The sequence below is a fragment of the Scardinius erythrophthalmus genome (assembly GCF_964197995.2).
Source record: "Scardinius erythrophthalmus genome assembly, chromosome: 23".
In the NCBI taxonomy this organism is placed as follows: domain Eukaryota; kingdom Metazoa; phylum Chordata; class Actinopteri; order Cypriniformes; family Leuciscidae; genus Scardinius; species Scardinius erythrophthalmus.
Genome location: NC_138243.1, coordinates 25232812 through 25304900, shown reverse-complemented (window position 1 = coordinate 25304900; position 72089 = coordinate 25232812). Strand labels below are relative to the sequence as shown.

The following is a 72089-nucleotide window of genomic DNA, read 5'->3' as shown; positions in this document are numbered from 1 at the left end:
AGTTTGGCTGTAATGCTCAGTCACTTGCAAAATAGTAAAACCTACATGAAAAAAGAATCGTGATAAAATTGTGATTTTCCTGAAAAAAAAAATCGTGATATGATATTATTGCCATATCACCCACCCCAGGTGTAAAAAAGTACCTAGATGTGCTTAGATGCTAAAAATGTGCTATTATTGATCATTATATCACACTGCAATTAAACATAATGAAACACTAATTTGAATTGAAATAGTTTTATTAGCTTAGCTAATATAATTTATTAGCTTTTTCTAGAGATTGCAGTCATGCATGACATGGTGATAAATGACTTGAAATAATACTGAAAATAGGTTAAGATGAATGTTAAAGGTGTGCCCCCCCCCCCCCCCCCAAAAGTGGCCCCTGCCTGGCCCCCCCCAGTTACTGTGGTCTAGAACCGCCACTGCACTTGTCATATATCACAACTATATGCAGTGTTTTCAAACACATAATGTTTAATTTAGGTTCCACACATTTAAATACTCATACTGTAAGTAAAACAATACATTTTGAGTTTGTAAAATACACACTGATGTCTATGGAATCAGCAATAACAATCTATTCAAACATAATTTGCCGACGTGTGTTATTCACATCAGATACACATAGTGTAAGTAGTATAAAGTTTACTCTATTCTTCTCCCAGTTCACCGGCCACTTCTTACATGTATTTCGGGAGAAACTGATGAATTTTCATGCTGTAAATCTGACTGACAGGACTCTCTAAACTGCAGCGCAAACAAACATGGCGGTGCCCATCTCACGGTATAGATCAAGATCAAGATTATTTATAAAGGTCTTTAAATGACAAAACACACTTACACGTATTTGAGAATCGGAATATCAGAAAGTTTGTGAATATTTTTAATAAAAAAGGAAAAACAATATAAATGCGATACATCTATCATACAGTGTTATTGTGGCTGCGATGACAAGCGTGACACGTCGCCATGGAAACATTAAGGGGGAATGTTCTAAAATAGAGGTCGCCTTGAAAAAACTCACTCTGGGGGGTCAGTTAGAAAATTTGAAACTTACACATGAAAGGGTTAACTTGCATTTACTTTGCTCAAAGAGTGCCTTGTCCAGCTACATAAAAAATGGTAGCCAGGCAGCAGACAAGTGACCAATCCTGAGGGGCGACGTCACTACACACAGTGCACGCTTTAGCCAACCGTGCTGAAGAATGGTTTGTAGCCATGCCGAACCAAGCTTAAAGTCTGCGTGAACCAGAAGTTGCAAATTACTTTTCTTCAGTGTTGTGACGTATTTCCAAGTGAAATGGAATATTGAACAGAGGGCAGGGTTCTACTTTAGCGCTCCTCCTCTCCATCTCCATCACTAACGGTTTGAGGGAAGTGGTTAAGCGTTTTCAACCCAAGCCGTCAAACTGACAACATAAGGGGACGCCATTCCAGACTGGAAGTAACTGTGCAGATTTTGATTAAAGATTACCACAGCAAACTATTTTTTTCTGTGAATTAACTTGCACGGATTAATTGTTCACCACAAGACTAGTAATATGCGCTAACAAAGTAAATAGGGTCAATTTTGATTTCATGTCGACTTTAAGTAGAAATACAACCATAACCGTGATTTCTTCTCTGGAACACAAAAGAACATATTTTGAAGACTGTTGGTAACCAGACAGTTTTAGTTCCTATTAGGGGCTTTCACACCAGAGAAATGTTTTCATAGTTAATTTTTTTATTTTTATTGCTGTGTTAACACTGCTGTAACTGGGAATGATTTTAGTTATAGGAACACCTTTTGGGGGGACTAAATTAGCTCCCACTTCAGAGTAAGGTTTAACCCAGCACAAGGAACTACCAGTGATGTAAGTGTACTTTGATTGGCTGAACAAAACACCGGCAACCGTCAATTTTAAAAAGTATTGTAAACACACAGTTAACATTTACTTATTCCATGATCTAACTTCACAAACATGGAAAACAGCAATGCTATGAGCATACAGAAAGCGTTAATGTTAATAGCATTTACCTGTCTCCTTTGTCTGTGGCATTGTGTTGTTTTCTCTGCCTCGATGATATGTAGCACTGCAAGTTGTTGTAGGAGATTTTGTCTCTTAGCCCTCCTTTTTACTCTTTCAATCAAATAACTTATGGAGCGACATTCTTTCAGTTTTCACGAAACCTACGACACACAACAAAAATACAGCTGTCAGCTGGCTTACACCACTTCAAAGGGTCTTCCGTTTTAATGACTTTTCTTTACACTAGTGCCACATAACCAGGAAAATGGCCATAGGGGAACATTTAATTGTATTTATTGTTGAGTCGCATGGGAACCAAAACTGTCTGAATGACTGATGACAGAATTGTAATTTTTTGGTGGGACTATCCCTTTTATTACCACATATGTTCAATTTAGTTGCTTTTTCACTCCACAGTATACAGAGCATTTATTATTTTGGATAATGTGTTCTGTATAGGAGACAGTTATCACCCACCTATTACATTTCCATAGTTATTTACGGGGGGGGGGGGGGGGACTGCTCAAGTATTCTTGAGTTCCAGTGGATGACATTTCAAAGCTAATGTTCAAAAAATAAATGATTAAAAGATAAATTACATAACAGTGGGCAGTAGATGGGTGGGCCAGTCTGATCCAGACACTGTATAAATGAAAGGACAGAAAGGAGAGCAGAACAAACTCCTAACAGGAGGAGACTCACTCATGGCCAATGAGACAGAGGATCATGAGACTCAATACTGCTTTCCTGCCATCAACTCATCATGTATCAAGGGAAAACGCTCTAAATATGAATACAATATCATGTATGTGTTTTTTTCATTGCTGTCAGCATGGACTGTGTTTCTGAACCTGCTGGTGATCATCTCCATCTCTCACTTCAAGCAGCTTCACACTCCAACCAACCTGATTATTCTCTCTCTGGCTGTGGCTGACTTTCTTATGGGACTTATTGTGATACCCATAGAGGGCACTAGGCTGATTGAAACATGTTGGTACTTTGGAAACACTTTATGTAGACTGTTTAGTATAATCCTTGTATTGGTCTTGTCATCATCTCTCAGTAATTTAGTATTAATTGCTGTTGATCGTTATGTGGCTGTGTGTCACCCTTTACAGTACCCACAGAAAATAACCACAACTAAAACTTTAGTGAGCATCTGTCTCTGCTGGGGTTGTTTCTCAACCTACAACACTATTCTTATATCTGATTATGGATATTTAGACACTTCACACAGAACAGACATGTGTTATGGAGAGTGTTTGTTAGTGGTGGGTTTTGCCTGGAGAGTTACTGATCTGTTTATATCTTTTATTTTTCCATGTACCCTAATCATAACTTTATATTTGAGGATATTTTATGTTGCACGTCAACAAGTGAAAGTTATAAACTCTCTGATGAAGGGTGGTAAATGTGTAATGGAAGGTTCAGTTAGGAGGAAATCTGAGAATAAAGCTGCTCTGACATTAGGAATCATTGTGACAGTTTATCTGCTGTGCTATATTCCATACTATATATGTTCTATATCAGTAATCTCTTCCACAACCATAACTATTTTGTCATGGGTGATGTACATAAATTCAGGTCTGAATCCTCTGATCTATGCTTTATTTTATCCCTGGTTTAAAAAGACAGTTAAACACATCATAACTCTGAAAATATTTCAGCCAAAATCATCTTTGGTCAACATGTTTACAGAACATCAATTGTAATTAAACTGGTAAAGCTGTCACTCATGAAGGTAGATATAATTATCATTGTATGATTTAACTTTATAATTTTCAAAGCATGTATCAGTATATAGCTTATTTAATAGAGTATGTTTGCTGTTTAAATCTCAAATGCAGATATTGTCCGATTTGAATAAATAAGTAAACTTCTTTAGACACACATTGAATTTAAGTGACAAAATGTTGCATTATTGAATTATGTTGCATTGGGTCATTAAGTGAACTGAGTAAACAGCATAAATCTGGAATAATGAAAAAGATAGATAGTATGCTTTTACTTTATGCTTTCATCAGTGATGTTTAATCTGTGTTATCATTGAGGAAAAACACAATGGCTGTGTCCAAAATCACATACTCTCTTGAGTAGGTACTTATTTTTAATTTGAGTAATTACTTCAGGGATGCTAAAAAAGTACTATATTGCAGTTCTATATACTGTAGTATCATATACACACCAGAATATCGCTAGAAGTAGTAGGTCATTTTATATAGTAGGTACTTTTTTGCCTATACGCTTTTATCAGTACTGTGAATTTGGACATACAGCTTTTGTCGCATACTGTTTTTTGTCTACTATACAGTAGAGAAGTATGTGATTTTGGACGCAGCTAATGACAAAAAAAGGACAGTCATATAGAAGAGTGGTTCCCAAACCTGATCCTGGAGCAGGCCAGCTCTGCACAGTTTAGATGTCTCTCCAATCAAACACACCTGATTCATCTCGTCAGCTCATTAATGACCAAGCTAAAAAAAAAAATATGTTCTTAGATTGTTTTGCTAAAATACTCATTAAGTTATGAAAACATTATTTCTGAAGGTTTTTTAAACGTTTAACACCCCCCCCCCCCTTTTTTGTATTAAGAATGTTTTTTTTTTTCTGGTTTATGTGAACGTTAGAACCATTTATTCCATTATATAATTTTAAGAATGTTGTGAACATTATTTCGTAATGTTTTCTGAACTTTCAAAACGTCCAGTTTTTTAAATGTTTTAAGAAAAAAAAAATCTTGGTTAACCTCAGAATTCCTGTAAAATTTGCCCTAAAACGCCTAAAAAGGCATAGGTATGGAGAGAGAATTGTGTCTTTATTACATGCAAGAAAATAAATGATCTGAGAGAGAAAAAAAAGTTTGAGAGAAAAAGTTATCTCACTGATAGCAAAAAAAGCATTTTATGAGAGAAAAAAAAAATTGAGAGAAAAGGTTTATAGCAAAAAATACCAATAGCAAAAAATAATATTTCAGACTAAAAAAAGTTTTGAGAGAAAGTATTTTCTCAGAACAAATATATATATATATAAATTTTATTTTTATTTTTTTTTCATTATTGTTTCAGAGAAAAAATTTCTCTCAAGATACTTTGAAAAAAAAAAAACCTCAAATATATATTTTTTGTTATCAGTGTGAAAACATTTTCTCTAAAAAAAAGTGTTTCTCTCAAAACGCTTTTCTTTCCTCTCGATGCAATTTCTTGCTCTCATGTCGGGTGAGCATCGTCTTGTCTTGGGAGTCGAATGTTGCCAGATGTACGATAATTATCGTATTTGTACGATAATTTTGACCTCTGTACGATGTACGATCAATAATGGAAAAAATCCTATAATGTACGATAATTTCAGAACTGTGTGACAAAATGATGGTCATTGTAATCATAGGGCTTCTCATTGATCTAGCTGTGGATTCTACGTCTACCGGGGAAAGAACGTGTAGAGAGAGTGAGCGAGAGACCTTGCGTGTGTGCTAGTGTGCCTCACGAAGCGCATGTAAGGTGTAAGGACCCAACCAATCAATTGTAAGTGCGGGCGGGCTTTTATCTATACTCCCGAATCAGAACTGAACAACCTTCATGTCGTTGACTCGTGTACGATAATTTTCTTCCAAATACGATAATTTTGAGCTTCTGGTACGATACTTGGACATTTCCAATCTGGCAACACTGACCGGCATAGATGCCGCCTCTGCCTTAGTAGTTGAGCTCAGACACTCCAATGTTTGGGTAAGATGATTCATGGTGATCTTAGATCACGGAGACGTATTGCCTGCGATAATTAATGCGATATTGCTCAGCTTGTCAGTGAACTACGGCTCTGTATTAATGCCGCTTCATCTGAAAGCAGGAGATGGCGATTTACTATTAATCAAGGAACAGGCTTTACTGACGAAAGGCGCATAACAACGTCATCCGATATATCGCCCAGGCCCAGCCGTAGTTCATATAATATACAACCTCCTGTACAGTTTTACTCTGACTCAGAATAAACTATTTTGTTTTAAGGTCAATATGATACATTTCCTGTTTGAACCTATAACGTAACTATAACCTAAAATTATTTTTATTCATGTGTTTAGCATCTGTATCTCAGATGCTATTGAGCACTATTGTTGTGCCTGAACGGTTCATTGAACGATAGTTCTTTTGGGTGAACGTGAACTGAAAGTAGCATACTGCATTACTGCCTGATGAACGTTATTGTAAGCTCGTTCATTCTGGTGTCTGTGAACGTCACGCTCTCTCAGTTTAACTTCGTTCAACAGAGTGCCAGATTTCTATTGAGCTTTCCAGGTGAAACCCCGGCATAACGGTCCTTGCTCGGTTCCGATCGTTCCGCCAAGAGTGACTATGTGAGTCAGAGTGAGTGCAACAGCGAGTGTGTGTGTGTGTGTGTGTGTGTGTGTGTGTGTGTGTGTGTGTGTGTGCGCGAGTGAGCGACAGTGAGTGAGTGTGAGTGTGTGTGTGTGTGTGTGTGTGTGTGTGTGCGAGAGCAATTGTGTGTGTGCGAGTGAGCGAATGTGTGTGCATCAGTGCATGAGTGAGTGAGTGAGTGTGTGTGTGTGAATGAGCGAGCGAGCGAGCGAGCACAGTGAGTGTCTGTGTGTATTTGAGTGAGTGCGTGTGTGTGCGAGACGGCTCGCGGTGACTGGTCGGAAAGCAACGTGTAGCCTGACATATTTCTTGTCCATCCACGACATGACAAGGTTTTAGGAGTCAAAATCGTGTAATCTGACACCGTGACTATCGTAACAGACACAAAATTCTTGTAATCTGAACCAGGCGTATGATCACTGTGAATCATCTTGCCCAAACATTGGAGTGTCCTTGCTCAACTAGCAGAGGCGGCATCTATGCCGGTGAACCGAACAATGGTATAATGATTCAGTTCGACCCCCAAGACAAGACGATGCTCACACGACTGGCCCCGCCCATTACACAATTCTCACAGTCAAAGCAGAATCCTGACACGAGAGCAAGAAATTGCATCGAGAGCAAAGAAAAGCGTTTTGAGAGAAACACTTTTTTTTTTAGGGAAAATGTTTTTACACTGATGGCAAAAATATATATAAATGAGAGTTTTTTTCAAAGTATTTTGAGAGAGATTTTTTTTCTCAGAAATAATAAAAAAAATCTAATTTATATATATATATTTTTTTTTTGTTCTGAGAAAATACTTTCTCTCAAAACTTTTTTTAGTCTCAAATATTATTATTTTTTGCTATTGGTATGAAAACTTTTTCTTTCAAATATTTTTTTTTTCTCTCATAAAATGCTTTTTTGTCAGTGTGAAAACTTTTTCTCTCAAACTTTTTTTTCTATCTCAGATCATTTATTTTCTTGCATGTAATAAAGACACAATTCTCTCTCCATACAAATAATAAGTAATAGTAATAGAACTTTGAACACACTACAAAAGGGGGAAAACATTTCTGCCTAAATCTTTTTTTGTAAAAGGATGCCTGCAGATAACTACAGCTGGGAGGTATTAGCTGGAAAACACAGTGGGATCACAGCATGAATCCTTACCAAGCCCAATTTAAAAGTTGATAACAATACCTTAGATAATGAGTGTTTTACACATGTTTATCTAAGTTTATGTGTAGGCGCTTCCCAAAAAAAGGCCACTTGGAGACTCCAAATGACACTTCGTAACCACAGACATATAACATGCTGCTATTCTTGAATGCTTTATTGTAGTCATAATTTTGGGCTCTAATGAAAGGTTACACTTAGAGCTATTCTATTCATTATACAGATTCACTGTCAATAATTGCTGACACATAGTAACTGAAGCATAAACACATTATAGTGTTTTTTTTTTTTTTTGCAATTCTTGAAACTGAATAACGATACAAAACAAGTGCTATGGTATTAAAATATATATTTTTTTAATATTAGTCTAGTTTACACTATATAATTATATAAAACTATTTACAAATTTATGTTTAGGTTTTTCTTTGGTTATTGAACCTCTCTAGGAAGGTGAAGGATGGGGCTCCTCTCTTGATGTCCATCATATGGCTTTCTGCTGACCAACTCCCAGTCTTCATCCTGTTAAATGTCAGATGATTGTCTGTGATATAAAAAAAGCAAAGAAAGAAATAATTTACATATTTTATGTATTCAACTATTTTATACACACACACACACACACACACACACACACACACACACACACACACACACACACACACACACACACACACATATATAGCGCGTATAAACCCGTGGATAAAGACACACAGGGACACAAACATACATTTGCACCTCATAACAGCTCAAGAGCGCTCATAACACCAAACACACATAAGCTCGTCGACGAGCAAGCAAACACACAATAGAAGTTAGCATGACCATCTTAAAACACAAATGCGTCAGTATACTCAGTATACAAGTAAAATATTTTATATAATATAATAAAACACTTACTTGTCGAGAGTGATGTCTCCCCATCCTAAAAGTATATCTCCAAGGGTCACTATATGCCATTTGCTACACTATATGCCGAGTTACACAGTAATACGCACGGACGCGCTGGTCACCATGAAACTTTGCCGCAAGGTTTTCTGTGGTCGATGTGTTAAACTTGATTCCTCACACTAAAACTGCATATCAATCTTTTCAGAAGTTCATTATGGATTGCCAAAGCTGACTTTATTATAAATAAATAAATAAATAAATACATAAATAAATATACGAAGAAATGTAAAAAACAAAACAAAAAAAAACATAAATAAATATACAAAGAAATGTAAAAAGTACAAATAAATGAGTATTTATACTTTTATTTCCTTATTTATGTATAATTGTATTTTTTCACACATTTTTTTTTATTTATACATTTATTTATTTCCACATTTATTTAAGTATATATGTTTTTATGTCTACATTTATTTATTTTCACATTTATTTATTTCTACATTTATTTATTTCTACATTTATTTATTTCTACATTTCTTTGTCCGTATGCTAATGAGGGGGGCGGGTTTTACCTCAGACATCAGCAATCGAGCTCAGAGTGGCAGTGCTGAAGCTTTGAGGCCACAGTGACACCTTGTGGTGTGACCAAACGAAACGCAAGAGGTGTGTGGACAATATCACATTTTAAGTCATGTAATATCACCCTAACTGTATGTAGGGTAGGCTATAGGGTTAACACACATAGCACACATGAACAGAAACTGCACTTCAACGGGTCTGATAGCAGACACTTGGACATGGAAGCGCATGATAAACATAAATAAACATACATAGGGCCTACATAAACAAAGATGCCAAGAAAGACTTTTGATCTTTGGACCTTTGATCATGTATAAATAAATGTTAGATTTGGTCCAGTCTGGTAACTTGAGGTCTGTTTTCTGAGATGTAGTATGAATTAAAATCCAATGATCAACGTTTTTTTCTTGGTATCTCTGTTCATGTGTTTTTTAATCATGTTTCAGGTGTGACTTCAAAACCCAGAAGAGTAAATCACCACTGGTTCCTTCGAGATTTTCCTATGGGGTTTTTATAATGAGGATCTTCAATTTATCAGTAAAATAAAGCCTGTGGTAAACATAACTTGATGATAATTTGTTTTGTTGTACAGCATTAACTGCACACACCACACCCCAGCTCTCTCTAGTTATTAGAAACATATGTTTTTAAAAATTAACATAACTTTTTTATAAATTGTGTTTTGGTTAGGGTTAGGATTAGGGTTAGATGCGTGGCTCACTAGCTGCATTTACATGAGACCCTTTTGTTTGATTTAAGAATAATTCCAAATTGATGACTTGTGATTAATCAGTATGTAAGAGCAGCATCAATGATATGGGTTGTGTTTTAAGCATTTGAATTGTCACCTGTTATGCATACAAAATTAGGAAACGCGAATGTAAACTGTGTATTGAGTTGCGTTTCAAACTCATTGATCAATATGCTTGCGTAGGACGGAGTCAGTAAAATGTGCGCTGGTTTCTCTCCGCGTTCTGCGCTGGTGTGCGAGTCTCATCGACAATAAACGCAAGCCAAACGCAAGCTCTTATCAGCCCTATCCACCACATTTACATTGTTATTAATAGTTGATACTTTCATGCGCTTCCACGTCCAAGTGTCTGCTATCAGACCCGTTGAAGTGCAGTTTCTGTTCATGTGTGCTATGTGTGTTAACCTTATAGCCTACCCTACATACAGTTAGGGTGATATTACATGACTTAAAATCTGATATTGTCCGCACACCTCTTGCGTTTCGTTTGCTCACACCACAAGGTGTCACTGTGGCCTCAAAGCTTCAGCACTGCCACTCTGAGCTTGATTATGATGTCTGAGGTAAAACACGTCCTCCTCATTAGCATACGGACAGAGAAATGTCGAAATAAATAAATGTGGTGTGCTGTTCTATGAACATTCTGCATTTATTTGATATAAAAGTTGTAGTAAAGTGACACCATCTGTTCAAAGTAGGGTATTGCATATAATATTGTTAATGTCCTTACATGATGTCATCACAAATGTGAGCCCAGCAGCAAAGAAGAGCATGCGGTCATGGCTACTATTGCTCCTTTATTTAAGTTGTTTTGAAGGCACTTTCGGTATGTAGATGTTGCTACATTATAATTCCTATGCATATTTAATTGTTATATCTTATATACCAGATGTAAATTTAGTTTTCTTTGTTTCGTGAATGCACAATCTGTTTCTGTTATAGTTGATGCTAACTATATGCAATGTAAAAGCCTTTGTTGTGCTTATGCAAACATGTAATTGACTCTGTACATTTAGAATTCTGTATTTAGTATTTTTTTTTAGTTTTACGTTATTCCTTGGGCAGCAGTAAACCTTGGTAACAATCCCTGTGTCTGTTGTCTTTGGGAGGCGTTATCTGACCGCATACTCAAGCAAGGTGTTTGAGATAAAGGGCAGAACATATATGTAGAATATGTAGATAAATATGTAGATAAATAAATAAATGTAGAAATAAATAAATGTGAAAATAAATAAATGTAGACATAAAAACAAATAAATGTGGAAATAAATAAATGTATAAATGCATAAATAAAAATAAAAAAATGTGTGAAAAATACAATTATACATAAATAAGGAAATAAAAGTATCAATACTCATTTATTTGTACTTTTTACATTTCTTTGCATATTTATTTATGTATTTATTTATGTATTTTTGCTTTTTTACATTTCTTCATATATTTATTTATGTATTTATTTATTTATTTATTTATAATAAAGTCAGCTTTGGCATTCCATAGTTCATTAGCTATCAGATAAGCCAGTCATTTGTGAACTCTGATCCAACTGGAGCAGACAAATGTCCCTCAAAGAGAAGGAGGGACCATTCCCCATACTGCACGCTGGCTGGCTAATGCTGCCTGGAAAACCCCCTTGCACGCCGTTTTTTGTTTTGTTTGTTTCTGGTCCCGCTTCGGATGACACGATGCCATCAAGCTGTATCTCTGGTCGTAATCAGTCTTTCACTGACCAATCAGCTTTCATTAGCAGAATGCTAGCGTGTTATGGGCAACAACAACTCAACCTGTAAGAAATCAAAAGGACTTAAGTACTCGTTCATTCAACTTTCGACCTATAACCCATGTTGAACTTGCAAAACCTACAATCAAATCTGACATTTCTCAACGGCAATCGGGTGAAAGAGACACATTTAGCCGTCTAGCCCCAAAGACTCCCATTCATTCTGCTGCACTCATGGACGATCGCCCCCAGTGGAACTCTGGTGGAACTACAACCAAAACTCGGTACAATAGGACTTAAAGGAGAACTCCGGAAGCTCATGAGCTATTTTTTTTGTACATTTGGAGTGCTGTCAATACAGAGAACAACGACAAAAATCGGTGTTGCCTACACCGTGTTATCCTGTTTTTTAAATTTGCACCCTGTTGACTTCAATGGGGCAAGTTTTAAACCTGCTTTTAGCCTCTTAACATCCTTTATGTGTCATTACAAGTGCACAGGTCATGTGAGTGATTCCTTCGGGGTGAACGCGGGTTAATCTGACTGCAGTAGATGTGAAAGATATGAATAAAAATGATGTTTGTATGATGGTGATAGTATATCGACAATGATAGTAATCGATTGTCGAGTTCACGCGCATAGGTTTAGTACCTATGATCACGCGCGTGAACTCGACAATCGACTACTATTTTTGTAGTTGTTCTCTGTACTGACAGCACTCCAAATGTACAAAAAATGAGCTCAATGTTAAAATTGACCGGAGTTCTCCTTTAATAGGGAGTGGGTAGGCTCTCCGTAGACGGGCTCTGGTAATATTTACATGTGAGGTGTAGTTTCGTCACAGAATGCGTCAAAGTTGTGACAGCTCTGTCGGCTAACTTGAAATGCTACTACTACATTCCGTGAATGTTTACTGATATATAAATGTGTTATGGACTAAATACTTTGCTGAATTGGATTGTATGGACCCTTTACAGTGTAACTAAACCATTGTTATTGGAATGTAATGGATCAGTGAACTAACAGGAGGCTTTATAGCAGGCGCGGATTTATGGGTGGGTGGGCCACCCAGATTGACCGGTGGCCCACCCAGTCAGATTAATAAAAACTATTAAATTAAAGATTTTTCATTTTAATAATAATAATAATGAATTAGTAAATAATTTCATTTTAATAGTTTCCTGAGGACATTTATGTACAGTAGCTACGAAAAATAGCAACAAAAGAAAAATATTATGTAGGCATATCACGTGTCAGTCCAGTGATGCTATCACGCAACACCGCGTTAGCTCCGAAACTTTCGGACCGAAAGCAGTAAACAGGAGCCAAACGCGCCTGAGATCATGCTGACTGGACGCCTGAACAACAACTTTGCACTTCTGTCTTTTGAAAGAGAACTTATTGACAGCTCGGATTATTATGACATAATCAACGTTTTCAACTCAAAGCCCAGGAGACTCTACCTGGTTTAGAGCTCAGGTAGCGTTAGCTGTGTTTTTTTTTTTTTCTCATCAAAACCGATTATGTTCATTGGTGGTTGTATATCAAGCAGGGACACGTTTGTGTGCATTATGTTTTGCAGACCTGCCAACCTGTATGCATTTTGCGTAGCGGATACGCATTTTGACTTCAAAGTACGCTGGTACGATTTGTCACTCTAAACTACGCAAAAACCTGGTGACGCCTCTGTGCACGCGCAGTCCTCAAATCAAGCGACAGCAAAAGAAGAAGAGTTCGACCAATCATAGCGCTGGGTTCCTTCCCCAAATAGCAAGCAAGGTGATTGACAGATGCGTAAGGCCTATCATTAAAAAGTGCCAGAAAATCAACACCAATAAAGATTCCCGAAATAAGCGAGGACAGTACAGTGGTCGCGGTACTTCTGACTCCTGAAGGTAAACGGCCTGGGGTCGATGTGGAAAGTTGATTGTTGAGTTAACTTAATCTTATGGATTCGATGATCACACAGATCGCATGGATTATCTTAAAATACTCCGTTAAGTTATTCATGGTCACTCAGAAAAGAGGAAGACATCATTCAGTCATGCAAATAATAAAATATCAGTATCAGTGATATTTTATCAGTGCAGCGTGAGCTCTCTCACAAACACGATGCACGCACACAGAGAGAGAAGATCATTGTAAAATGAAAATTGACGGACTAAGTTTATTTTTTTTTTATTTATTTTTTTTTGTAAAAAAGCATTTTTTATTATCCATACCTGCTTTTAAAATTCGTTAAATGACAGACATTTTACTCTTAAAGGGTTAGTTCACCCAAAAATGAAAATTATGTCATTAATGACTCACCCTCATGTCGTTCCAAGCCCGTAAGACCTCCGTTCATCTTCGGAACACAGTTTAAGATATTTTAGATTTAGTCCGAGAGCTTTCTGTTCCTCCATTAAAGTCAATGGACGTGTCAAAAAACACTACGAGGCCCAGAGAGAAGGAAATGAATAGTGGAATAAAATCGTTATTTTTGTTTGTTTTTGCGCACAAAAAGTATTCTCGACGCTTGATAAACTTAAGATTGAGCCACTGATGTCACATGGACTACTTTGATGATGTCTGTATTGCCTTTCTGGACGTGAACAGTGACACGTCCATTGACTTTAATGGAGGAACAGAAAGCTCTCGGACTAAATCTAAAATATCTTAAACTGTGTTCCGAAGATGAATGGAGGTCTTACGGGCTTGGAACGACATGAGGGTGAGTCATTAATGACATAATTTTCATTTTTGGGTGAACTAACCCTTTAACACAGCCCTCATTATGTCGGATTCGGAACTTATACTTTATATTATTTTTAGAATAAGTGATTCGTTATGCTATTATTGGACTCCTGTTTGTATTGGCATAACATTTATTCAGCTAATGCGTGTCCTGTTTAAAATGTGCAATGTTTAAATGCAAAGACAGCACGTCACAAATAGAAGCCCTTTTCCCTGTGGGATCTAGTATCATATTTGGATATTGGAAAATAAATTAATTAGCCTACACAATGTTCCTATTCCTATGCGTAGAGGTAATTTTCAATTGAGAAAGAGCATAAAGAGAAATGGTTTATAAGGCTTCTGTGGACTCTTATATATTTGTGATTGTATATATTATGATTTCCCCCTGCAATATCGTGTGAACTATCAGTGGTTCTCGCAATACTTCAGGTAGGCCTTTATGGTAATGTTAGGTTAGGGCCCTAAAGCAGAGGGAATGTTTTTGAAGATCAGGCCAGGGCAGAGACGACGGAGGGAGGAGAGAAAAAAAAGATAAAAAAAAAAAATGAATAATAAAAAATACTTATATGTTACATCATCAGTGGGCAGGGAGATGGGTGGGCTGTCTGATTCAGACTATATAAATGAAAGGACAGTAAGGAGAGCAGAACAAACTCCTAACAGGAGGAGACTCACTCATGGCCTATGAGACAGAGGATCATGAGACTCAATACTGCTTTCCTGCCATCAACTCATCATGTATCAAGGGAATACGCTCTAAATATGAATACAATATCATGTATGTGTTTGTATCATTGCTGTCAGCATGGACTGTGTTTCTGAACCTGCTGGTGATCATCTCCATCTCTCACTTCAAGAAGCTTCACACTCCAACAAACCTGATTATTCTCTCTCTGGCTGTGGCCGACCTGCTTATGGGACTTGTCATGCCCATAGATGCCACCAGACTGATTGAGACGTGTTGGTACTTTGGAGACACTTTCTGTAAACTGTTTATGATAATCCTTGGATTGGTCTTCTCAGCATCTCTCAGTAATTTAGTATTAATTGCTGTTGATCGTTATATGGCTGTGTGTCACCCTTTACAGTACCCACAGAAAATAACCACAACTAAAACTTTAATAAGCATCTGTCTGAGCTGGGTTTGTTTTTCAACTTATAATGCTACAATTGTAATTAATAATGGAATTTTAGACACTTCACTCAGAACAGACATGTGTTATGGAGAGTGTTCTGTTATGATGGGTTTTGCCTGGGGAGTCATTGATCTGTTCATGTCTTTTATTTTTCCATGTACCCTAATCATAACTTTATATTTGAGGATTTTTTATGTTGCACATCAGCAAGTGAAAGTTATAAACTCTCTGATGAAGGGTGGTAAATGTGTAACTGAAGGATCAGTGAGGAGGAAATCTGAGAGTAAAGCTGCAATGACATTAGGAATCATTGTGACAGTTTATCTGCTTTGCTTTATTCCATACTATATCTGTTCTATAGCAGTAATCTCTTCCACAACCATAAATCTATTGACATGGGTCTTGTACACAAACTCAGGTCTGAATCCTCTGGTCTATGCTTTATTTTATCCCTGGTTTAAAAAGACAGTTAAACACATCCTAACTCTGAAAATATTTCAGCCAGCATCCTCTCTGGTCAATATTAATTAAACTGTTAAAGCTGTCCCTTATAAAGGATATGATTATCTTTGTATGATTTATATTTGTAATTTACACTACATGTATCTTAGTATGTAGCTTATTTCAGAGGGTAAGTTTGATGCATTTGATGTTCAATTTTAATAATTAAACTTATTTCCACTCACATTGAAATTAAGTTCATGTTAATTTCATAAATGTTCATAAATCTTATTAAATTAGCTTATTAAATAAACTGAGCAAGCAGCATAAATGTACTGGAATAAATGGTAAAGGGAGATATTATGCGCTTCATGCACTTGCATCAGTCATGTTGCATCTGTGTTATTAAAGATCAAAAACATAATGACAAAAAAAAAAAGGACAGTAAACAACTGTAAAAAAAAAAGTGATGTCCTCTAACTTTCAGAAAATATCTTGTGTTAAACTTCAGCCCACTCCTTTTCAAGCAGCGGTGAATTTTATTTGTTGGATCATCAGTGTTTTTTCAATTATTGTTTTATGTTGTACATACTGTACACTTTTTCATTGTATGCTTGGAAAAAAAAAATCTTAATGTATAAATATTGGTATGAACAAGACATAAACCAAACAAGTTTCACAGACATTTAACGAACAGAAATGAAACAATATCTGGTGTAGCCAGAAGCTGAGCAACCACAGAGCATCTCATCCTCATGGACTGCAGCAAACTGGCCAGTTCTTGCTGTGAGATATTACCCCACTCTTCCACCAAGGCTCTCAAAGTTCTCAAACACGGTTCCAGGATTAGAAATCACAGTTTGTGTTTGTGTGTGTGTGCTTGTGTGTGTGTGTGTGTGCATGTGTGTGTGCGTGTGTGTTGTGGGTGTGTGTGTTGTGTGTGTCTGTGTGTGTGTTGTGGGTGTGTGTATGTGTGTGCATGAATGTGTGTGTGTGCGTGCGTGTGAGAGAGAGATTGTGTGTAAGTGTGAAAGAGTGCAAGAGTGAGTTTTGTGTTTCTACTCCTGCCATTCCCACACGAGGTTGCAATTCTTAAATGTGATCTAACAAAGGTAAAGAGAAAATATTAACCATATATGCTGTTTATATTGCTTGTAATTGGGATGAAGTAAACATATGTTGAGTATTTTAACATAATATTTTTGATTGTGTTGAATTAAAAACCCAAAAATGTAGCGGGTCCACCAGACCCACGAACACTGGCTGAGTAACAAAAATATGAACACCACACAAGGGTTATAGCATAACAATTATTATTCTCATATCTCACATCATAACTCCTCAGAATATTTAATCAACATTCTCTTTGATGGAAATTTTCACAGACTTCTGTTTTGTATTAATGTAGGCCAGAATTTGTGCATGCAACAAGTAAGATGTGTATTTGTGGATTAGGTGACACACGTGCATTTATTGACTCGTTTCTGAGTCGATACTGCATTGACGTTAAGCTTTTTCTTTATAATATGCTCTGTGGGAGGAAAACTATAGCATAGCCTACAAGTGCCTACATGACCGCGACGCTTGGCGTTTCGCGTTAATGGCATTTTCCTTCCTGTTAAAAAAAACCTTGAAATTTCGCAGTTGCGTTCATATTACTTTTATTTGACTACACATAGTAGGCCTACAAGCTTTGGAATTTGAAAATGTCTGTTTTTAAATGTTAAAGACGATTTTCGCAGTAGGCTACATTTGTTTTCCCTTGACCCTTAAGCCATTTGTTATATAGTCTTACTAGCCTATAGCACGATGAGTTTTAACAATATTGTATATCGACATGAAATAGGTAGTATTAATTGAAAATCAACTGGCCCTAAGTGTGTATAGCTGCATATTTATACATGAGAATGCTTTGACGCGCTAAGCACAGCTCGTGATGCACAAGGGAACATCTGCCAATTTCACTAACTGCGTAAAAACGTATAATTTGTTTTAATTCAAATTACTTTTAATATTTAAAAACAGACATTTTCAAATTCCCAAAGCTTGTAGAAGGTTCCTGTAAGACTGACTTGCAAGTAAAATTTGGACAATACTTCCCTTCATGTAGCCTATTTACAGTAAACAATTATTATTTTATTCAAAAATTACTGTAATTAACCAAACGGGTTTTTGGTGACTTACTACAGGTGAATAATGCAAAATTTCACCTGACTCTCACTAGAAACGTACTACAACCTTTGGAACATTAATAGAAAAACAATTTGCAGTAATTAAAAAAATCGTAGCCTACTGTTCAATCAGGATATTGGCTGGACATACAGTAGGCTAAGTCAGTCTGCCCACTAGGCATTTACTATAACCTTGGAAGTATTCATTTGAATGAATGACTGGACGTTTATAGTTTTTTGATTGTGAGTGGAATTTGCAGATGGTCCCTTTATAAAATGCAGCGAATATCAAACCCAGAGCCACTCTCTCTATGGTTTGATATCTCTCTATATGCTGATCAAACCCAGAACTAACTTCACTGAGCTCTCGGACCGGTTGCTCTCCCATACACATGCAAAGTTAAACGCAACTGCAGAATTTCATGTTAAGCTTTTTCTTTTTAACAGGCTCAGGAAGGGAAATGCCATTAACATGAAACGCCGCGCGTCGCGTTCATATAGGCTCTTGTCCTCCCATAGAGCAAATTATAAAGAAAAAGCTTAACGTCAATGCAGTAAGACGATGATATTTAAACTCAGTAGCCAATACACCTTATTGAACATGCAACGCATACGATTGCACGTTAAGCGGTTTATAATGGTTTTCTATGGGTGTTGTTCATAATATGATGCAATCTGTTTGCCTCTATAAAGTATGCTTTATTAATAAGGTAGGCCTATATTGTGTACTAAATTTGGTGCTTCAATATCACTCTCATTAAGCGTCTTACAGTTTTTTACAATCGCTATGACAGATTTTTCAATACATTTAACAAGTTTCCTAAACTCTTAACGCACCAACACACCTAAAACACACAATTGGCAAAACGGTTAATTTCATGCTCAAAATCACACATTATAAACTAAACTGCAAAACTAATTTTCAAAATACAATAATACACTAACACAATACACCATGTCTACCAAAACATTAACACATGTTCTCTTCCACCAGGGACATTTAGTCTATCACAATGTCATAAAAAACACTAAAATCTGATGGAATTACAGAAACTGCATTATTTTATATGAGTCAGGTCTGCCCTTATACAACAGACATATTATTATAGAATTATACTATATCTATTATATCTATAGATAATGTATTGATCATAGATTGTGTTTTGCACTGCAGTTTCTTTTGAAGTCTCTCTACATTTTTGTTTTGTTTGTAATGTAAATGCATTTTGTTGTTGTTTTTTTGCAGCAGAAATTCAATACAACAAAATAAATGACCCTTCTTAGAGTAGCTTTATGGAATGTATGGTTTATGCAAAAAAGAAGACAGAGACAGAATTACTGCTGTATTTGCAACAGGACATTTTTGCAAGATAACAAAAATATGCAATATAGCTGCCATTTACAGTATTACTGTATGTGAAAATACAAAATATACAAACAGAAAAGGTCATCTTCTAATCTGCCCAGTCTTCTGCATTTGTCCACATGTTCTCATCCACATCACACCTGGTATCTTCCCTGGCAGGGTATCTTGGGAAGAATCTTTTACAGTAACATGCCTTATCCACCCCTGGCAGTGTTCAGCTGTGATGTCTTGGCATACAGCATCTTTTGCATACAGGAGGGACATTTGGTCCTGTGGTCAAAAACCTTTCATCTCCAGGCTGAGAAAACGTCTCGGTTACTGATGTAACCCTCGTTCCCTGAAGGAGGGAACGGGAGACGTAACGTCGACGTGACGACGTAATTGGGATCACTTCAGGGAGCCCTATCAACTTCGAGTGTCTACAGAACGAGCCAATGAACGTTGGCGTGCGTGAATCGCGTCACGCGCCCCGCCCCGCCGCGCGGGTATAAACAGGAAGCGGGCGCACGCACACATTGTTTTTCGCTGAGGAGCCGAGATTTGTGACGGCCATGCAGCGATGGTCAGCAACGGTGGCGACGGGACGTTACGTCTCCCGTTCCCTCCTTCAGGGAACGAGGGTTACATCAGTAACCGAGACGTTCCCTTTCAGTCGCTCACGTTCGACGTAACGTCGACGTGACGACGTAATTGGGATCCCATGGAAAACGCCACGGTTGCTGCCACATCCAGCGCCCTACGCAAGACTCTCAGACCCCCAACTGCTGGGGCGGAAGATCTGCGTAGAGGGAGTTCAACTGCTGTTCCATTATACCCCACACAGCGGAACTCTTGGATAACACTGGGAAAGCGTACCTCTCCAGGGGAAAGAACGCTGCGGAGCCACATCCTGCCCGAAGGGAGGTAACATGTGGAGAATACACATATGGACTGGCCGAAGGGGCAGTGCGACATATGGAATGTCACTGGGGTGGCTCCACCCGAAGGGGGAGACACACCGGACAGTGACGGCAGAGCAGACTCTGCCAAGGGAAGACACGGGCTCACCGCAGGGAACTGGTCGTGGAAGAATACACATATGGGATCGCCGCAGGGATCACCACATATGGAACCCAGCCTAGCACAAGTTACACAAGCATACGAGCACTAGGCCTGGCGTCGGACGCTCCGCAACGTCCGACTGCCGAAGGGGTGCGGAGGAACTCACAGGGTTCGCCAATGGGGAACTCGACTGGAGTAAAAAGCGCACGTATCCGTTCCTAGGAAGGGAGTGGCGCAGCAAGCCGACACTAGAGCGGGAACTTCGGTGTTACCGGCTAGTAGAAGCGAGCACACAGGAAGAAACCGGCTCGACACGTAAGCTATAAAACCTAGCGAACGTGTTAGGTGTCGCCCAGCCCGCAGCTCTACAGATGTCTGTCAGCGAGGCGCCGTGAGCCAGCGCCCAGGAAGAAGCGACACTCCTAGTGGAGTGGGCTTTCAACCCAGGCGGGCAGGGCACGCCTTGGGCTTCGTAAGCCAAGGCGATGGCATCCACTATCCAGTGGGCCATCCTCTGCTTGGAGACAGCCTTCCCTTTCTGCTGGCCTCCGTAACAGACGAAGAGCTGATCTGAGGTCCTGAGGCTTTGCGTTCTGTCCACGTACAGACGCAGAGCGCGAACGGGACAGAGAAAAGCCAGGGCTGGGTCTGCCTCCTCCGAAGGCAGCGCTTGCAGGTTCACTACCTGGTCCCGGAAGGGAGTGGTAGGAACCTTGGGCACGTATCCGGGCCGGGGTCTCAGGATGACGTGAGAGTTATCCGGGCCGAATTCTAGGCACGATTCGTCGACCGAAAATGCATGCAGGTCCCCTACCCTCTTGATAGAGGCCAATGCAACCAGGAGTACTGTCTTACAGGACAGAATTTTTAACTCAGCTGACTGCAGAGGCTCAAAGGGTGGTCTCTGAAGTGCCGAAAGGACCAGAGACAAGTCCCAAGAGGGTATAGAGAGTGGGCGAGGAGGATTCAGTCTCCTCGCTCCCCTCAGGAACCTGACGATCAGGTCATGCTTTCCCAAAGACTTACCATCAACAGCATCGTGATGTGCGGCAATAGCGGCAACATACACTTTAAGGGTGGAGGGAGACAGCCTTCGCTCCAGCCCTTCTTGCAGGAAGGAAAGCACGGCTCTGATCGAGCAAGATCGGGGGTTCTCCTCGTGAGAGGAGCACCAGTCAACGAACAGGTTCCACTTCAACGCATAGAGGCACCTCGTAGAGGGGGCTCTAGCGGAAATGATGGTGTCAACTACCGCAGGGGGTAGGTCACCTAGAACCTCCGCGTCCCGTCCAGGGACCAGACATGGAGTTTCCAGAGGTCTGGACGCGGGTGCCATAAGGTGCCCCGTCTCTGAGAGAGCAGGTCTTCTCTCAGAGGAATGGGCCAGGGAGGGGCTGTCGCGAGGAGCACTAGTTCCGGGAACCAGGTCCGGTTGGGCCAATACGGCGCAACTAACAAGACCTGCTCCTCGTCCTCCCTGACTTTGCACAAGGTCTGTGCAAGAAGGCTCACTGGGGGAAACGCATACTTGCGAAAGCCCCGGGGCCAGCTGTGTGCCAGAGCATCCGTGCCGAGGGTCCCCTCGGTCAGAGAATAGAACAACTGGCAATGAGACGTGTCCGGGGCGGCAAACAGATCTACCTGAGCGGTCCCGAAGCGCCTGAAAATCAGCTGGACCACCTGGGGATGGAGTCGCCATTCTCCCGGTAGCACCTGCTGCCGTGAGAGGTCGTCGGCTGCACGGTTGAGCAGGCCCGGAATGTAAATGGCACGAAGCGACCTCAGATGCTTCTGACTCCAGAGGAGGAGATAGCGGGCGAGTTGTGACATGCGGCGGGAACGTAGACCACCTTGGCGGTTGATGTACGCAACGGTCGCAGTGCTGTCCGTACGGACCAGTACGTGCTTGCCTAGTAGCAGCGTTTTGAAACGGCTCAGTGCAAGACGTACTGCTAACAACTCGAGGCAGTTGATGTGCCAATGCAGTTGAGGCCCCGTCCACAGACCTGAAGCTGCATGCCCGTTGTACGTGGCCCCCCAGCCGGTGGTAGAGGCATCCGTGGAGACCACAGAGTGCCTGGACACTTGTTCCAGGGGAACACCTGCCCGCAGGAAGGAAGGGTCCGACCACAAGCTGAGAGTTTGGCGACAGTGCGGAGTCACTTGGACCCGGCACGAGCCGCTCTGCCACGCCCATCTCGGGACTCGATCGTGGAGCCAGTGTTGGAGCGGCCTCATATGAAGCAATCCGAGCGGCGTAACCGCGGCTGCAGATGCCATATGCCCCAGGAGCCTCTGAAACAGTTTCAGTGGTGCCGCTGTTCTGCGTCTGAGCGTGCTCACGCAGTTCAACACTGACTGGACACGGGCCTCGGTGAGGCGCGCTGTCATGTTGATCGAGTCCAACTCCATACCAAGAAAAGAGATCCTCTGCCCGGGGGTGAGTTTGCTCTTTTCCCAGTTGACCCGAAGCCCTAGGTGGCTGAGGTGACTGAGCACCATGTCCCTGTGTTCGCACAACTGCTCTCTCGACTGGGCCAGAATAAGCCAGTCGTCGAGGTAGTTGAGGATGCGAACACCACGCTCGCACATGGGAGCAATGGCCGCCTCTGCGACTTTCGTGAAGACGCGGGGCGACAGGGCCAGCCCGAAGGGTAAGACCTTGTACTGATATGCCCGTCCCTCGAACGCAAAGCGGAGAAACGGTCTGTGTCGAGGGAGAATCGAGACATGAAAGTACGCGTCCTTCAGGTCGATCGCTGCAAACCAATCTTGGGGACGGATGCATTTGAAAATGCGTTTCTGCGTAAGCATCTTGAACAGTAGCCTGTGAAGGGACCGGTTCAGGACGCGCAGGTCCAAGATTGGTCGTAACCCACCACCTTTCTTGGGTACAATGAAGTACGGGCTGTAGAAGCCGGTCTTCATATCGGCTGGAGGGACCGGCTCGATCGCGTCCTTCGCCAGTAGGACTGCGATCTCTGCCCTGAGCACAGGGGCATTGTCCGCCAGAACACGGGTGAACAGGATGCCCTTGAAAGCAGGGGGGCGCCGGGCGAACTGAATCGCATAGCCGAGTCTGATGGTACGGATGAGCCAGCGAGACGGGCTGGGAAGCGTTAACCAGGCTCCCAGAGACCGAGCAAGCGGGACTAACGGCATCACAGACGTACCCGGGGTGGGGCAGCGCGGCGGAATGCAGGGACCCGACTCGGACGGCACAGCGGCCCGAAGTGGGGTCTGAGTGTGTGGTGCAGCACATACCTGCTTCCGTCGAAGGGCAGAGTGAGTGTGAGGAGGCGAGAGCACGTCCGGAACACAGCCACTGCTGCTCACTGGCGATGAAAGAGGGGCTCGGGAGTGACAAGGCATGGCGGCGTCGTCGACTGCCAAGCGCGCCCTCTTGGGGCCCAGAGGTTTCAGAAATTGCTCTTTTTTTTAAAAATGTGGGTACCACTGACCCGTGGGTCAGTGGCGGAACAAAAAGAAAAGGAAACAAAAGATTCTCCGCCCGGCCCTCCACCGGGGGAAGGAGTGGCGCCTTCGCCATCTCCTGAAGAGCAACTTGATCCACCTCCGGGCCGCCCGTCTCAGGGTCGTTTGCACCGTCGCTTGCCTCCTGGTTTGGCAGCGGCCTGGACGGGTGGGGTCGGCTTCCTACGGCTTGCTCCGCGCTGAGGCCTGGATGGTTGCTGCTGCTGCTGGGGCTTAGCGGGAGCGGAGGACGCCGCAGAAGGCCGACCTCGGCGACGAGTAGACGGAGGGTCTGCGGCCGGCGGACGGGTGGGAGCAGCAGAGGTCCGCCGGGGCAGGATGTGCCGGATGGCCTCCGTCTGCTTCTGTGCGGCCGAGAACTGTTGGGCAAAGCTCTCGACCGCGTCGCCGAACAACCCAACCTGGGAAAGAGGGGCATCCAGGAACCGATATTTATCGGTGTCCCTCATATCCGCCAGGTTGAGCCAAAGGTGGCGCTCCTGGACCACCAAGGTGGACATCGCCTGACCGACAGAACGTGCGGTTTCCTTCGTCGCCCGGAGGGCGAGGTCGGTTGCCACACGGAGCTCCCGGAGGAGCTCTGGGTCAGAACCACCCTCGTTCATGTCCATGAGCGCCTGGGCCTGGTGGACCTGCAAGAGCGCCATGGCATGGAGGGCGGAAGCAGCCTGTCCACAGGCCTTGTAAGCCTTCGCCGTTAGACCGGACGAAAACTTACAGGCCTTGGACGGGAGGCGTGGATTACCCCGCCAAGAGGAAGCGGACGCCGGACACAGCTGCATCGCGACGGCCCGCTCCACCGGGGGGACATCCACATACCCCTTAGCTGCCCCGCCGTCGAGGGTGGCGAGGGGTGAGGAGCCACTAGAACGGCTTCGGGCACTATACGGTGCCTTCCACGTCCTAGAAAGCTCCTCATGCACTTCCGGAAAGAAAGGTACCGGGGCGGCGCACTGAGAACCAGCACGGCCCGCCCCGAGAAACCAATCGTCCAACCGAGAAGGTTCGGGACGTGGTGGAGGATTCCACGCAAGCCCGACCTTCTCGGCGGCCCGGGAAAGCATAGCAGTCCATTCTGGATCCGGCTCGGACAACGCTACACACCCCGAGGGGGGCAACGCAGCCGAGTCGTCATTTCCAGAGGACAGCTCCCCCTCCGATGCTGCGATCGACATCTGGTCATCAGCCGGAGCCCCAAAGGAAACGGTTGGCCGTTCCGGAGAAGGACCAAGACGTTCACTAAGGAGCCCCAATGGCGACAGCGCTTGTGAGGCGTGAGGGGCCCGCGGAGGATGACTCGACGGGGTAGCCCTCACGGTAATCCTCAGATCACCCTGGTCATGCACCGAAGTAGGTCTATTCTGCGGGGCAGAATAGACACTAGATCGGGGCATAGGCGAGGGGACTGCACCTCCCTTGAGGTAAGCGAGTCTCGATCTAAGCGCTGCGATAGTCATATTCCCGCAATGGGAACATGAACTATCCACAAAAGCTGCCTCAGCGTGTTGAATGCCCAAACACGAGAGGCAACTGCTGTGGCCATCTGCTGGCGCCAGGGAACGACGGCATCCAGAAACGCACAAGCGGAATGACATCTTGAAAAAGACGCAGGGTCACGCTTGTGTTGCTCTTTTAGTAAAAATAAAAAAGGTTGAAAAAATACTCTCTCAGTGCTGAGGCACCCAGGGGTAGCCGCGGTGTGAATAAACACACAAGGAAACGCCCACCGAACCGACACACACACACACAAACACAGAACAATAGTGCTGTGAAAACAGCAGTTTGTGAGCTGCAATGCTCGCGGCCACCGCTGATCGCGCCGTCACACCAACACTGTAGGCAGAGAGTAGATCTCTTTGAAGTCTTCAAGGGCTGAATCTCTTTGTAGACAGAAGTCTCACGAAAGCTCGGCTCCGAAGTGAAAGACAATGTGTGCGTGCGCCCGCTTCCTGTTTATACCCGCGCGGCGGGGCGGGGCGCGTGACGCGATTCACGCACGCCAACGTTCATTGGCTCGTTCTGTAGACACTCGAAGTTGATAGGGCTCCCTGAAGTGATCCCAATTACGTCGTCACGTCGACGTTACGTCGAACGTGAGCGACTGAAAGGGAACTCCTCAATGGGGTTGAGGAAAGGGAAGTAAGGGGCAAGGAAAATGGTCATCATCCTCTGATGGGCGTCAACCCAGGCTGTGACTATAGACGGGAATGGTGGAATGCCACATTGTCCCATATTTGCATAACTTCAATCAGCTGTTTCTCACTAGCAATGGAATAATGTGAAAATACAAAATATACTAACAGAAAAAGCACCAGAAAAAGAAAAAAAAAGATCTTCTAATTATTTGCATAATTCAATCAGCTGTTTCTCAGTAAGAATAGAATAAAATACAGGGGATATATTTGTGTTTCAATTCTCAATATAAACAGCTGTTTACCTTGACTTTAGCCTGTAAGGTTAGGTTTAGTGTTATCTGTTCTGACATACAGTGTTAAAGCATTGGTGAATTTGGCAGTAAAAATCCATTGTTTTGTTCTTGTTTGATCTTGTGTGTAAAAGAAGTTCAAGCATTTTAAATTTGTGTTAATTGTATGCATTTTGTGTTAAAGCAACAAGAAATGTGTTAATAGTATAGCTTACACAGGCGGATGTAGTGCTAAAAAACTGTAAATGAGGAAGAACGCTTGATTACGCTGTCGTTGTCTGTTTTAGCAGAATACTGCCATCTAGTGGTAGCAGGTTTTCTCAGACATTTGTGTGTGGATCGTGCAAGGCGAAACCTGCGAAATGAAAGTCTCAAAATGAAATCAAATCCAAATGAATCAAATAGGATCGACTCAGAAACGAGTCAATGAATGCACGCGTGTCACCTCATCCACAAATGCACATCTTACTTGTTGCATGCACAAATTCTGGCCTACATTAATACAAAACCGAGGTTTTGTATTAACAACTATGGCTACGTTCACACTGCAGGTTGAAACGACCGAATTCCGATTTTTTTGCCCCTATGCGACCTGTATCTGATCTTTTCATGACAGTCTGAACGACACAGATCCGATCTTTTCAAATGTGACCCAGGCCACTTGGGTATGTGGTCCCAAATCCGATACGTATCCGATCTTTTGAAATGCGACTTCAGTGTGAACGGCCAGGTGGCATGTATCCGACCCGCACGTCATTGATACGCGAAAAACGTCATAATTCTGCATTGAACTAGTCGTCGGTTTGAAAACGGACTGCATATTCGTCGAGCTGAGGTAAATCTGCCGAACGGGTCGACCTCGACGAGCCCGTTAAAAAAAAAAAAAAAAAAAAAAGCCCACGGCCATTATATATACGTTATGTTAACTTATTTGTGCTGAATCTGATATTAGATTATTGATTATTGTCAGCGGCTGCTGTCTGGCTCTTGTGTAACGGTCGCTGCGTGCGCTCGTGTGTGTGTGTGAGTGAGTGAGAGAATCACAGTTAGTTAAAGCAGAGACGGGCTCTGGTTAAAGTTTAGCTACTTCCGCAAACAACAAGTGACGTCGTTGACCGTTGAGTACTCTTCTGCGCATGCGGTTCACTTCTGGGTCATTTCACGTTCACACAGGAGATCACAAAATGTCGCATTTAATTGGAAATGTGAAACGGCCTTGCAAAAAAATCGAATTTTTTCAAAAAATCGGAATTGAGCATTAAGCCCCGCAGTGTGAACGTAGCCTCAGTCTCTATTTGTTCAAAATGCTGCACATTCATGTGATTTTGGATTTTGCACACACAAGTTGTATTGTATTAGCTTAAATGTAGTGACACACATTTGTGAATTTTTCAAATAGATGAGTAGTTGTGCACACATTAATAATTAGCACCAGGCCTATTCATTTGTAGCTGTTTGTGTGTGGGTTGTGAAATGATTAAAAACTGCGAAAAGAAAGTCTCAAAATCCAAATGAATCAAATGAGATCGACTCAGAGGAGACGTCAATGAATGCATGCGTGTCACCTGATCCACACATGCACATCTTCTGTGTTGCATGTGCAAATTATGATACACTAATACAAAGGAAAATATTTGTATTCACAAAAATGTCTCTATTTGTACAAATTGCTTCACATTCATTCAATTTTTAATTTTGCACACGCAAGTTGAAAGGCATGGATAAAAAAATTCTGCAACATGTATCAAGTTCATTGACAAGTGTGCTTGCACGTGTTAATCTTTTTGATACTATAATCATCCCATACACACCCGATACACCACAGATATCAAAAAAAAAATAAAAAAAAAATAGGAAAGAATTGAAAGAGAAAGGAGTTTTCCGCCACGGCGGGCAAAAACCATTCGCACTCACCACACGCACCTCACACTCGCTCAACAAACGCTCACGCATGCGCAGAGAGAGAGAGAGAGAGAGAAAGAAAGAGAGAGAGAGAGAGAGAGAGAGAGAGAGAGAGAGAGAGAGAGATTTTGATTTTTAGAAAAACTTTACTACACAATAATCATTCACATAAATTTTACACATTATTTCATCTCAATTCATCAGAAAATAGTAAAGCATTGTTTTCAACTTCACAAAGTACATCTCCATAAGTCCAGATCTTTTCAAAATCCAATAAATTTTTCATATGAAAATAAAAATAAAAATCATGCTTAATTCTCAATTTTACAAGACCTTTAAACACACTCACTCTATTGCATTCATTTCCATATTCAATTTTCTGTTTTCTACTTACATAAATAGACATTTTTGCCTGACCAATAACAAAATTGAGCAAACGCCCCATTTTTCTCTTTGTTTTTGAATCCTTAAAACCATAAATAAAAACATTTATACTAAATATTTCACCAAAATCATTAAAAATCACGTTCAACAATTCAAACAGAGGCTTCAACCTCTCACAATGTGCAAAACAATGAAATATTGTTTCCCTCTGTTCACAAAAAGCACAATTTTCTTTTACAAGCGGATTAAGAATAGAAATAAAAGCATTAACGGCAATAATGCCATGCATGATTCTCCATTGCAAGTCTCCAATAAACTTTGTCAATGGTGGCTTGTATAACGTACCCCACATTGGCTTAAAACTAGAATCCACACTTAAGTGACATCGCCAAGGATTGTCAGAACGATGCATCAATTGTTCTTTATTCAACACTTTTACACACATTTTATAAAAACTCTTTCCACCAATAAACAAAATATTTCGGTCCTTCCAACCTTTTGACATTGTTAAAGGACTATTAGTATCTGTATCTGGCAAGTCTGGAGAAAACCTCATTACTGGAAACAAGTCCTCAGCATTTGACTCACTTTTTAATGTTGAAAAGTCATAGAGAAGTGTCCATTCCTCTTCAGATAATGAGTCTCGACATTTTTTCAACATCTGTCCAACTATTCTTTCGGACCGAAGTCCTAATCTTTGAGTCAATGCAACAGAGTTACTTAAATTCCATCCAGTCACTTCCACCAAGTCCTTCATTGCTATAATCTTCTCATTCTTCAATCTTTGTTCAAACCATGGTACTATTTCACAAGACAAATTCAGACGAGATCCATTAATCAATGGTTCTAGCATAAACCAATGCAAAGATTTTCCATCAGTGGACCTTGTTATTTTCATTAAACTCCATGATTTTCGAACACCTTTATAAAAACAGGATATTTCTTTCAACCCCATTTTTGAAGAATTTGTCCAAAATAATTCTCTCTTTAATCCAAACTTTCCAACCACACTTAGAAGCTTAAAAGCTATATTTGTCCAAGACAGTTTCTGATACAATAGTTTTTGAACAAACTGCAGTCTAAAAGCGGCTTTCCGGCTTGCAAGGTGTATTAAACATTGTCCTCCCTCCTCTACAGGAAGGTACACAACACTCTTTGGAAGCCAATGCAATTTGTCCCAGAAGAAATTAACAAGGGAGGTTTGAATCTTCTCCAGCAAGCCCACTGGGGGTTCTAATACTGCCAAGCGATGCCATAACATAGATGCCACTAAGTTATTGATTACAAGAATTCTCCCTCTAAATGACATTTTTCTCAAAAGCCATTTCCACCTCCCCAATCTTCCTTGAACTCTTTCTAAAACATTTTCCCAATTCTTTTGCATTGTGGTCTCATCACCCAAAAATACTCCCAAATACTTAAAACCTTTATTTGCCCATACCATTCCACCAGGCAAAATCGGGTTCCCTTTCAAGGGAACTCCCGTTGCGTCGAGAATGACGCTATGGGGAACGCTTTGCGTGATGACGTCTTGAAGCACATGTAAAATCAGTCCAATGGTGTGGCGGAACGTCAGAGGCGGGTGACGTCACGTACCAGGAAGCTATAAAAGCCGGCCCGAAACAGAAAACGAAAGCTTTCTGAGTCTTCAGTTGCGCTCTGTGTTGAATCTGTCCGTTTATTTGGTGTTGTCTGTCTATATATCTATATATATATTATTCAGTATGGCGAGCAAGCAGCAGTTTAGAGTGTGTGTCCATCCCTGCCCGCGTTATTTAACGGGAGGTGACACACACACTCTTTGTGTTGTTTGTTTGGGAGAGGAGCATGCCCAGTCAGCACTCGAGGGTGGTGACTGTGTGCATTGCTGTGCGCTTCCATTGCGGACGCTCCGATCCCGTTTGGCTCGGTTCAATCCCGACCACGTTCCCCAGGGCTCGGGTCCCGCCGCGGCTGAGGCTCGGCGGCGATCTCAGACCTGGGGTTCGCAAATGGATCTGTCAGTGGATGTTGAGACGGGCTCTGCCTTATCTCAGCCTCTTACTGACAGATCCAGTGCCTCTCATCAGGATGTGGAAGCACGCGCGGCGGTTTCTTCCCCCCCCCGATGGAGGCACCAGTACTGCAACTTTCCAGCTCTGAGGAGTTGGATGTTGTGAGTATTGATGCTGAGTCTGAGGATTCGCCACCTCAGTCTCATGCGTTTGAAGAATTGCTTGATGTTATTACTAGAGCTGTTGACAGACTTTCAATTGAGTGGCCAGAGGATAGGCAGGACGTTCGTTCGAAAAGTAAGCTCGACGAACGCTTCCTGCCATCTCGTGCGCAGCCCCAGCGCAGGAGCCTGCCGTTTTTCCCCGATCTCCACACCGAGGTGTCGAGATCGTGGGGGAAACCAGTGTCTTACAGAGTTTATACACCACAAACATCACACTACTCCTCAATATATAAATATAAAGAGTATGGTTATGGGGAGATGCCGAAGGTGGAAGAGACGCTTGCGGGCTATCTCTCTCCAGCAACGGCATCTTCCCTGAAGGCTCCTACACTCCCCTCTAAGCCAGTTAAAGTAACATCTTCCCTGGTTCATAAATCATATGCAGCCGCTGGTCAAGCCGCAGCGTGTCTGCATACGATGTCAATCATGCAAGCATATCAGGCTGAATTATTGGGGGATTTAGAGGAGGGCGGGGGGATTGGTCCTGACACGGTGGCCGAACTACGCAGAGCCACAGATCTGTCTCTCAGGGCCACCAAGGAGACCGCTAAATCTATCGGGCGGTCTATGGCAGCCCTGGTGGCCACTGAGAGGCATCTGTGGCTCAATCTAAGTGATATCAAGGATAAAGAAAAGCATGTCCTCTTAGATGCTCCGGTCTCCACTGTTGGTTTGTTTGGCGATGCAGTTAACGTTGCGGTAGCAAAATCACAAGAAGCCGCTAAGCAAGCAGCTGCTCTCCAAAAACTTCTTCCCCGCCGTTCTTTCTATGAGGCTGCTGAGCGGGAGCAGCCTCACTCCTCTAAAAAGAGCGCTGATCATCGTGCCACTCAGAAACAGAGTGTGTCCTCCCGTGCTCCCCCACAAAAATCTCGGGGACACGGAGGGCGCGCTCAAACCCAGCAGTCTTCGAGGGGTAGAGTGGATCTGCGGACCGTTATTACCGCCAAGAAGGCTGCTGGGAAGAAATCCTGATGTCCGAGGGCTCAGGACATATGAGGGTAGTCCCCCCCGAAGCAGAGCGGTTAACACCTCTTTTTACGGTGCCCGTCTCTCTTCGGTACCCTCAGGGGACCGTTCTGCCAACCCTGCCGCCTCAGGTGTTACAGGGTGCAGCGGTCTCCGGCGAGCACATATCTCAAGGACCACCCGGAAACGTAGTGGCCTCGGGATGCCCGCCCCCTCCGAGGAGGGTGTTAGAGCAGTCTGTTCGGTCGCTCCCTGCCGGTGCGCCGTTACAGGGCGTCGAATTGACTGCTCAACAACAACAAAATCCAGAAACCAGTCTCGAGAGGCTGGTACCTCTAGTAGAATCTTTGACAGCGTGGAAGCTACTGCCAAATGTTTCTCGTTGGGTCCTGCAGACCGTAGAAAAAGGGTATCAGATACAATTCAAGCAACGCCCACCTCGGTTTATGGGGGTCCTGCCCACAGTGGTGGGCCCCGAGCAGGTTCTGGTTATGGAACAGGAAGTAAACACTCTGTTAGAGAAAGGGGCCATAGAATATGTACCTCCCTCCAACAGGGAAACCGGGTTTTACAGCCGGTATTTCATAGTTCCGAAGAAGGACGGGGGATTGCGTCCCATTTTAGATCTTCGAGTTCTGAACGAGTCAGTCATGCAGCTCAAGTTCAAAATGTTAACATTGAGACAGATCGTGCCACAGATCAGGTCCGAGGACTGGTTTGTCACGATAGACCTCAAGGACGCATATTTCCATATTTCCATCCGTCCGTGTCATTGGAAGTTCCTGAGGTTTGCTTTCGGGGGCAAAGCATACCAATATCGTGTTCTTCCATTCGGCCTAGCTTTATCACCCCGCACTTTTACCAAATGCATGGATGCAGCTCTGGCGCCGCTGCGCCTCCAGGGTATTCGCATCATGAACTACATCGACGATTGGTTGATTTTAGCTCAGTCGCATCAGTTGGCGGTTCAACATCGAAATGTTGTTCTCGCCCACATGAAAGAGTTGGGGTTACGGCTGAACGCCAAGAAGAGTGTGCTTTCTCCACTCCAGAGGACCACTTTTTTAGGCGTAGTTTGGGATTCAGTGTCGATGCAGGCGCGCCTGTCACCGCTGCGTATAGAGTCCATCCTTGCAGCTGTGAAAAGTGTAAAGCTAGGCCAGCTACTCACTGTCAAACAGTTCCAGAGACTGTTGGGTCTCATGGCAGCAGCTTTCAACGTGATACCTTTTGGACTGCTACACATGAGGCCCCTGCAGTGGTGGCTCAGGACCAGGGGGTTTTCCCCGAGGGGCAACCCATTTCGCACAATCAGGGTCACGCGGCGATGCTTACGTGCCCTGGTTATGTGGAAGAAACCTTGGTTCCTGTCCCAGGGCCCAGTGTTGGGAGCTCCTTGTCGTCGCAAACTGCTAACGACGGATGCTTCCCTCACGGGTTGGGGAGCGATCCTGGAAGGTCGCTCAGCTCAAGGTCTGTGGGAAGACCATCATCGTTCCTGGCATATCAATCGCCTAGAGATGTTAGCTGTCTTCCGGGCTCTGAGGAGCTTTATCACAGATCTCAGGGGACACCATGTGCTAGTACATACGGACAACACGTCGGTAGTCGCCTATATCAACCACCAAGGGGGTTTGCGCTCGCGCCCGTTATCCAACTTGGCACGCCATATCCTCTTGTGGTCCCAGGGGAAGTTACTGTCACTCAGGGCAGCTTACATCCCCGGGGTCCAGAATATAGGAGCAGACACTCTGTCGAGGCAGGGGCCGAGGCCCGGGGAATGGAGGCTCCACCCCGAGGTGGTGGAGCTTATATGGAGGGAGTTCGGCCAAGCACAAGTGGATCTGTTTGCGTCTCGAGAGACGTCTCACTGTCCACTTTGGTTCTCCCTCACGCATCCAGCTCCTCTGGGACTGGATGCTATGGTTCAGACGTGGCCGAGGCTACGTCTGTACGCCTTTCCCCCAGTTGCTCTGCTCCCGGGAGTTCTGGAGAGAGTTCGCAGGGACCGGGTTTGCCTACTTCTTATAGCCCCGCGTTGGCCGGGCAGAGTATGGTTTCCCGATCTGGTCTCCCTCCTCGACGGGCATCCTCTGGAGTTACCCGTCAGGAGAGACCTTCTGTCCCAGGCAGGGGGCTCAATATTTCACCCCCGCCCAGAACTGTGGAACCTGTGGGCTTGGCCTCTGAGGGGGCCCAGCTCATAGAGTCAGGTCTCTCAACTGAGGTTGTTGAGACCATTCTACAGTCCAGAGCTCCCTTCACGAGGAAACTTTATGCCCTGAAGTGGAGAGTCTTCACTTCTTGGTGTAGTGACCGTCGGTTGGACCCAGTTAACTGCCCAATTGGTACAGTGCTGGAGTTCCTGCAGGACCGGTTCACAGCAGGTCTAACCCCGTCCACTTTAAAGGTTTATGTGGCGGCCATAGGTGCTTACCACATTCCTTTGGGTGGAATGTCTGTGGGGAAAGACCCTTTGATATCTCGTTTCCTTCGTGGCACTTGGAGGCTGAGGCCTGCAGTTCGCTCTAGGGTGCCACCATGGGATTTGTCCATTGCGTTACAAGGCTTGTCCCTGGCCCCCTTTGAGCCAATTGAGGAGGTTCCTGAGAAGTTTTTAACGCTGAAAGCTCTTTTCCTTCTTGCTATTTCCTCTCTCAAGAGAATAGGGGATCTCCAAGCGTTGTCGGTTGCTCCGTCATGCTTGGAGTTTGCTCCGGGTATAATCAAAGCATTTCTTCATCCAAGACCGGGCTATATCCCCAAGGTCCCCACTAATGTGGTCAGACCTATTGTTCTGCAGGCCTTCTGTCCTCCTCCCTTTCAAAATGCGGACCAGGAGGCTAATAATTTGCTTTGCCCTGTGCGGGCGTTAGACGCATATGTCCACAGAGCTGCCCTGTGGCGAAAAAGTGATCAATTATTTGTGTGCTTTGGGTCCCCTAACAAAGGAGGTCCAGTGTCTAAGCAAAGGATGAGCAAGTGGGTGGTCGAGGCTATCTCACTTGCTTATGAGGCGGCTGGGCAGCCTTCTCCTTTGGCTGTCCGGTCGCACTCGACGAGGAGTATGGCGGCCTCTAAGGCCCTTATTTCAGGAGTTTCTTTACAGGACGTCTGTGATGCGGCAGGCTGGTCCTCACCGCACACTTTCGTCAGGTTTTACTCTCTGGATCTAGACTCTGCTCCAGGGTCTCATGTTTTGTCTTCCTAGTGCTGCTCTCCAGATTACACACAGGACAGACATTCGTAGCTATGGAGGCGTTGGTATAGACGTTCCCCATAGCGTCATTCTCGACGCAACGGGAGTTCCCTTGAAAGGGAACGCCTCGGTTACGACTGTAACCTCGGTTCCCTGAAGAGGGAACGAGCGTTGCGTCGCCTTGCCATATCTCCTTCATGCCTGTCAGCTCGACTTCAGACTTTTACGAAGCTTTCGTTTTCTGTTTCGGGCCGGCTTTTATAGCTTCCTGGTACGTGACGTCACCCGCCTCTGACGTTCCGCCACACCATTGGACTGATTTTACATGTGCTTCAAGACGTCATCACGCAAAGCGTTCCCCATAGCGTCATTCTCGACGCAACGCTCGTTCCCTCTTCAGGGAACCGAGGTTACAGTCGTAACCGAGGCGTTTTCAGTCTTCCAATCACCCATTAAAAATGCTGAACTCTTTGACCAGTTAACTTTTGAAGAGGAAATTTTACCAAAATTTTCAACAATTTCTGTTAGTCTGTTAATGTCTTGTTGATCATTCACTAAAACAATTACATCATCAGCATATGCTGACATTTTTACAGTTAAAGCACTATCATAATTGAAACCACAAATACTCTCCCTTATTTGACTTAACATAGGTTCCAAAGCAATTGAATACAACATGCCAGACATTGAACATCCTTGTCTGATTCCTCTTCCTACCCTAAACGGAGCACTCAAGCCACCATTGATCTTCAATATGCTTTCAATGTCCTCATAAAGGACCTTTATCATATCTATAAAACCAGGAGGAAAACCAAAAGCTTTAAAAGTATCCCATAAATAAAAATGTTCCACCCGGTCAAAAGCTTTTTCCTGGTCCAGTGAAATCAGACCGCACTTTAGGCCAAAAAGCCTAGAAACCTCTAAAACATCTCTAATTAGTGAGATGTTATCCACAATCGATCTTTCAGGTATACCATATGACTGATCTGTGTGTACTATCATTCCCATCACTTCTTTTAGCCGGTTAGCCAAGGTCTTGGATAGGATTTTATAATCAGCGCACAACAATGCCACCGGTCTCCAATTTTTAATTTCCTTTAAGTCACCTTTTTTTGGGAGCATGGTTAAAACTGCCCTTCTACAGCTCTGTGGCAACTTGCCTCCTTTCATTCAAAACTTCAAGCATTCATCAAGCTTTCATTCAAAACTTCAAGCAAATCTTCTCCCAAAAACTCCCAGTAGGCCTTAAAAAAATCAACAGGCAAACCATCAATTCCTGGTGCCTTGCCATTTTTTACATATTCAAACATATAACATATAACTCCTCCCTTGACAGGGGTTTCACTAATTCTTCAAAAGCATTTTTAGGCACCCGAGGAAGGTCTTTATAAAATTGTTGTGCCATTAAATTATCTTCTTTATGCTCACTGGCATAGAGCTCTTCATAGAACTTAGTTGCTCTTCTGCGTATATCAGCAGTTTTCCTAAGTTCTTTTCCATCCTCAGATCTTAAACAGTGCATTAACCGACTTTGGCCATTCTTTCTTTCCAAGCTAAAAAAGAATCTGGATGGGGCATCCATTTCAGATATATTCTGAAACCTTGATCTCACCAGCACCTGTGCTCTAACTCCAAGCAGATCAGCCAAAATTGTTTTTTTTTTATTTTTCAGTGCCTTAAAGTTCTCTTGATTACCTAGGACCCACATAAAATTTGAAGCTCCAAAACTTCAGATTCTATTTTTGTATAGATCTTGTAATGTCCTTTGTCACATTGAAAGCATATTGCTTACAAAACTGTTCAATTTGAAGCTTTCCAGCATCCCACCATTGTTGCAGTGAAATAAAATTTTCTTTTTGTAATCTCCATTTTTCCCAAAGATACCAAAGACATTTCTTAAAATTAGAATCCTCAATAAATGCACAATTAAAATGCCAATAAGCACTTGTAATTTTTATAGAATTAATATAGACAGAAGTAATCACCATAGAATGATCTGAAAACTACTGGACATATGTGACAACTTTTATAGCATTGAGACTGAAACTTATAACAATAAAATCTGTCCAACCTTGCCAAAGCAATGTGATTTTCTCTTACATGTGTCCAAGTGTATTGTCTTATATCGTCATGCAAGTTCCTCCAGACATCACAAAGTTAATTTGATTCAATAACTTGCAACAATCGACGTCTTGAAGCACTGTGAGGTTCTAAATGATTTCTATCGATGTCATTGGCGGTACAGTTAAAGTCTCCACCAAGTATCAAATAATGCTCTTCACATTGATGAATTGTATAGCAAGTGTGTTTAAAAAAATCATTCTCTCAGATGCATTGACTGGAACATAAACATTAATCAATTCCAAAATAACCTTATCATATTTTGCTGTAACTTTTAATAACCTTCCTTTCTTCCTTCCTATCTCTTCTACATTATAGGAATCTGGCAAGAATTTTTTGGAAAATAAAATTCCAACTCCTGCACTAAAAACACTGTTATGACTTAAAAAGATCTGACCATCCCATTCTTTTTGCCATTCTACAGCATTTTCTTGTGTGCTATGAGTTTCCTGTACAAATGCGATATCTATAGGCCTACCTTTAATTTTAAAAACATCATATAGTTGTGCTCTCTTAACAGCGTCTCTCGCTCCATTTAAATTAATGGATGAAATTTTAAAATTACTCATTAGGAGAGAGCAAAACAAAAGGCACAACACATTCACATTTATATTACTCCACCATTTGATGACTTTCATTTTGCATTATTTGAGAACTCAATCTTTGCACAATTTTCTTCAGCCGATACACATCTGGATTTGACAGACAATTTTCCCCTCTTCGCCTCATCGCCACTCTGGCTGACTCAATAAACATCGTCTGATCAGAAAAATGGTCAATGACTTCAACATTTCGCTTCCCCTTAGTGGATTGTAGAAAATGTCTTATTCGCTCCAAACTGTAACCACTAAAGTCTTCCAGATTTGTATTAATGAGAGAATCAACAGTTTCTCTTTCACTGTCTGATTCTGAAACCTCATCTGCACTACAGGTCTCCCCACTAGCACTAACTCCATCATCATTTACAACACCGTCCTGCATTTTTTTCTTAGACTTAGGCACAACTTCCCATTGATTTGTTTTTCTCTTAACTGTTGGAACTTTGAAAATTGTCTCATCATCTCGAAAAAGATCAGCTTGTAGCTCAATCAGATTTACTTCATCACTTCCCTGCGTTTCCTTTATATTATCCTCTACATTTCCATCCACCTCTATCTCTTTTCACCAACTACAAGCACCTGCTCTATTTCATTGCTCTCCTGATTTTCTTCCTCCGAATCTCCTCCCAAAGTGCTATTTTTCTGCGTTTCTTTCTCGGTACATGAACGCATTAAGTGGCCTTCCTTACCACATCCAAAGCACTTCAAACCTTCAGTTGTCGCAAAAATAACGTAGTCAAAACCGTCAATCCTAAACTTCAGAACAATATTCAAATCCTCTATATCGCTCTTCAGCACCATATATACTTGTCTCTTAAAAGAAACAACATGTTTCAATAATGGAGACTTGCAACCTAAAGGAATCTTCCTTATGGTTGAGACAATATGACCATGTCTTGAAAGTTCCCTCTCTAAAGTTTCGTCCTTAATGAAAGGGGGCACATTCGAAAGCATAACTTTCTTCGCTGGATTAACCAGAGGAAAAACTTTCACAAAGCTATCATTCAGCGTTATTCCTTTCTCAACAACCTCATTCACTTTTTCAATCTTATCCAAAAACAGGACAACAGCACCGTTCATCCTAGATGCAGACCGTAGCTGTTATATCCAACAATTTTTTCCGATCGCTATACTAACCTCCTCCACTGAGCTCCCAATGCTCCCGGCGGCATGGACTTTAATTCCATGCCGCCGGGTGAGCTGGGCAAAACCCGCTCCTCCCGAACTCTCCATGGCCGGCAGTTTTAAAAACTGGCTAACCCTCCCCCACTCACCCCCTACAAACACACACGATACCAATTCAGTAAGATATGACAGAAGAGAAACAACATAACAGACCGTAAAAGTTGAGAAGAAACTTCAGCCACGCTCCGAATCACCCTCCACTCACTCGCTCAACAGACGCTCACGCATGCGCAAACACAGAGAGAGAGAGAGAGAGAGAGAGAGAGAGAGAGAGAGAGAGAGAGAGAGAGAGAGAGAGATTGAAACGATTGAAATAAATATTTAAAATAAAATTATGCAACTTCTCTTATAACACCTAAAAACTTATCAGATAACCTTGCCCTTCACTGGGCGTACACAACACGCCTTCTGTTCCCCATGTCAAAAGAAAGGTCTCAATATCATTGATCATATCAAAGTATACAAGCAAATTCTAACATCAAACGTCCACTTAAGTTAAGAGACTTATTTTTCCTGGTTAGCCAAATTGCCATCTTTGCTTTTCAATAATACAACTTTTTGTTTATTTGCAGTAGAGTTCTCAACGGGTCGGGTCGACCTGACAAACCCGACGGGACCCGCGGGTTCGGGCCGGGTTCGGGTCGAAAATATAATCAAATGACTCGGGTCGGGTCGGACCTCGGGCTTAATCTTTTCCGCTCAAAAAAATAAAATAAAACATTTATTAATCATCGCTGCTGTTCACCGTAAAGAAAGTCTGGCTGCTGCGTGCAACGTGCATCATGGAGAGGGGCGGGGGCAGACTTGACGCCGCTGCGTGCACACCTTTAGCCTGGAGAAGAAGATGGAGTTGGTGAGAAGTAAACTTGCCGCAGGTGAATTCACCGTCGCTACTACAGCCTATTTATATATTTAAAGTTTATTGTTTCAGTTGTTTGTATTGTTAAAAGGTGTGAACATTAAAGGTTGATTTGAATTCCCATCTGCTGGTCATGATAATACGTTTATGAGAGAAAAAAAAAATCTGACGCGGCGTCGGGCCGCGGGCCGGGTTCGGGCAGATGATTTATGTTTATGTGTCGGGTTACATCGGGTCCGGGCTTTAAAAGCCACGGACCGGGTCGGGTCGGGTTGTAATTTTCAGGCCTGTTGAGAACTCTAATTTGCAGCACTATACTTTGGTCCATATATAAAAAGTTCATTAGTAAACAAAAAACCTAATCTTTGGCAAACATCTTTTAACCAGAAGAAAAGTTCACTTAGTCTTGGACATTCAACAAAAAGATGATTAACTGTTTCAGATTCCCCACAAAAACTACATTCAACACTTTGCAAAGGGTTCAGATGTGCTTTGTATCTGTTTGTGGCTATAGCCCAATGTACAATCCGCCACTGAAAGTCACCCAACCTTTTTTCAATAGGCATCTTGTACAGGGACCTCCAACTACCTTTCGGGGAAGAACCGTGCACAGTCACTGCAGTCCATTTTGACTCGATCACATTATCAAGAGCTCTTAAATTAAGAGCTTTCACACAAACGATGTACAAAGCTTTCTTGGAAGAAAGTTCAAAGTCACCAAGTACAGGTGTTCTGAAAGTCAAAAGACTCCCTTCAGTCTCTACCCAGTCACCCACTTCCGCAGACACACGTAATTCAGGGAATAACCCGTCAAAGTCCACCAGATGTGATCTCCTCAGACACACAAGATTCTTTGCTTCTTCCAGCAGCCTTTGGAGAACTCGAAGAGACCGAATGTCTGTTTTAAGACGCAACTCTTCAGCTGTAATCCGCTGGTCATCATGCTTTAAATGTCCAATTTTACAAATGCCAGCTTCTATCAGACTGTTACGTAATGTGCCTGAATTCAGTAGTTCAATAGGCAAAAGTCTGTTAAAAAATAAGGGCTCTTCCACAGGCCAGATGTCAACTCTTTCCACAGAAAAAATCTGCCACACTTGTAAAGCCGATGCATAAAAGGGTGTGAGTCCATTAAGGTCCATATTCTTCAAGTTCATCAAGAACAGGTGTCTATCAAGACCCAGCCGACCAACCCTCCTCAAGAGGGCACATGCCACTTCCATCCAGGTCTGGTCCTGATGATAAAGAAACCTCTGGACAGCCTATAGACGAAAGGCCGCACACCTAGATTTAAGTTCAATTAGGCCTTGTCCTCCCTCATGAACTGGTAGGTACAAAACTGCTTCTTTCACCCAGTGATTCCCAGACCAGAAGAAATTTACAAGAACTCTCTGGATATCCACAAAAAAATCGGATGGTGGGTCCAGAACATTTAGTCGATGCCACAGGGTGGATGCAACTAGGTTATTAATGACCAGCACTCTTCCCCTATACGATAGTTGAGGCAGCAACCAGTTCCATTTAGATAACTTAGCACATACTTTAACCTTTACATTCTCCCAATTCTTTTTCTGAAACTCCTCACTGCCTAAATAAATCCCTAAAAATTTAAAACCTATTTTTCCCCATTTCACACTTTCAGGAATAACTGGTAAAACTTCTGTTGAATGTTCAATACACCACAAAGCTTCAGTTTTACTCCAATTTAACTTTGCAGATGATGCTTTTTCATATACAGAAAGACACTTGCTAATTATGTTAACATCATCTTGATTTTTGACAAATACAGTAATATCTGCATATGCCGTCAACTTAATATCATTATAAATGCTATTTCCCACACATAAACCAGACACATTTTTTCTAAAAAAACACAACAAAGGTTCAACTGCAATTGCATATAACTGACCAGACAAAGGGCATCCCTGTCGGATTCCCCTTTGCATTTGTATTGGTGGACTTAAACCTCCTCCAATTTTCACTAAACATGAAGCATTTCTGTATAAAGTCTTAATCCAGGAGAGAAAACCATCACCACAACCAAAGGCTTTCAGTGTTTTAAATAAATACCCATGATCTACGCGATCAAACGCCTTCTCTTGATCTAGCGATAGAAGGCCCAGGTTGATACCATTCAATTTACAGTAGTCCAGTAAATCTCTAACGAGAAAGATGTTATCATAAATAGTCCTGTCAGGAATACAATATGATTGATCTTTATGAATTATATCACCCAAAACACACTTCAATCTATTGACCAAAACTTTAGCCAGAATTTTATAATCGGTAGTAAGGATGGAAACGGGTCTCCAGTTCTTCATGAGACTTATATCTCCTTTTTTGGGAATAAGAACAAGAACGGCCCTCTGACAACTCCTGGGAAGATGTTGTTCCTCATAACATTTCTGCACAACCTCATAAAAGTCTTTACCTATGATTTCCCACATAACTTTATAGAATTCCCCCGGCAGACCATCAATACCTGGCGCACGACCAGGTTTCATCTGTTGTACAGTTTCATTCAATTAGTGAAAAGAAAAAACACTGTCCAGAGTCTCACGTTGTTTTCTATTAAGAGTGAAGTTGTTCAAGCAAGTCCGATGTACTCTGTGAATCACAGTTCTCAGCTCTAAAAAGTTCCGAATAGAAGTCCACAGCAATTTTCCTCATTTGTTTAGAGTCAGATGTTTTAGACCCATCAGGGAAAGTCAAACAATGCATCACACTCGGCTTTTTTGAAACTTTTTCAAGATTAAAAAAATAAGTAGTTGGTGCATCCATATCACGAACTGACAAAAACCATGACCTTATAAGTGCTCCCTTAGCTTGCACTTGTAGAAGAGAGGTAAGAGTATTCTTTTTTTTCATATAAGTTATCAGTCACAGAACCTGATTGTAGCACTAAATTAGATGTAATCAGTACTATTTCCTTTTCTAATTCATTTATTTTTTTTCCTAATTTTTGTTGTAGAGAAAGAGGAAAACTGCTGACAAAAAATTCTAATTTGTGTTTTTCCCAATTCCCACCACTGAATTAGGTTTTCATATTCCCCTTTCTGAGAAACCCAAGTCTCCCAAAACCATTTAAATCTTTCAATAAAATCATTCTCCTGTAATAAACGTACATTCAATTTCCAGTAAGGACTTTTACACTGAGTCGGAGACAAAGTCAAATTAAAAGTAACAAAATGATGGTCTGAAAAACCACATGGCACAATGTTCGCAGCCACAATCCTATTATTAGTTTTCTTACAAACATATAATCTATCTAATCTGGCGGCACTTATTCTCCCTTGTGATATTTTTACCCAAGTATATTTTTTCACTTGTAAATTCCTCTCTCTCCATACATCCACCAAGTTATTTTGAAAAATCACATTACTTAATAAAGCAGGTGCCTCAAAATCTGGTTCAGTATTATTCCTGTCCAATGTAAAGCCAACTGTACAATTCCAGTCACCTCCTACTATTAGAAAATCATCTAAATTCACAGTACTCAAATAATCATTCAATCTTTTAAATAAAATTATTCTGTCTGCACTTCTATTTTGAGCATAAATATTAACAAATGTGAAATAATACTCATCAATTTTTGTTTTTACAACAAGAAGTCTACCTTTTTCTAATTCTGCTTTTGACAAAATATCAACATTGAGGTAAGGTGAAAAAAAGTATGGCTACCCCAGCACTTAAGTTTGTTCCATGGCTAAAAGAGTAACTGCCCTCCCAACACAAACCCCAATCTGCCTCATTGCTCTCATCACTATGAGTTTCTTGTAAAAATGTTACATGCGACTCTTTAAGTTTAAGAAACTCAGTTAATAAAGCTCGTTTTTCTCTATTCCTCAATCCATTAACGTTTAAAGAACTAACCTTTAAGATTTGCATGTTAGAGGAGAAAAAAAAAGAAACAAGAAAGACAGACAGAGAAAGAAAGAAAAAAAAATAAGAGCAGCACCCATAACCATGTGAACCTATTTATTATTTTTATTTCCTTTTAAACTTTTACGGACTACAGTAGCCAGTTTTTTCAACCGAAATCTTTTTTGTTTTGATATGACATCAGTACTTGCACTTTTCTGGGCCGGGTTTCCCGATAACGATGTATCTTAGCTCTTAAGAGCGCTTTCTACGTGCAAGATTACGAACGCTCGCAGTAATTCCACGAGCCTTTCCCAAAAATGCACTTAAAGGGGCAGTAAGTAAGAATTACTCCCATCTAGTGGTGAATTTGTATTTTGCAATCAAACTAATTTTGCTCTCCAGCGCCTCGCGTTTTCAAATGCGCGTTGCATCTACGGTAAGCGATATGTACCAAAAAGCTTTGACAGGATGTCTTCTAATAGCACCTCGTCGAGTTTTCCTTCTGGTGAACTGGTTTGTAATTTCAAACAAACTACAACTTGACACAACGAACAAACGAATGTTACAGTTTTGAACAAACAAAACTTACAACCTTGTTTATAGGACCTTCTCTACTTTACTCAATAGCTGCTATTCATCAAAGAGCCTGTTTAACTTTTAACTATGTTCTACTGTCTATATCAGTGTTTCCCAACCTTTTTTCAGTCAAGGCACCCTTTGAAATTTAAAAAAAATGTGTGGCACCCTACACTAGTGTTGTCACGATACTACTTTGATACTATACTTTGAAATGTGCTAGTTTTGTTTTTTATTATTATTTTTGATGTGCACAAATAAATGACAGGTAGGCTACCATAAGATTTTCTTCTTCCTGTTCCTTTTTTTTCTTCGTTCATGCATGTTACAAATGAATGAATGAATTAAACATTTTTAATTTTATATAATATATAATTTTGTTATAATTGCACAAGATAGCTTGTTTTTACTATATTTTATGTAGCCTAATAATTTCACAGTAAATCTCCAAATTAATGTAGAAACATCATAAAGACAGTATATTTCAAATAATTGTTTAATGGCATCTTTTTATGAATGAAGTGTTATTTGATTCTGATGTCACTGCTGCACTGTCACATGTGGATCCCAAGCGTCCCATTTTCTCACAACTCTTAACGTTCATTTAAGACTTTATTTAACTAATTTAAGACTGCTCTCATGAGGATACTCAAAGCGAAAGCGCGAAAGAGAAGTCGAGTCTGGCGCGAGTCGTGTCAGCATCACAGACAGCGCATTCTCTTTTGTATTTTCTCGCTTGCATGGTTAGAAGCATTTGCATGAAGAAGAACGTGATTATATAATGTAACGCTAGCCAAAGGATGACAGAAAAAAAATGCTGCTTTAATTGCGTTAAATATTTTTAACGTGTTAAACTGAAAAATATTAATCGCACGCGTTGCGTTGACAGCAGCACAACCGATGTGAATACGCGACAAGACGGACGTTGTGACAATTCGTGTGTATTTGACTGTAAGCGCATCAATGAAAAATAGGCAGCTTTATGTGGACGCACTGGGAATGAGGCACGGGAATAAAATCACATGCAAGCGCAACCTCCGCAATTCTACGCCAAAAACTTATGATTTGCATTTGTATTATAAATTTGTGCGCATTATTTGTTGTTATTAGAGACTTCCGACGATCCGAGATTGATGGTAAAGATTTGTTGTTGTTTTTTTACACAGTTTCCCGCTGGGAAACGCTGGTCTATATAGGCTAATAAAAAAATAAAAAGCCTGTAATTAAGACCTTAACATTGACTTACCTGTCGAGAAGAAAGCAGGCAACTTCAGCGTCTCTTTTGAAAGCTTTCTCCTGCATTAGCTATCCCGACATTATAGCTAATAACCCTTGTTTTTGTAATCTCCGATCACGTTTCCTTTTACGGTCTTATTGTGGAGTTTTTCGACTAAGAGGACTCGTTATCCTTTGACTTAACCGTGCAGTGCAGCCTTTTAAACTTGCCGGGGCAGTGACAAAAGCGCCTCTCACTGCTCTGCTCCGTTTCTGCTGGTTTCAGTCACTTGACGCGGGCTCTGAACGAAAACGCGTTGTGGAAACGCGTTGGCCTAGTACTTTTTGTCCCTCTCTGCTATTATAGTTTTTCCAAGATGGCGGAACTACATGGAAGCCTCCGTGGACCTACCCGTCCCATGTATATAAAGATAATAAATTCTTCGTTTACGAGGATAAGTCAGATCATTGGCAGAGGTATTTGGACACCATTGAGGACATATTTATGAATAAAAATATTGATTTTAGATAATAAAATACCTAAAAAGTTACTTATTGTCCCTTTAACATGAACACGCGAGAACGCACTCTACGTGCTACTTAAGAGTCGCTGTCCATTCGTGAAGTGCTGAAACATAACCTTATATGGAATCGTATTCTGAACGTTTAACCTAATAATTGTCATCTGTTGTGGATTAGCAATCAAGACAAGTCTATATAAAGCACCAGGGCAGGCGGAGGCACTGACAAAATGGCTAAAAAAACAACAATAAAAGATATATTTCAAAAAGATGAAATTAATGTCCTTTCAGAGGAGAGCGAATCAAGATGTAATTTTTAACAGATTTAAAGGATTTATTTTATTTATTTTTTGTTAATTCGTTTCATTTTTATTAAAATTATTCAATTAAATTATTTCTATTTTTTTGTTTTGTTTTCTGACCTTTTAAATTATTTAATTTATACATTAATTTAACCAACAACAAAAAAAGAGTAATAAAGTGTACAATAAAGTACAATCAAAACCTTATATTATAATCACATACATTTGAATAAAGTTAAAGGTGTAATCTGCCGGTTGTCCTGCAGGTGTCCTCATAAATCTGTCTTCTTACGATGCATTGGGGATGTACGATTACTCCAGAGCACTCGTAGATCTACGAAGATTTTCAAGTGCTACTTAAGCTACGATGCCTTTGGGAAACAGACCGTAATATTAAGATCAGTCGTACGATCGTTTTTACGATCAACTTAGGCTTACGATGCTTTTGGGAAACGCAGCCCTGAACATTCACAACTGACCTCAAAAATTTGCCAGCATCAGGAAAAAACTTCAGGACATCTACTTTCTGTCCTTTTGTATGATCCAGAAAGTCATAAATCTCGTCCACAGTATATAAATCCCCAGACGGTTGACTCAACTCAAACTCAGAAACGTCTGAACCACTATCACTATCACATCTTGACTCATCTACACACACGTCATCAACATCATCATTCTTCTCAACAACCTGTAAACCGCTTCCACTAGCCTTTTCAATTTCCATTTCATCATCACATGTACTACTCTGACCAGCTCGTTCTGAAACACTACACACTTTCGTAAAAGAAGAGTCACTCACCTCAGATCTTATCATTGGCTCCGCATCTGCCGCCCTGCACCTGTCCATCTGAAAGCTGCTATAGGCCTATATCCTCAAGGGGAAGTGCGCGTCCACTGTTAGTTGAGCTTTTATCCTCGTTTTGTACTTTTTGTTTTTTTATTTTGCGGTTGCGCGGAAGTCTCTTTTAACAGTGTGGGTCTTTTTTCAGTTTTGTCACTAGTTTTACTACGATCCGACTGAGTTCTATTTTCAACGTTTCCGGTCGCTTCATTTTCCTCCTCGGTTTGTTTTCTGTGAGGGCACAACAATTTCTTGTGACCTAAATCCCCACATTCAAAACAACGCATACTTTCTGTTGTTGCAAAAATCAGGTACGAGCTTTCACCGTGCTGTACGCGGAAAGAAATATCCAAAAACTTAGTCGGTGCTTGCAAAAACATAAAAACTTGTCTACGAAAAGACGTGACGTGCTTCAGTGCACTATTCTTACAGCCAAGTGGCACATCTCTAATTGCACTCGCAAACTTCCCAAAGCGACCAAGTTCTTTTAGAATCGCTTTATTTTTAATGAATGGAGGTGCGTTAGAAATGATGACGCGCGTTGCGGGTGAGCGTAAAGGTGTCACCTGCACAAATGTGTCCGACATTTCTATTCCACTCTCTACGAGCATATTCACGAATTTCTCATCTTTTAAAAACACAACTACGGCCTTATTCATTCTAGACGCCGACACAATTTTATCATGGCCAACAACTTTTCCCATAGCCATGAGTACATCCTCCACCCGGCAAAGAGAGAGAGAGAGAGAGAGAGAATATACACACAAGGACAGTTGATATAAACACAAAATATCTGTGTCCTAACATATGTGTTAGTTCTAATTCTTATGTTTCTTCTAATTTGCAGTCTATGGCAGTCCACAGAATGCCGTGTAAAACAGTTCGCACACAGTTATTTCAAAGATTCATGGTACAAATTTTGGGCTCTCCCCAGCATGTCTCTGGAAACCTGTTCAGTGTATTAACAGCACCATCTAATAGCTTCATGTACAAGCCCATTAGGGTTTGTCTGGATTGCATATAGTTTCCCCCGCTTTTAGATGCCATAAAAAGTTCTTTCTCAATCAATGGCCAATTTTTAGTAGCCCTGGTAAAATAACTTTTTTTTTTGCAAACAACATAATAGCAAATGGTAATATTATAGTAGATGTTTTCTGTTCCTTGGATTTAATTGTGCATAGCTGAATTTTCTTTTTCTTAATATCCAAGTAATGTTGTCACAGTAAAGATGTTGAAAGGTCTGAATGCTGAATTTGTGTGTGTGTGTGTGTGTGTGTGTGTGTGTGTGTGTGTGTGTGTGTGTGTGTGTGTGTGTGTGTGTGATTCAGATGAAACCATATCATTGGGGGAAAAGGAGACACAAGTAATATATATTTTTTTGTGGGTTGTGTTTATCTCCTAGTTATTTATTTTTTGACACACAATTGTATCTGCTGCAGGTTTACAGTGTATTGTTTTTAAAAGTGTTATCAAACAGCATAGATGTTGCAAATAAAGTCACAAAAAGTGGACTACCACAATATGGCCAACAAAATACATAATACAAATCCATTTGTTTTTCATTTTCATGCCTTTGACATTATAGATTATCACTGATCATTTACCTCAGGGAACAGACTTAAGTATTCTGATGATGGTTTGAATATTTTCAGAGACAGTATGTGTTTAATTGATATTCTAAACCATCTATAAAATAGTGCATAGATGAGGGGGTTCATACAAGAATTCGTATACATAATCCAACACATGATGTTCATTACAGCTGATTCATTTGAATCATTTCCTGGAAAAAGAGAGGCTATGTAATACGGTATCCAACATAGAAGATAAATTGCTATAACAATCCCCAGTGTTTTTGCTGCCTTTTTTTCTGACCTGCTGACATTTGTGACAGAGTTTATGAGCCGAGCTTGATATTTTGCTACACAGAAGATCTGCCCATATAAAGATATTATTACTGAACAAGGGGCCACTAATGAAACAATGAGGTCTGTGAGAACATACTCAAACTTGACAGTAACAATACAGTCCCCATAACATGTAAATGGGTTCTCCGTATAGAAAATAGCATTGTATAACATGATAACCGAATATATGCTTGAACATAGCCAGTTTAAAATGATACAAAAAACAGCTTTGTTGGTGGTGACCCTTGTTGAATATCGCAGAGGATCTTTCACAGCAATGTAACGATCTATAGATATAAAAACTAAATTACCAAGAGATGCCGAAACAACAGTATAAAGAATAAATGGAAAAAAAGAACAAAATGTCTCTCCAAAGTACCAACATGTCTCAATATATCTGATGCCCATAAGTGGTATAACAATCAGTCCCACAAGCAGGTCGGCCACAGCCAGAGAGAGAATGAACAGGTTTGTTGGAGTGTGAAGCTGCTTGAAGTGAGAGATGGAGATGATCACCAGCAGGTTCAGAAACACAGTGAAAAAAGATGCTAAAGATATGAAAATGTACAAAACAAAGTACTCCACTTGAGGTTTGATTTCTTTGATGCATGACAAATTGTTGTTTAAAAAGCAGTAGTCCATTTCTTGATTGTCTGCATCTGTTATTACCCTGTTAAGCATTTTAGCAAGTTTTAAAAATAAGACCACTTCATAGCAACATTTTGTAGCTGTGGGAAGATTTTCAAGCTTGTTGGTTTGGTGTCAGTTTTGTGGGTTCATTTATAGTAAATGAAACCTGGCCACATCATTACACAGGAGGGTTGATGCTATGGTTTTAAACACACCCATAAGTTAAATATTCATAAGCATGAGGATGATAATTCTATAGTTTGTGGCCTAACAAAAAATATGAATTCAGATTTTTCTTTAATTTACACCACACAGTCATTTTGGTTTTGTTACTATCCAGGTTGCTTGAGCAATTCATAGAAGCTATAATAATTCCTTTATGAGTCCAGCGATACCAAACATGCTAGGTTTGGCCTCACTGTCTGTGTAGCGTCGTGATTTAGCGCTTAAAAAACGTTTGCCAATACCTTTGAAAGAAACCGTAGACCAATCGAGATGAATACACTGTCAGAAGTTTGGAAAAATAGGTTGTTGGCTTTTACACTAATGCCAAAAAGTGGCAAACAAATTAAATCAAAGTTGCCCATGGGTCATTTCTTTTTTTGCTCTCATACTAGGGCTGCACGATTTGGAGAGGCGGTATTAACATTAAGTGACATGGCATCTGACGCACAGAAGCCAATGGCACATGTCACTATGCGCATTGGCACATCCGGTGGCACATCCGGTCTTCATTGGCATGTGCCAGTGGATAGTGGCATGTGTCACTGACATTATTGGCATGTGCCACTGACATCGCGACACACTGACACTGATATGACACCTGACTGACACCGAGTCGCGGAACATGCCACCGTGTTGCGACACCTCCAGTAGTGACTGACAGATTAATCGAACACCTATACATACAACCGGCACATCCGGGAACTTAACTGTCAATTTCGTAACCGCCCCTTTTTAGGGGAAAACAAGCCAGACTTCCCATAGACTTCAATACGAAATAGCGGCACAAAACACCGTTCGTACACAGCCGGCAGACGTGTATAACTTCAGAAATCACTTAGATGAAATATGTCGAGTAATTATATGTCCACCCTGCCTTCCATAGAGCGTGAACGATACATTTATAAACTTAATTTGGGCAACTTAAAAACATATCCCGTTTCATTCTACCAGCGTCGAATTGGTCTAACAAACCCACCCAGTGGTTTACCCGGACATTTACTCGTACCTCATCGAGTCACCAGGTAGCCAGTGAATGATTTTACTACGGTTTTAAGAAGTAAACATCTTTAAATGTATAATATTGTGTCTTTATATTTAGAGTAGTGCACTTTTCTGCATCATCCGTAATTCATGATATTTCCATAACAGCAAGATATTGATGATGATGGCAGGCAGAGATGGGCATAAATACATGGAAATGTATTTAAAATAAAATACAAAATACTGTGTGGAAAAAAATAATTAAATACAAATACATAATAGGGTTAGCCTACTGTGTGAAAAAAAAAATGTTTAAATACAAATTACATGTTTGTAAGGGTTAGTACACGTCCTCAATCCGTTACTGCGTATGGCGCTCGCCGGATTGTTTTCCCCTAAAAGTGGGCGTGAACCTTTTCAGAGACGTTCTATGACGCTACGCCGGTTGTATGCATAGCCTACTGACGTAATTGTGCCACAAAATCCTAAATAAATAGCCTAATTTTGTGATATTTAAAATATCAATTGAACGAATTAAAGTACATTAAAATTTTAATAAACGTGTTATTTGTGTCACGTCTGTATTTGATTGGTATGTGCCACTGAATGTTTTGTAATACCAGTGCTACTTTATGTTGTTTATCTCGCAAAGTCACAAACTGGCCATTCTAGGAAAGACACGAAATAAATCTATCATGGGTCACTGCGAATAACGCATTAACAGTCGCGTCCGTTTCTGTAAACCTTTATTTTTGCGTGATGCTGCACAGACGCACGCCAGTAGGTGTCAGTATAAGTGAGTGTAACACTGGCCAGCGCAAGATTCTTATCTGTGGCTTAAATATTTCAAAATAATTGTATCGAATTATGTATGTTGTAGGCTACACATTAACTTAGCGATGTTATAAATCATATTTTTTGATAGCATAAAGCAAATTGTTATGCAAGTGGCATATGACGCAATCCATTGGCACATCACGTTTTAAACGTGTAACACTCACTTATACTGACACCTACTGGCGTGCGTCTGTGCAGCATCACGCAAAAATAAAGGTTTACAGAAACGGACGCGACTGTTAATGCGTTATTCGCAGTGACCCATGATAGATTTATTTCGTGTCTTTCCTAGAATGGCCAGTTTGTGACTTTGCGAACTTTTCGCAAAAACTTTTAGTGACACATGTGACACATCCACTGGTACATCTCTTTATGTTGTGACACCTCCAGTAGTGACACCTGCAGCTGTCTGCCGTAGTATAATGTAGATTATGTACCATATGCACATCGTTAATTTGTAGAACAAAAATGTATTTTATTTATTGAATAATTACATAAAATTATTTTTTAAATATTAAAGGTACCGAGGAAGGTCCTGCGCGACCGAACGTTTGTTGCACTGAGGGCTTTTTTGCACTTGTATAAATAAAGAATATTGCTAGTAGCTCGGTATAGGCCTACTCCTTTTCAGATACATAGCCTAACAAACATATGATTTTTAATAATTAATTTGTTTACACTTTTTGGAAGGACTTGAAATATTTAAGCCACAGATAAGAATCTCGCGCTGGCCAGTGTTACATAGTTACACTCACTTATACTGACACCTACTGGCGTGCGTCTGTGCAGCATCACGCAAAAATAAAGGTTTACAGTAACGGACGCGACTGTTAATGTCTGCTTCCCGGACAATGTTAGGAAGACTGTTCCAAAGTTTTGGTGCTAAATAGGAATTCGTAGTGACCCATGATAGATTTATTTCGTGTCTTTCCAAGAATGGCCAGTTTGTGACTTTGCAAGATAAACAACATAGCACTGGTATTACAAAACATTCAGTGACACATACCAATCAAATACAGACGTGACATAAATAACACGTTTAAAAAAACATTAATGTAGCCTACTTTAATTCGTTTAATTGATATTTTAAATATCACAAAATTAGGCTATTTATTTAGGATTTTATGGCACAATTACGTCAGTAGGCTATAGGTGTTCGATTAATCTGTCAGTCACTACTGGAGGTGTCGCAACACGGTGGCATGTTCCGCGACTCGGTGTCAGTCAGGTGTCATGTCAGTGTCAGTGTGTCGCGATGTCAGTGGCACATGCCAATAATGTCAGTGACACATGCCACTATCCACTGGCACATGCCAATGAAGACCGGATGTGCCACCGGATGTGCCAATGCGCATAGTGACATGTGCCATTGGCTTCTGTGCGTCAGATGCCATGTCACTAATGTTAAAACTGCTACTGACGATTTGGGGAAAATGTCATATTGCGATAATAGAGGTCAATATTGCGATTGCGATATGTGATATGCGATATAATAAACAAATGGTTTCTTGGTTTCAAGCGAGTCAACTTGCTTGGTTCTCAAGGAAAATAAATGCACACACAGATTAGTGATAATCTGCCTAAAGAAAAAAGTTCTTTAGTCAAGAGCAGTGAGTGTTTTTATCTGTTCCCTTTGTTCTTTGATTAACTTTAACGACAGATATAATTAGTGGCTACTGTGTACGGTCCTGGCTACTGTGTAAGACCAGCCGCTGCTGTCAGAGGCGGATCTCACACGCGCCTCATTCTCTCACGAGTCACAACTCTTCACGTTCATCATAAGACTACTCTTATGTTGTGAAGTTACTCGACAAAAAGACATCTTGGCATAATTGTGTGTGTTATTGTTCGTTCAAGCTTTAAAGAGAACTGTATTCTGGCATGCTGTTTTGTGCGCACGCACGATATTAGCGCGAGTCTTTCTGTGTGTCACAGTCAGGACATTCACAGGCAGCGCGTTCTTTTTTGTCTTATGGCGCATGAATGGTTTAAAAGCATTTGCATGAATAAGAGCGGGATCATGTAACACTAGCCAAAGGATGCCAAAAATTAACAGATGCTGCGTTAATTGCGTTAACAGCGCTAATTTGTTTATTTAATATAAAATCGCAGCATTTTGCGTCATATAATCGCGTAGGCTTGACATCGCGATTGCGATTGCAATACGATTAATCATGCAGCACTATCTCATACATATAAATGTCTATAACAAAATTAGATATTTTCAGCAAATTTGATACACACATGTATGGGCTCACTCAGAACAAGGACATTGCCATCAATTACAATATAATATTGTAATTATAAAGCATTGTACTAATCTTTATTTTTCTTGGATTATAAATAAGTACATCTTGTTCATTCTGTGTTCATTCTCATCTGAACATTTTGAGTTCATTTTCACTTGTACTTCTGAACCAGCTGTTTTTTTCATGTATGTTCAATTTCTGCTGTTTTTGCTCTTCCTGCTCTGCACTGCTGTTGCAGCTGCTTCAGGGACTTGGCCCTGTATCGCTGCTTGCAGCTATATTGTTTTAGTTGTTGTTGTCATTCTTTGTTACTCTGAAATGTACAACAAATGCCTTGTGTTTGTCTTGTACTTTTTGCACTGTATGCTTTGCCTTGTTAGTGAAACATGTTCATAGGTAATGTGATCAATTACACCTCTGATTATTTAGCTAGAACACCTTCTCTAGCATGATTTGTCAGCATAATTTTTGCTGCATCACAACCTAGATGACCCAGTCATGGACAGTGAGAGGATCCTAAATTATATTCATTCTTTTAGATAGTTAATCCAAAATAAATGCATTAATAATTCTGTCATAATTTGCTCACCCTCATGTGCTTCCAAACCAATATGCATTTCTTTCTTTTTCAAAAAAAAAAAAAAATAAATATATATATATATATTGGAAAATGTATTAATGTGTGTTTCTGTCAGTGCAATGACAGATCAATGACAGAAGTTGTTTCCAATGTTGTTTGGAGCCCACTGACTTTCAAAATACTACCTTATTGAGTTGAGACTTAGAATATAATAATTATATTATTATTATAACTACAATTAGGTAGATGGGTTGGTCTGTCTGATCCAGACACTATATAAATGAAAGGACAGAAAGGAGAGCAGAACAATCTCCTAACAGGAGGAGACTCACTCATGGCCTATGAGACAAAGGATCATGAGACTCAATACTGCTTTCCTTCCATCAACTCATCATGTGTCAAGGAAATACGCTCCAATCATGAATACAATATCATGTATGTGTTTTTCTCACTGCTGTCAGCATGGACTGTGTTTCTGAACCTGCTGGTGATCATCTCCATCTCTCACTTCAAGAAGCTTCACACTCCAACCAACCTGATTATTCTCTCTCTGGCTGTGGCCGACCTGTTTATTGGACTAATTGTGATGCCTCTGGATGCCATAAATTTGATTGAGACGTGTTGGTACTTTGGAGACACTTACTGTGGACTCTTCGTAATTACTCTCGGACTGCTTCTTTCTACATCTCTAAGTAATTTAGTTTTAATTGCTGTTGATCGTTATGTGGCTGTGTGTCACCCTTTACTGTACCCACAGAAAATAACCACAACTAAAACTTTAATAAGCATCTGTCTCTGCTGGTTTTCCTGTTCAGTTTACAATATAGCCTTTGTAATTAGTAATGGATATTTGAATACCTTACACAGACCAGATGGTTGTTACGGTCAGTGTATTGCAGTGGCGATTTGTTTAAGACTGCAAGGGATGCTCGGCTTCCCCTATAATGTCAAAAAAATTAACGGTCAAATATGTACTATTGTATTAACATTTTATTGACTAAAATGCGTTAGAAAACGTTCGTCTCAAAGAAGAGTTCGTTCAGAATCAGTTACATACAGCAGGTCTGCTGACTCGATTTCCTTCTCATACATAACCGTAGCGTCACAGCCAGTGCATTTTCCTGTTGAAGCCCAGCTTCCATTGACTTCTATGGGGCTGCTTCAAACAGTTTTTTTCAGCGCTTCGAAACTAGACGGTGATTGGATAAATGCTGCGATTATGTCCCGCCCATGGAAGCTCAGCTTCTCTGGGGGTGAACGGGGAGTGGGCTGGCCTGGACTCCGGGCTTCCGCGTGATGATTGGAGGGTCTGTCGAAAGGCTGTGTCTCCTTTTGATTGACAGCGATTTCATACAATAAAAAAAGTCGCTGATGTTGAAGCTGTTCGAGCTCAGTCCCATCGCGGATTTTTCAAAGACAAACTGCTGCAACCTATTTCTTGGTATTTGCTTGTCGAAATTGCTAGCCAATTTTCAATAATGGTGTGTTTAATGAACTCCAGTAATCCGCAGTGATGGGCAACGGCAAACTCAGTTTATTCATCAGATTGTGTAAGTATTGTGTTGTGTAAGTAACTTTAATTTTAAGCTAACTATATTCTTCTCCCAGTTCACCGGCCACTTACTTTCATGTATTTCGGGAGAAGTGGATGAATTCACGTGCTGTAACGTTAAATCCAACAGATCCGATTCTCTGAACAGTGGCACAAACTAACGCAATCGTTTTAAATGTGTTTAAACAACATAACACTTCCACTTGCATATATTTGACAATCGGAATATCAAATATTTCATGCCATAGCTAACTTTATTAATTTATTTATTTATAACTTTATAAATTTGTGAATATTTTGAATAAAAAAATTAAATAAAAGCAGATTTGTCACGTGACAAGCAATGACGCGTCACCATGGAAACTCACAGGGGTCAGCCAGAATATTTTAAATTTACGTTTAAAAGGGTTTAATATGAATACACATATTTTTTTTATAATACATTTCACACAATTATACATTTATACCTTTATTATATTATTACTTATTGTATTTTTTATATTATTATTATTAGTAATAATTTCAAAATAATTCTTAAAATATCTTATTATTAGTAGGCTAGCATTATTATTATACTTTATTATATTATTATTTATACTTTTATTATATTATTACATTCATTTTTCACAGAGCATTTTCTTGAAAAGGAACGTAGAATTTACGTATAAATGAATAATTTTTATGATGTAGGCCGAAAATGAGCTTCCCCTCTTTGAAAGACCAGCAGCCGCCACTGGTGTATTGTTATGATTACTCCTGCTTGGAGATTCACTGATTTAATCTTTTTTCTTCCTATTTCCTTGTATCCTGATTATAACTTTATATCTGAGGATATTTTATGTCGCACAACAGCAAGTGAAAGTTATAAACTCTCTGAAGGGTGGTAAATGTGTAATGGAAGTTTCAGTTAGGAGAAAATCTGAGAGTAAAGCTGCAATGACATTAGGAATCATTGTGACAGTTTATCTATTTTGTGGCATTCCGTTCTATATCTGTTCTTTAACAGAAACCACTGCAATCTCTTCCACTACAATGACATTACTAACATGGACCTTGTATGTTAACTCAGGTCTGAATCCTCTTGTCTATGCTTTGTTTTATCGCTGGTTTAAAATGTCTGTTAAGCACATTCTCACACTTAGAATACTTCAGCCAGCATCCTCTCTGGTGGACATTTTTACAGATTGTCATTCATAATTGGTTAATTTTTTTACTTTGATCTCTGAGATCAGTCACTGAATAATTGCAGAAATTGCAACGTTATAATGTGTTCCTGAGTTGTAATGCATACAGATAGATGGAGTAAGATACTTACGCTAACCCTAATGAATTGCCTATATATTGTCGCATTTTAATGCATCATTAGTGCAGTCCAAAAATCAAGCTACTCAATTATGCTGCCTCAAGACACCAAATTTATCAAGATTCTTAGGCTGCATTGTATGCATCCTTCAAGAATAATAAAAAGAGACATTTCCAGATTGTGACAGAAATCATGATCATAAATATGTGTACTGTGCTAGACTAACTGAGGCTTGTTACAGCACTTTTATTCTGTTGCCATCTTGTTGGTCTGATTGCTTCTGTTGTTCTCATTTGAAAGCTGCTTTGGATAAAAGCATCTGCTAAATGATTAAGGGCAATTCTTAGACTACGGGCACTTTCATGTCCTTTGATCATATTTTATAAAAAACATTTAATTTTGAAAAATGAACACTTTCATAGTTAAATTTACAATGAAAGTACTTTAGGAACTTTTTACCGGTAGTCTACGATGGTTTTTTCACCTTTTTAAACATCATTATACATGCAAATATTGCTGTTTTGTGCTTGTCCCACACCAAGACTTTTGATCTTCAATAATGAAAAAGTGTAAAAAAGAAGTGTAAAAAAATTATTTATCTTTTTTTTTTATTATGACTGAATAAAGTTTCAGTAAAAGAATCAAAACATAATTGAGGTATTTAAGGTCAGACAACTATTAATGTGATTTTATAAACAAAATGTAGTTGTCCCACAGTATTGCCGTCATTTCCACCACAACGCTGTAATGTCCCTTTAAAAAGTTTTTTTGAAAGATTGTTTGGGTAGTTTCTATGGAGATGAACAATGACATCACAGCACATGTCTGACATGGAGGAGATTTTAAATTTCTTCAGCAACTTGGATAAGAAAACTCAAGGTAAATGTTGCTTAAAATGAAAATATTTTTATTGTATGTCATTTCCAAACATGGCGTAACAATAAATGAGTTTGTAAATAAATTGATTTTTTAACACAAATAGATGTATTTTGCATGCATGCAATGCTAACTACTGTACCAATTCATAGCTAATATGTAATACTAGCTTGGATTTTTTTACAAAATACTGTAGGATTATCATTTCCACCACAGTCATTTCCACCACATTACCTTCTTGGGTGGAAATGACAAAGGTGTGGTGGAAATGACATTTATGCTTACAGGTGGAATTCTTAGATTGAGTGGCTACACATGAATGTTTTATTTATTGAAATGTACAACACTAATGTATTTATTCAAATATATATTTGTTTAAATGCCTTTTCATCTATTTTTAAGATGCTGCGGAGGTCAACTGGATAAAGGTCTCACTATTTGTGCTTAAAGTTGTTTACAGTAAGACTGTAACTGTTCATCTGGTTATGGAACCAAACAGACTAATGACTAATGATTTGTTAAATGGGTTTCAACTAAATGTTTTCTGTTTTTCTACATGGACGTCCATTCATTGTCATTTCCACAACACCCAGTCATTTCCACCACCTCATAACTTTTTTAAAAATATGTACAAAATTCTAATCACTCATTAAAAAATTCTGCATATTTTATGGGATAATGTTCCACTTAATGTAATAACACAAGTAGTTATTTTTCTGAAATGTATCTAACCAATGCAATATTATATTTCAGGTTGTGGTGGATGTAAGCTTTGTGTTTGGGCCTCATGACAATTAATTTACTTAATCCACAAATCTATGGTAATTGCAATATAGGTATAAATTGGTAAAACTATGTGTGGAAGTGGTTTTACACTGTTAAGAAATTATGTATATCATAAGAATTTTAAATAATAATCAAATATTTGCATGTGATGGAAATGACATTTGTTCAGTGCGGATCGGAAAATGTGTCAAAAAACACCAATTTGTCTTATAATGTAAGTGCGTTCTCTTATGGATCATTAAACTAGACTAGTTATATTTAACTGTTAGACTGTGACCATTTTGATTTGAACAATTTTTTTTACATCAAGTTCACAAGGCCAAAAGTGCCCGTAGTTGAAGAACCACCCTTAAATGTTAATGTAAAATGTAAATAAACCTTTCATTAAAAACTAAAAAGTATCAATACTAAATCGTTCAGTGTAATAAAAAACACTATTTTCTGCAATATTATTGTGTGTTGTTTATCTTTATGCTTAGAGTATTACTATAGCGTAGCACATGCTGGCATCATGCTCTGTTGAATTTTCAGCAACATTACTTCAGTGTCACGTGATCCTTCAGAAATCATTCTAATATGCCGATTTGCTGCTCAGGAAACATTTATTATCATTATCAACGATGACAACAGTTGTGTACAATTTCTTTTCAGGATTCTTTGATGAATAGAAAGTTTAAAAGAACAGCATTTATCTGAAATCTGAAATAATAATAAATGTTTATTGAGCATCAAATCATCATATTAGAATGATTTCTGAAGGATCATGTGACACTGAAGACTTTGCTGTATTTTGGATCAAATAAATGAAGCCTTGGTGAGCAGAAGAGACTTATTTTAAAACATTAAAAAATCTTACCATTCTAATATTTTTGGCCAGCACTGTAGGTGTTTACATTTTCATATATATATACAGTCAGGTCCATAAATATTGGGACATTGACACAATTCTAATCTTTTTGGCTCTATACACCACCACAATGGATTTGAAATGAAACGAACAAGATGTGCTTTAACTGCAGACTTTCAGCTTTAATTTGAGGGTATTTACATCCAAATCAGGTGAACGGTGTAGGAATTACAACAGTTTGTATATGTGCCACCCACTTTTTAAGGGACCAAAAGTAATGGGACAGATTAACAATCATAAATCAAACTTTTACTTTTTAATACTTGGTTGCAAATCCTTTGCAGTCATTTACAGCCTGAAGTCTGGAACGCATAGACATCACCAGTTGCTGGATTTCATCCCTGGTGATGCTCTGCCAGGCCTCTACTGCAACTGTCTTCAGTTCCTGCTTGTTCTTGGGGCATTTTCCCTTCAGTTTTGTCTTCAGCAAGTGAAATGCATGCTCAATCGGATTCAGGTCAGGTGATTGACTTGGCCATTGCATAACATTCCACTTCTTTACCTTAAAAAACTCTTTGGTTGCTTTCACAGTATGCTTTGGGTCATTGTCCATCTGCACTGTGAAGCGCCGTCCAATGAGTTCTGAAGCATTTGGTCACAACATGCTTTTCTTCACAACATTTGGCCAGATCAAGAACACTCTCCAGGAGGTAGGTGTATGTGTGTCAAAGTCAAAAATCAAGAGAAGACTTCACCAGAGTGAATAAAGAGGGTTCACCACAAGATGTGAACCATTGGGAGCCTCAAAAACAGGAAGGCCAGATAAGAGTTTGCCAAACAACATCTAAAAAAGCCTTCACAGTTCTGGAACAACATCCTTTGGACAGATGAGACAAAGATCAACTTGTACCAGAGTGATGGGAAGAGAAGAGTATGGAGAAGGAAAGGAACTGCTCATGATCCAAAGCATACCACCTCATCAGTGAAGCATGGTGGTGGTAATGTCATGGCGTGGGCATGTATGGCTGCCAATGGAACTGGTTCTCTTGTATTTATTGATGATGTGACTGCTGACAAAAGCAGCAGGATGAATTCTGAAGTGTTTCGGGCAATATTATCTGCTCATATTCAGCCAAATGCTTCAGAGCTCATTGGACGGCGCTTCACAGTGCAGATGGACATTGACCCGAAGCATACTGCAAAAGCAACCAAAGAGTTTTTTAAGGTAAAGAAGTGGAATGTTATGCAATGGCCAAGTCAATCACCTGACCTGAATCCGATTGAGCATGCATTTCACTTGCTGAAGACAAAACTGAAGGGAAAATGCCCCAAGAACAAGCAGGAACTGAAGACAGTTGCAGTAGAGGCCTGGCAGAGCTTCACCAGGGATGAAACCCAGCAACTGGTGATGTCTATGCCTTCCAGACTTCAGGCTGTAATTGACTGCAAAGGATTTGCAACCAAGTATTAAAAAGTAAAAGTTTGATTTATGATTGTTAATCTGTCCCATTACTTTTGGTCCCTTAAAAAGTGGGCCACTCCCCCCCCGCGCTGGGCCCCCCCAAACCCCAAAAAATGCTGTTTTTCCTAAATAACTACCTGAACCGTGGCACCGAGGATGAAGAGATTTTTATGCTATGTTGGTCTACTAGACTTTTCTGGAAAAATTTAATTTGGTCCCCGGGGGCCACTCCCCCCCCCGCGCTGGGGCCCCCGTAAATTTTTCGTCAACGATACCAGGGACACCGAAGTACCGGGGAACATGAAATTTGGTGGGCATGTAGCCCCACTAGACTTCTAAGGAAAAATTTCGTTTGGTCCCCGGGGGCCACTCCCCCCCCGCGCTGGGCCCCCCCAAACCCCAAAAAATGCAGTTTTTCCTAAATAACTACCTGAACCGTGGCACCGAGGATGAAGAAATTTTTATGGTATGTTGGTCTACTAGACTTTTATGGAAAAATTTCATTTGGTCCCCGGGGGCCACTTCCCCCCCCCGCGCTGGGGCCCCCGTAAATTTTTCGTCAACGATACCAGGGACACCGAAGCACCGGGGAACATGAAATTTGGTGGGCATGTAGCCCCACTAGACTTCTAAGGAAAAATTTCGTTTGGTCCCCGGGGGCCACTCCCCCCCCGCGCTGGGCCCCCCCAAACCCCAAAAAATGCAGTTTTTCCTAAATAACTACCTGAACCGTGGCACAGAGGATGAAGAAATTTTTATGGTATGTTGGTCTACTAGACTTTTACGGAAAAATTTTGTTTAGTCCCCGGGGGCCACTTCCCCCCCCGCGCTGGGGCCCCCGTAAATTTTTCGTCAACGATACCAGGGACACCGAAGCACCGGGGAACATGAAATTTGGTGGGCATGTAGCCCCACTAGACTTCTAAGGAAAAATTTCGTTTGGTCCCCGGGGGCCACTCCCCCCCCGCGCTGGGCCCCCCCAAACCCCAAAAAATGCTGTTTTTCCTAAATAACTACCTGAACCGTGGCACCGAGGATGAAGAGATTTTTATGCTATGTTGGTCTACTAGACTTTTCTGGAAAAATTTAATTTGGTCCCCGGGGGCCACTCCCCCCCCTGCGCTGGGGCCCCCGTAAATTTTTCGTCAACGATACCAGGGACACCGAAGTACCGGGGAACATGAAATTTGGTGGGCATGTAGCCCCACTAGACTTCTAAGGAAAAATTTCGTTTGGTCCCCGGGGGCCACTCCCCCCCCGCGCTGGGCCCCCCCAAACCCCAAAAAATGCAGTTTTTCCTAAATAACTACCTGAACCGTGGCACCGAGGATGAAGAAATTTTTATGGTATGTTGGTCTACTAGACTTTTACGGAAAAATTTTGTTTAGTCCCCGGGGGCCACTTCCCCCCCCGCGCTGGGGCCCCCGTAAATTTTTCGTCAACGATACCAGGGACACCGAAGCACCGGGGAACATGAAATTTGGTGGGCATGTAGCCCCACTAGACTTCTAAGGAAAAATTTCGTTTGGTCCCCGGGGGCCACTCCCCCCCCGCGCTGGGCCCCCCCAAACCCCAAAAAATGCAGTTTTTCCTAAATAACTACCTGAACCGTGGCACCGAGGATGAAGAAATTTTTATGGTATGTTGGTCTACTAGACTTTTATGGAAAAATTTCATTTGGTCCCCGGGGGCCACTTCCCCCCCCCCCCGTGCTGGGGCCCCCGTAAATTTTTCTTCAACGATACCAGGGACACCGAAGCACCGGGGGACATGAAATTTGGTGGGCATGTAGCCCCACTAGACTTCTAAGGAAAAATTTCGTTTGGTCCCCGGGGGCCACTCCCCCCCCGCGCTGGGCCCCCCCAAACCCCAAAAAATGCAGTTTTTCCTAAATAACTACCTGAACCGTGGCACCGAGGATGAAGAAATTTTTATGGTATGTTGGTCTACTAGACTTTTATGGAAAAATTTCATTTGGTCCCCGGGGGCCACTTCCCCCCCCGCGCTGGGGCCCCCGTAAATTTTTCGTCAACGATACCAGGGACACCGAAGCACCGGGGAACATGAAATTTGGTGGGCATGTAGCCCCACTAGACTTCTAAGGAAAAATTTCGTTTGGTCCCCGGGGGCCACTCCCCCCCCGCGCTGGGCCCCCCCAAACCCCAAAAAATGCAGTTTTTCCTAAATAACTACCTGAACCGTGGCACCGAGGATGAAGAAATTTTTATGGTATGTTGGTCTACTAGACTTTTACGGAAAAATTTTGTTTAGTCCCCGGGGGCCACTTCCCCCCCCGCGCTGGGGCCCCCGTAAATTTTTCGTCAACGATACCAGGGACACCGAAGCACCGGGGAACATGAAATTTGGTGGGCATGTAGCCCCACTACACTTCTAAGGAAAAATTTCGTTTGGTCCCCGGGGGCCACTCCCCCCCCGCGCTGGGCCCCCCCAAACCCCAAAAAATGCAGTTTTTCCTAAATAACTACCTGAACCGTGGCACCGAGGATGAAGAAATTTTTGTGGTATGTTGGTCTACTAGACTTTTACGGAAAAATTTCATTTGGTCCCCGGGGGCCACTTCCCCCCCCGCGCTGGGGCCCCCGTAAATTTTTCGTCAACGATACCAGGGACACCGAAGCACCGGGGAACATGAAATTTGGTGGGCATGTAGCCCCACTAGACTTCTACGGAAAAATTTCGTTTGGTCCCCGGGGGCCACTCCCCCCCCGCGCTGGGCCCCCCCAAACCCCAAAAAATGCAGTTTTTCCTAAATAACTACCTGAACCGTGGCACCGAGGATGAAGACATTTTTATGGTATGTTGGTCTACTAGACTTTTACGGAAAAATTTCGTTTGGTCCCCGGAGGCCACTTCCCCCCCCCCCCCCCGCGCTGGGGCCCCCGTAAATTTTTCGTCAACGATACCAGGGACACCGAAACACCGGGGAACATGAAATTTGTTGGGCATGTAGCCCCACTAGACTTCTACGGAAAAATTTCGTTTGGTCCCCGGGGGCCACTCCCCCCCCGCGCTGGCCCCCCCCCAAACCCCCAAAAATGCAGTTTTTCCTAAATAACTACCTGAACCGTGGCACCGAGGATGAAGAAATTTTTATGGTATGTTGCTCTTAAGGGCCCACATCAACCTAGCCCATAATCACTCATTTGTGATTTGCGCCCCTCCCATAAAAAATGAAAATGCAATATTATTCTGCTTTAATCGCCCCTATCTTCAGTGGAGATGTTCAGAACTGCACCATATTTCATGTGTATGATTAACTTGACATCTTCTGGGGGTATCCTCTGCTAAGTTTTGTAGAATTTCATCCATGGGGGGGTATAAAATAAATTCATTTATGTGCACATTTAGTGACTGTACACTCATCGGCCTGTAGATGGTGCTGTTGAGCGAAGGGTTGCTGGTTTAGGATGATACTGTCACACACACACATGCAGGAATACAAACAAACGCAAGCATGCACACACACTGACATCCACACGCACAGACACACACCCATACACACACATACAAATCCACATGCACAGACACACACACACACGCGCACACATGTACCCACACATACATACACGCACAGACACACACACACACACACACACAGACACAAACACACACACACACACACACACACACACACACACACAGACATGCACATACTATTACTTTTTTTTAGGTATATACATAAACACGCAATACAGCCAAATTACTCCACGTCATTTATTTTTGTGGAAAGCCAGTGCAGGCCTGAGCGGCGGTCATATTTTGTACCGTGATGCGGTACATCTAGTTATGGACCTGACTGTATATATATATATATATATATATATATATATATATATATATATATATATATATATATTCAATTTCACACATCAGCAGAAACAATTGTGACACATCACTAAAAGAGTGGTGCAGGTATGACATCACTTTCTAGGCCAAAACGCGGAAGCGAGTTAGCATTTTAACATTTTCAGTTCCATTGTCGCGAAGTCAATGGGTTTTTTGAATAGGGTTTTAGTTAAATGGCTGAAATAAGGTCTGTGGGGAACACAAGCTCAAGACACTTTCACATTTAATTCTAAAACATAAAATACATCAATATTACCCCACTCGTATTTTTGAAGCTGTTATATGTCTGGAAAAAGGCGGTTGCTAACAAGTGGCTAAATGGGACTACAGAGACTGTCGAGGAGATTAAACATCATCACGCAAACAGGTAAACTCAGTCCGCTTTTACAGGATTGTTATAGTTATGTGCTCTTACAAACTATTTTAACTCAAACGTTCTGGGAAAAAGTTTTTAGATAAACCTGAAAGAGCTGTTGGAAGCTTATTAGTGATGGTGACGTTGAATTTGTGGGAAAGTGGTGTAGTTCGTTTATAGGCTATTGCCTACCTTTAACATTTTTCTTCTGGCAACTGCATTTGGCTTCAAAATTCCAAAAAGTTTTTGATGAATGTGATGAACCCCCCACCATCATTCCTTAGATTAACAGTGTTGTAAAATTTATCATGCAAATGAAATATTAAAATTCTCATAAATATAATAATGAACAAACTATAAATAATAGTGCAAACAAAAGGAATCGCCGGTGCAGCACAGATGTCTACTGATTAAATTATTTATTAAAGGTGCATAACAATAAATAAATGACTAACGTTTCGATGTGGTTACATCTTCATCAGAGTCCTTGGAGAGAATGAGCAATGAAGCCATTAATAAGGATCATCAACAGGTGTGATTAAGGGGGCGTTGGCCACCCAAAAAAGTACATCCCTCTGAACCAAGGTGTCACACTCATAAAACAATCATTAAAGGGCAAGTGCCCACATAAAAAATAAATAAATAAATAAATAAAAATATTATTAAGTTCACAATACAATGGGAGTAAAAATATATTAATCTTAAACACTGTATTTTAATATACTTAGGTGTTTAAAGGAAGCATGTTAAACTCAATTCATCATTTAGACCTAGAGGTTCTCGAGTGTTAAGTGTATGTATCCAAAACGCTTCCCTGCATAGGAGTTTATTAATAATGTCACCACCTCTGGGTGAAGGTAAGATTTTCTCAATTCCCCAAAACTTCAAAGAAGCAGGGGAACCATGATTGGCCTGCTTATAGTGCCTCGCCATGGCATATGTTAAGTTCTGAGTACGAATTGCCGTTTTGTGTTCAGCTATCCTCAGTTTAAGTTGACGTTTTGTTTGACCTATGTACACCAGTCCACAGGGACACTTCAGAAGGTATACTACATGAGTACTGTTACAGTTAATAAATGAAGAAATAGAATATTTCTTACCAGTACGGGGATGTGAAAAATCTTTCGCATTGGTCGAGTTGGAGCATTGCGCACAATTGCCACATTTATAGAAACCCAGAGGTGGGCTAGGAAGCCAAGTAGTAGAAGGTGGGATACTCATATCTGAATGAACCAATCGGTCACGAATGTTACGGGCACGTCTAAAAATGAACCTGGGCGGCTCAGCGCAGATGTCTTTGAGTGTCGGGTCACTATTAAGAACGTGCCAATGTTTGCGAATGATGTTCTTTATTCTTCCTGCTGCTGGAGTGTAGCTAGTTGAAAAAAATACTTTAGATGTCGTATGAGGCTTAGGTTTTTTCTTTAATAATGAGGCACGGTCTGTGTTAAAAGCCCTATCCCATGCTTTAGAAATATCAGATTTATCATAACCTCTTTGATCAAAAAGACGCGCTAGGTGGGCTGCTTTTGACATAAATTCACTTGTGGTACTACAATTTCTTCTGACTCGTAAGAACTGGCCCACTGGTATATTACGAATCAAGTGAGGTGAGTGATTACTGTCTGCTCTTAACAGGGTATTCCTGCTAAGAGGTTTACGGTAGATAGTAGATTGTAAGATATTATTTACATCCTTAGAAATGGTAAGGTCTAAGAAATCAATGGACTGCTTGTTAAACTCCATAGTAAAAGACAAATAATCTGTAGTAGAATTTACATAAGTCAGAAAATTATTTAACTCACTAAGTGTGCCCTTCCATATTAGTAGAATATCATCTATATATCTGCGCCAAAGTGATATTTTGGAATGGAACGGGTTATTTTCAGTGTTCTCTATATATTTTTCTTCCCATAGGCCCATCACCAAACAAGCATATGAGGGTGCAAACGAGGACCCCATTGCAGTCCCCTGAAGTTGTAAATAGAATTTATCATAGTATTTGAAAAAGTTGTTAGATAAAATGATCTCGACAAGATTAACAAGGAATTCTGAAGGAGGCAAAACATCAATGGGGCGTTTGGTAAGGTAATACAATATGGCTTGTAGGCCTATATGGTGGGGTATGCATGTATAGAGACTTTGTACATCCAACGATACAAGGACATCATTGCTTTCACACTTCCAATTGTCAATCAAATTTAACACATCAGTTGTATCCCCAAGGTATGATGGTAAACTGTGAACATATTGTCTTAAAAAAAAATCAACAAATTGTGAGAGAGGTTCGGTTAGGCTGCCTATACTAGATACAATAGGGCGCAAAGGAGGGTCATCAAGTCGTTTGTGAATTTTAGGTAAACCATAGAATACTGGACATCGAGGGTGGTCAATAAGTAGAAAAGCCTTTTCTTTATCAGTAATCCAGCCTTTTTTATGAGATGTATCGATAAATTCATTAATCATATTTTTTGTGCTGGAAGTAGGATTGTGAGGAAGGAGCTGATAATGTTTTTCATCATTTAATAATTTAAATATACCACAATCGTAGTTCTTTAAGCCCATAACCACAACCATAACCACAACAAGACCTATAAGATAAGGAAATATGAACGGGACACTAAAGACTATGCAGACGGGACAGTATATGATTGGCAAGGAAGCAGAAGGAGGTTTCCTAGGAACAACCGTCCACCCATGCCTAAAACAAATAGGTACACGCCTCTTTCTACAGCGAGTGAGAGAGACTCCTCTGAAGATCTGAGTGACGTCGGAGGCGGCGCTTCACCATATCCCAACTCCACTTCTTTTTTGGATCGAGGTTACAAACGCGAAAGACAAAGACGAGGCGGGGCTCAAGGGGGAAGAAGAAGAGAAGCCCCACCACCCACGCGCTGGTCCCCGCGGAACCTCCAGAGGAGACTGTAATCAATATTTCGGACATTGACCTCACGGATACAGAGAAAGTAGTGCTTCGCAAAGGACTTTCCTTTGCCCCGTCGAATCAAAGTGACTCTTTCTCTCTTAAAGTGGACTCATTCAAATTCTTTAGACAGCTTCACCTTAAACATTTCTTTTCTAGGTCCAATGTCTTATCCAATGGTCATACTGTATGTAGAAACTATGATTCTAATACTAAGGAGACCCCTAGAGAAATGACTCCCTTTAAAAAGAAATCAAGGTTTTTACCCTCTTCTAATTTAAATCCTACCATTGTCACTTTTAGTCAGCTAGTTGAGCAAGACATGGCTAAAATAAGTAGGCCCTTTCCTCCCAAAAATAAAAATATGGAAAAAAGTGAACTGGATGCGCTACGCTCTTTGGAATCTAGACATGACATTATTATTCGTCCAGCTGACAAGGGAGGCGCTGTTGTGGTTATGGGCTTAAAGAACTACGATTGTGGTATATTTAAATTATTAAATGATGAAAAACATTATCAGCTCCTTCCTCACAATCCTACTTCCAGCACAAAAAATATGATTAATGAATTTATCGATACATCTCATAAAAAAGGCTGGATTACTGATAAAGAAAAGGCTTTTCTACTTATTGACCACCCTCGATGTCCAGTATTCTATGGTTTACCTAAAATTCACAAACGACTTGATGACCCTCCTTTGCGCCCTATTGTATCTAGTATAGGCAGCCTAACCGAACCTCTCTCACAATTTGTTGATTTTTTTTTAAGACAATATGTTCACAGTTTACCATCATACCTTGGGGATACAACTGATGTGTTAAATTTGATTGACAATTGGAAGTGTGAAAGCAATGATGTCCTTGTATCGTTGGATGTACAAAGTCTCTATACATGCATACCCCACCATATAGGCCTACAAGCCATATTGTATTACCTTACCAAACGCCCCATTGATGTTTTGCCTCCTTCAGAATTCCTTGTTAATCTTGTCGAGATCATTTTATCTAACAACTTTTTCAAATACTATGATAAATTCTATTTACAACTTCAGGGGACTGCAATGGGGTCCTCGTTTGCACCCTCATATGCTTGTTTGGTGATGGGCCTATGGGAAGAAAAATATATAGAGAACACTGAAAATAACCCGTTCCATTCCAAAATATCACTTTGGCGCAGATATATAGATGATATTCTACTAATATGGAAGGGCACACTTAGTGAGTTAAATAATTTTCTGACTTATGTAAATTCTACTACAGATTATTTGTCTTTTACTATGGAGTTTAACAAGCAGTCCATTGATTTCTTAGACCTTACCATTTCTAAGGATGTAAATAATATCTTACAATCTACTATCTACCGTAAACCTCTTAGCAGGAATACCCTGTTAAGAGCAGACAGTAATCACTCACCTCACTTGATTCGTAATATACCAGTGGGCCAGTTCTTACGAGTCAGAAGAAATTGTAGTACCACAAGTGAATTTATGTCAAAAGCAGCCCACCTAGCGCGTCTTTTTGATCAAAGAGGTTATGATAAATCTGATATTTCTAAAGCATGGGATAGGGCTTTTAACACAGACCGTGCCTCATTATTAAAGAAAAAACCTAAGCCTCATACGACATCTAAAGTATTTTTTTCAACTAGCTACACTCCAACAGCAGGAAGAATAAAGAACATCATTCGCAAACATTGGCACGTTCTTAATAGTGACCCGACACTCAAAGACATCTGCGCTGAGCCGCCCAGGTTCATTTTTAGACGTGCCCGTAACATTCGTGACCGATTGGTTCATTCAGATATGAGTATCCCACCTTCTACTACTTGGCTTCCTAGCCCACCTCTGGGTTTCTATAAATGTGGCAATTGTGCGCAATGCTCCAACTCGACCAATGCGAAAGATTTTTCACATCCCCGTACTGGTAAGAAATATTCTATTTCTTCATTTATTAACTGTAACAGTACTCATGTAGTATACCTTCTGAAGTGTCCCTGTGGACTGGTGTACATAGGTCAAACAAAACGTCAACTTAAACTGAGGATAGCTGAACACAAAACAGCAATTCGTACTCAGAACTTAACATATGCCATGGCGAGGCACTATAAGCAGGCCAATCATGGTTCCCCTGCTTCTTTGAAGTTTTGGGGAATTGAGAAAATCTTACCTTCACCCAGAGGTGGTGACATTATTAATAAACTCCTATGCAGGGAAGCGTTTTGGATACATACACTTAACACTCGAGAACCTCTAGGTCTAAATGATGAATTGAGTTTAACATGCTTCCTTTAAACACCTAAGTATATTAAAATACAGTGTTTAAGATTAATATATTTTTACTCCCATTGTATTGTGAACTTTATAATATTTTTTTTTTTTTTTTTTTTTTTTTTTTATGTGGGCACTTGCCCTTTAATGATTGTTTTATGAGTGTGACACCTTGGTTCAGAGGGATGTACTTTTTTGGGTGGCCAACGCCCCCTTAATCACACCTGTTGATGATCCTTATTAATGGCTTCATTGCTCATTCTCTCCAAGGACTCTGATGAAGATGTAACCACATCGAAACGTTAGTCATTTATTTATTGTTATGCACCTTTAATAAATAATTTAATCAGTAGACATCTGTGCTGCACCGGCGATTCCTTTTGTTTGAATTGTTTTGTCCTGCCCTGGTTGCACCGGATTGTCTGTGGATTACAGAAGCGCAGAGAACTCTCTTTTCAATATAAATAATAGTGATTTAACAATCATAACTCAATTTGTCAATGCGCTGCACACAGTCAATTAAGCAAGCTTTCATTTTTCGCTTGCTAAGAACGGTTTAAGAAGAGAACAAGCTAAGATATTTCTTTAATTAGTGTTTAAGGACATTCCCTGACATAACATTAGAAAGAAAAATGAACATAGCTTACAGTTTTTCTCAATTGTTTACACACAAATACTGGTACTTGAGACACAATGACCACAACATGTAACTCATTCACCAACCGCCTGAACCAATTCTGCTAAACTACAAGCACAATTCCTGCTTTACACTCAAATTGCAGTTCTAAAACACACTTTTTTCAAAACACTAAACACAATTCTCTGCTTTTGGCACAATTTTCATGCAGAAAATCTCTTGTTTTCACAAGGAACACACTGCCATTCAGATATACACACTGACTCATCACATTGGCAAACACCCGTCACACAGTTTTACAATTAGCAATCAGAGCTTTAGCATAAAAGGGCAACAGGTCAGCTCTTCAATGGAGCAATGGATGCCAACATTTTATTTTATTTTATTTTACTGTAAAGGTGATGATACACAGGGCAACTTTTTGAGCAATGTTGCTGGGCAATGTTGCCGTCAACGGGCAACCAGATGAGACACAGAGCCCACGACCGATCTAAATTATCCAGATAGAAATGTATTGCCCGTTTTCAATGGGAAAGTGCCCAAGCAACAATCACTCGGCAAGATTGCCCTGCAACATTGCTCAAAAAGTTGCCCTGTATCATCACCTTAACTGTATACAGTCAGTTCTTCTGTTGTTTTGTAAGTAGACCACTGTATGTCCAACTTTGTGTTGGTTGGGATGTACATTGTTTTTGTGGGAAAAATAAAATGTATTTTTTTACCGTGTATTTGTGTGTTCTGAGTATAAAA

At 40.9% G+C, this 72089-nt stretch overlaps 2 protein-coding genes and 2 pseudogenes across 4 annotated transcripts; 3 read left to right on the top strand and 1 right to left on the bottom strand.

Moving 5' to 3' along the window:
- Positions 1 to 2665: 2665 nt before the first annotated feature.
- LOC308683471 (trace amine-associated receptor 13c-like) lies at positions 2666 to 3727 on the top strand (the record flags this gene model as incomplete). Its single annotated transcript, XM_081353935.1, has 1 exon — positions 2666 to 3727. One exon carries the CDS (start codon positions 2666 to 2668, stop codon positions 3725 to 3727), a length of 1062 nt encoding a protein of 353 aa, XP_081210061.1.
- Positions 3728 to 14849: 11122 nt separating this feature from the next.
- LOC308683470 (trace amine-associated receptor 13c-like) lies at positions 14850 to 15893 on the top strand (annotated as a pseudogene). The gene has a single exon. The product of its transcript is annotated as a trace amine-associated receptor 13c-like (transcript).
- Positions 15894 to 48645: 32752 nt separating this feature from the next.
- LOC308683469 (trace amine-associated receptor 9-like) lies at positions 48646 to 49644 on the bottom strand (the record flags this gene model as incomplete). The annotated part of the gene is made up of 1 exon (XM_081353934.1): positions 48646 to 49644. One exon carries the CDS (start codon positions 49642 to 49644, stop codon positions 48646 to 48648), a length of 999 nt encoding a protein of 332 aa, XP_081210060.1.
- A 5101-nt stretch (positions 49645 to 54745) lies between these two features.
- LOC308684050 (trace amine-associated receptor 13c-like) lies at positions 54746 to 57214 on the top strand (annotated as a pseudogene). The gene is made up of 2 exons: positions 54746 to 55353; positions 56745 to 57214. The product of its transcript is annotated as a trace amine-associated receptor 13c-like (transcript).
- The last annotated feature ends 14875 nt before the right edge of the window (positions 57215 to 72089 follow it).